This window comes from Rattus norvegicus, chromosome 3, assembly GCF_021556685.1.
Source record: "Rattus norvegicus strain SHRSP/BbbUtx chromosome 3, alternate assembly SHRSP_T2T, whole genome shotgun sequence".
NCBI lineage: Eukaryota > Metazoa > Chordata > Mammalia > Rodentia > Muridae > Rattus > Rattus norvegicus.
This window is the reverse complement of record NC_141536.1, coordinates 46,465,744-46,518,930: the sequence shown is the minus strand read 5'-3', so window position 1 is coordinate 46,518,930 and position 53,187 is coordinate 46,465,744. Positions and strand designations below refer to the sequence as shown.

Sequence of the window (53,187 nt, the reverse complement as noted above, 5' to 3'; positions counted from 1 at the left end):
GCAGTTGCCTGCAGCCTCTGGGCCAGTGAGCAGTCTGTCAGTAAGGAGGATCTAAACCCTGCTTTTAGGCAGGCCAGTGGGAGGAGAACAGAAAGATCTCGTGTGAATTTGGGTCCTACTTTTAGACAAATCGAGGAGGCACAGTGCTCCCCCAAGCTTGTCTTCAGCTAAATCATCATGAATATAGGATATCGGTGAGAGAGTAACATGGTCTCTCTAGTAAATTCTGCAGTAGCTGCTTTCACAGACTTCCTAAAATATTTACAGTCGTACATTTTTTTCTGAGGGCTTAAAGGGAAAATTATTTTGTGTGTTGGCCGCGGTCCTTAACCTGTCACTTACACAAAGGACATTCACAATTTCTTCATAATTTATATGCAATAACAATCTCGCATTTGATTAAATGGTAGGCACCCCCTTTTTTAATGTGCAATTTTCAGAGTATTTATGTTAACTAAACTCTTTAATTAAGAGTGGGTTGCTTCCTTGCTTTATTACCCCAGCTGTGGCAAATGGTGTTCATTGACCCACCTAGAAAATTCTTAAATTACTTAAAAATTAAGTGAGAAATCCATTATATATAATTTAGGCTGATTTATACATTGTTTCCAAATCAAAGAATGTATAAAGAACATAGTAAAAGAATGTATTCTAACATTTAATTATGTTATATACTGGAGATCGAGATGTCATTTGGACCATAAAATCAACAGAGGAAAATTATAATTTACAACTCTTATTCAGACTCCAGTTAAACTTTATTTTGAACTCAATTATAATTTTAAAATTTTCAGACACTAATCTATTGTGTTCTTTTCTCCCGGACAAACACTCAGAAATCTTTTGAAGTGTTCTTAGTCTTTCTACTAATTCTTACGCTCCCACAGACCTTTAGATAGTATTTTATCTGTGCATTATTAAATGGTTGAATTTCCCTTCACTTTGTCAATGAACACCTTGACGCTAACCTGTCAATCCACTTCGATGCAAGCAGTCTATTAAATGTGTGCAATAATACCACTGTATTAAGATGTGGTTATAAAGTGGTCTTAAATTGTTCTCTCCATATTTTTGAGCAGTCACAGAATTTGCTAGTCTGACCTGGGTGGGAGGAGATCAGTTCGTAGAGAATGTTCTTCTTCTCACTTAATTTAAGAAAGTAATCACAGGCAGTTGCATATTTGCAGCTTCAAATGATTCGTCAACAGCTACAGGAAATTAGAATGGGCTTCCCCGATTGTTTGATACGCTACAGATACAAACATAGACTAAAAGCCACTTTCAATCATTCGTTCAACAGACATTTGAATGAGGCGACACATACAAGAGAGAGGGTCCTTTAAGTAGCGAACAGTTCAGATGTGGATATAGGGATCCTATTTCCATGTCAGGGCAGATTTCTGCAGCTGCAACAAATTTCCTAAGGACTATTCCGTCTCAGCTCTGTGAGCATTCAGAATAAATTCATGAGCCCTTGCTCATTTGTAAGGAGAGGGGATTTGGCAGGTGAGGAACAGAGGTCTAATTGTTTGATTAGTGGATATGTTCGTGGCAATATTTGGTATGATGCACATACAATTCATCCCGTTGAGAGTCTCGGTTTAATACTTCTTTATAGGAACTGGGCACGCAGGGAAGAAGGAAAGGTGATGGGGCCGTATACAAGCATCCATCTGATCTAAATTCTAGCACAACACAAACCCATGTCCTTCTTAATCCTTCGACATACAGTGAATTGTTTGCTGTTTAAATTGCAAGTCTCAGGGGACTGTGTAGGAAGATAAGCGGATCTTTTTCTTTTTCTATAGAATATTAATTTTAAAAGAGCCCCCAAGCAACATCAAGATATACGTAGTCATAAATGTCAGATGAAAGACGGTTTAACTGACTTCTGGGTAATAAAAGCAATTATCTTGATTGCAATATGCACCCCCGAAATAGCTTGAAAATAGCATTGCCCTACCTATCATCTATAGCACAAACAATCTGTCACCTCCACTTTGGAGTCTTGCCCAAGGCCAGGTCTAACTGGAGGCACCAGGCAAACCTCAATGTAGTGACTGCTTTCCTTGGAGAGAATTAGAAATATTAATGTAACACCTTTTGCTCTTAACCCAAAATTAGCGTCTGGTCCCATGTCCTTAAAGTTTATTTGGATGAGATGTTCTCCTGCTGCTGTTAATTGCAGGACAGAGAATTGCCTCTAAGACTCATCATTCTAACCCAGAGGGGAGCCCCATACTTTAATTAGCTGATGAGAAAACTAGGAATAAAAAAATACAGCATTGATGTTTTTAATATAATAGTCACTAATTCGACAAACCAGGGAAAGCAGGGAGCCAATTTGAGGCAGTGTAAATTTCAAGTTTATTACAATGGACTGGCCGTGAGAGTTAAGTTTTATAGTCTTGTAATCAAGGGAAGGGGAGTACTGACATTGGGAATCAGGTGTGATATGTCCATTTTAGAACTCAAGAGTGTGTGGACTTGAACTTGTACAATGGCTCCAAAACGCCTAGGAGAAAGCATTTGTTTCCACACATCATCTTCAAATCCTAACTTACTCATCAAAGCTAAGGATAAAATGTATCGCCTCTCCGGTTCATACAAAAGACTAATTAATAGTAAGTAATATTATTTTAGAGTCAGAAAAAAAACAGTTCAGTAACCAGGTATTAGAAATGAACTATAACTCTGGCCATAATTTAAGGGACTCAATATTGTTTATTCATGGATGAAACAAAACTAGAAGACATGGTCTTGAAATGCTAATGAGCTTTTTATTTAATGTTAGAACATTTTAGGTCAGAAAATTCGATTGTCGTTTCATTTGTAACCACATTTTTGCAGTAACAAAAACATGCGAATCCTGGTCATTCAGAGAGGCTATGGGCAGACAGGTTGCTGTACAGTGTCCTCAAACTGTGGTCCTGAAGTTAGCAATGCTCACATCATCCAAGAAGTTAGAAACAAATGGTTCTGGGTCTCATCCCAGATCTATTAAGTCAGAAAGATGAAGGCTGGACCCCAGCACTGATTCTTCAGTGAGTAACTCTACACAGGATCTGCACGCACACTAAAACACAGAGGTCCATAGTGTACAGCCTGCCGTCGGGCCAACTGGATCCTAACAGTAACTGTTTTATTCACATGCGGTATGACCGTGAGTGAATTACCCACTTTAAGTTTCTCCCTGATTCTGTAAAAATGAGATTATAGTCTGTGCCTCACTGAAGTTTGAAAAGAAACAAAATCAAGTTAAAAGTGCCTGGTACAAACTATGTGCTCTAAGGAAAAAAAAAATTCTGTAATCCACTTCAACTCCTTGACCATGGCATTAAAAACAATTAAGAAGACAATTTTCTTTTGCACAAGTGCTAAGTAACTATGTCCTTGTTTCCATGACTAAAGCTTTTGACTCAGAAAGACTTAACTGTAGCTACAAGCTTCCCTTAATGTTGTGCCATTCACACCACAGCTTTAAAGTAATAATATTGACAGTAATGGTAATGAGATATGACTGTCACTGTTTAAAAAAAAAAAGCAAGCACACTTGCTCTAAATTGATTTTAAATTCTGCTGGGTGACCTGTCCAACTCAAAGCTACTAGAGTATATTCTATATATGGAGTGCACTGTACATCGTCTCCTCCGATGTGATTTAGTTCCCAGACGGACATTCGAAACCATTTACAAAATTCAACTCTGACAGTAAACACAGTTACTGTTTTTACAGAGACTAGAGCTTCACGGTGGTAATGGCACTTTCAGGCCCCCAGATCCTTTCCCTCGTTGCACAAATACAGTCTATAGATCTTAAACACCCAAGTTCTTGTGTGGAACGCTGGAAATGACAAAAAAAATGTTTGCTGTGGTCAACCTGAAATCAAATCCTCCTTTTCCCGCTTATGACTGAGGAAAAACCTAAAGTGAACCCTGGGATTCAAAATAGTGTAAAGAGAATGATTTCTGAAACATAGAGTGTACCATAGAGTGAGCCAGGCATTGTGTGGAGACGCAAGTTCATCCTGTGACATGCGCATTCAGAGTGGTGCTCAGGCTGTGGCACAGTAGCGCTGATCACTGTGTGGTTGATTACCCTGAGAAAACATCGCCACCATTCTGTCCTCCAACTAACTCGCCACACGGACACTCGGTGTGTAATAGAACTCTACAAAGTGGTTTTCATGCACCTGTCAAAGATGGGGTTGCTAAAAAGAGACAGTGTTTGTGTTGGGGCCACCTCTTCTGTGTTATCTCCCACATATTTCGTCAACATATGTAGACCGCCACATCCGCACTACAAATGCTGTTTAGATTTGAGATAGGTTACTCGTCGTCTCCCTGATTCCCTGAATGATCTCATTCAGAGCTGTTTGCTTGGGATCTTTAAAGGATATTAACATTTTTAATACTAAAAGGATATTTTCAGTGCTTTATAAAACACTAGGTATCGCGACTGATCAGGGCCCGTGCTTAGAATGTCATTAAGGCCTTCTGTGGTTAAAAAAAAAAAGTGTTTTATTTTAATGTCCAGTACTGAAGAAGAAAATTCACAGAAGACATGACTTGGCATATGACTGCAGGAAAAGAAACTATCACAAAGATGATTTTCCTATTACATGGAAGTTGAGAAATGACTAATCGGAGTTATTTTAAACTACCATGTTATTACTATATGAGAATTAAACATTCATGAAAATGGAATGTATAAAAAACTAGATTCAGTTGACCACATACTAGACGATTGGACTTTTAAACATACCCAGCAAGAACGATGGCAGTCGTGCCCCCCAGTTAAATGCTTCTGTTTATGAGAAGTAGCAGAGGGAACATGGTCATTCTTTTATAATTAATGCCAAAACTTAGGTTAATTCTAAACCATACTCCTGTCATCTGCGGCTTCCGTAAGTTAACATATTGTGGAAGGTTTGAAATAACTTGGTGCACCTGTGACTTCAAAGCTTTACCTTCACACTGTGGACGTCCTCTGGTATATCATGATGGGACGGACGTAAAAGCTCATGATTGTAAATAGCCACAGTGGCGAGCATTTTACTTGCACCAGTTTTCATTTTAATTTATACTCCGAGTGCATAAAAATATCCACACCTTATCCCTTATCACTAATTAGGTGGGAAAAACCGAAGGATTGGTAAAGTTATGATGAGCTCTTCCCACATTCTCCTCAAATGCTCACAGAGCTACGACAACAATGGAATGAATGATGCGGTGTCCCTACTTTACCATGAGGCTCCTACTGATGTGAACGAAAGGCACATGACCTCTCTATAGCTGCAATTTTCATTTTATAATTCTGATGAGAAGATATATTATCCCAGAAGGCTTGCCAGTCAATGAATAATGTATTTCAGAAAAGAATGTGTGTGATCACTTGAAAAATGTCAGTCATCGGATGTAAGGAAGCTCACTCACATGCTGTTACATAAAACTCTGGAATGCTTTAAACTAAACGAAACAATCAACCAAAACACACACTACTTCGTACTCTTTATGCACATAATGTAGCATGGAATCATGACGCTTTCGAAATATTCTGTGCAGAAATATTTATTTTTTAGCCAATATTTTCCTCAAAGATTGGTATGTGGTGTTGACAGTGTAATCTATTTGCACAGCTAGTTTTGCAATAACCTTCTACAAATAACTGTACATAAGAAAAAATGTAAATTTCATGTAAAAATGGTTGTGAATTTTTGGTAGCTGAAAGAAGTATACAAGTTGTATTGAAAATATAGTATATATATACATATATATATACCTAACTTAAGAATGAGACATATAATTTCTGATCTATTTATACATGAAAAATTCAAGAATTTGTAAAAGAATTTATTTTGGAGGAAAAAAAGGAAGTAAATCCTATTAGCTAGCTAGTGTACTTTTAATAAAGTATCCAACAAGATCCACCATTTTATTAAGTACAGTAGTAGACACACGATAGGCATGGTGGTGCTGATCACTTTGAAATTCCCATCATTCTAACAGTGCTACAGTTTTACTGAGTTCCAGTAGACCGCTAGCAAGCTGCGCTAAGCTATTAAGAAAAAAAAAAAAAGCATTAAATCTGAGTCTAAAGAAACTAAAAATTTTACTCATCGCCCCATTAGAACCATGGCAGTAAATGACCGAAATATTTATTGTTCGCTAAGTTCTGCTGAGGGATAAATGGCCTTTAATGTATAGTAGCTCATTTATAACGAAAGCTTGGCTATCTTTTCATTCAAGAATGGGACCGCGGAACTATTATTTCCTCTTGCTTAAGTTCCAAACAGCTTAATTTCTCCCCTAGCTGGTTTCATGTCATTTAAGAAAATTCACACTATCTTTCGAAGAAACTTTTAAACACAACTTGTAGGCTCTGGCACGGCGCCTAGGCGCGGCATTGCTGTCTGCGTAGCGGCATAGACTCCCCATGCTCCGTTTTACAGATGCAAGAAGCCAAGAGCATATCTTCCCTTGTGGCAAACGTAACTGATACAGATAATAAAGCAAATCACATTGCCGCCTGTAAGCGAAATGGATTGTGAAATCAGAACCAAAGTACAAAGGCAAAATACCTGGCACTATTCCATAACGTAATTACCTCGTATCCTAAGACATACTTGAGGGTCCTGCATTTACACAAGGGTGGGGATTTAAATATGCATGAGAAAGTCCAGTAAATCCTAAAGTTGTTTTCAAACGGCCTTTCGTTTCCAAAATAACTTGAGTATTTAATTAGTCTATTTCTAGAGCAGTGACATCCACACTGCTCAAGTCATCTTTTGAAATTTCAGTAATCATAGAAAAATAAGAAAAATAAGCGAGACAGACAATTAAATCGAAATGGTTATGCATGTATCTATCTACTTAAATGTTTGTACTTAGAGAAAAGGTTAAACTTCAACCCCAGTATATCGGCATTGGAAACCCGTCATTCCCGATTCACAATCTTCCCAATTAGCTATTAAATGACACTATAACTTCTAGATGTTAATGAAGGAGCACACCCGATAACGAGACCACCACATGGGCGAAAACCCTGTGCGTTTTCTGACTGCGGTGTATGGTAATGAGATAGATGTGCTCTTACCATACGTCCAGACTGAGAGAAGCAAGCCTGTGCTTTCATATATGAGCTATGTATTGTGGACAAAAGGAATGATTAGAACCTATGCTCTCTTCCTTATGAGATGGGGAAATCGTGCTTAAAAGTAAGTAGAAGGAACTGCAACAAGGAGGATCCAAAGCACAGGTTTCCTAGCATTCAAATGAGAGATAGGTCTTGAGTCACAAAGGCGTCCAGATTTCTCCAAGTGTTTTTGCTAGAAAGTTTTCTTCTGTGTTCTAAATTAGAAGGAAATTTCAGTTTAATATCTGGAGAGATGTCCTGAAACAATGAGACTTGTATCCATTTAAAATACTGTCTGCATTCACCACCTCTAGACATTCTAAGCATTTGCATTTGTACCTTCCAATAGTGTGGATGTACTCTGCAGACATAGCTTAGATGATTCCTGAGCCTTAGGCATTCACTTGAGGAAGCTTAACTCACTACATAAACGATTTCACTAAAACAAACAAGAGCTTTCCTAGCAAGTACCAAAGTGCTAGGAGAGCCGCGGTTGTGCGTTCCCTGTTAAGCAAAGGATGTAACTGAAAGCAGTCTCGGGATCTCAGCACGTGGGTTCAATTTACAAACTTTTCAAAACATATTCCTTTCAAATTTACAGAATGTTGTTAATGGAACAAGACAAAACATATCCACTTTAGTTTATCAAAAATAAAAGAACATTTAAAAATAAGCACATTTCTCACAAATAGTATTTATTTTGGTTGTTCAATTAGTATTATCATAAGGTTACAAGTGAACATGATTTGTATATTTTAATTAAAGAAATACCACAAATTGATTTTTGTTATTTTTTTAATTGCACAGAGTTTAAACTACCTTGATAAATTCTACTTTCTTCCAGGCTAAAGGCCTTTTCTGGAAATAAATATATAACTTGAATATATATTTGTTAACTCTCCTTTTCTGAATGCATGCCTAAAATAGGTTAATGAGCACAGTCCTTAAAATACATTTAAAGTGGACCAAATCAAGATTCCCATAGTATTGATTTTCCCTTGATGTAATTTAAAATGTGTAAACTGCCACTCAGACTAGAAGTGCAATACGTGACATTTACCCATTTGGCAATCTTTTAGATAATGGTTGAATTAATGCACCGCTGTTTGAACTGAAGCATCTCATTACAGTAGATACGTAACAAATTTTGTATGATACAAAACTTTACAGCAAGCTATTTGAATGTTTATTTAAAAATTCTCAAAGCGACATGGAAACATGTTTACTGTACAAATAAAAGCACTTATACATTAAGGGTGTACATTGCTCAGTGACTTGCAACATCATGATGTGGCTTCTGTGTTCTATCACAGCTTCAGATTCTGCATTCAGTGGTTCTCTTAATGCTGCTTCAGGCTACTGAGTATGTGGTCATGAACGAGCAGGCAGAGGGCAGTGTGTGTGGATTACTCACTGACCTATCCTTAGAAAACTGACAGAGTGGGTTTGATATCAAGTTACATATTAATCAATGTCAGAGTGATTAGACATCATTTCCTTTCCAGGATCTTTTGAAGTAAAAGCTAATTGTTAAGTTTTCTGTATTTATAAAAAGAGGTTGCACTTTGGGGGAGTTTTCTTTAAAAAATATTTTTAAAAATCAAGAAGTTCTGTTTCAAATATTCAATTTTGCCACAAGCTAAACTAAAATTTTATCTATTTGCATCTGAATTCAGCTAGAGTATATTTAGTTAAAATACATGAAAATTCAGAAATTAAACTAACTCTGACATCTTAGAGCAGACAACTTAATGCAAAGAACCTAGTCACTCCTTGAAATCTTTACAGAAAATTTCACCAGAAATGCTGCTTTCCATAAGCAGGAGGAGGAGGTAGAAGAAGGGGAGGAGGAGGGGCAGGAGGGAGAGGAGGAGGAAGGGAGAGGAGGAGGAAGGGAGAGGAGGAGGAAGGGAGAGGAGGAGGAAGGGAGAAGAGGAGGAAGGGGTAGGAGGAGGAAGGGAGAGAAGGAGGAGGAGGGGGAGGAAGAGAAGGAGGAGGAGGAGGGGGAAAAATATAAGAGAAAAATATCAAAACCCTTCTTGGTGGGTTTTGATACACACACACACACACACACACACACACGTCCACACTACCAATTCAACATAGAATTTCTGAACAGTTAAACAGTAACAGATTACTTGCTTTTCTTTAAACTGTTGCCATTCACTAGGAGCAGCACCAGGCTGTAACAGAAAAAAAGGTGAATGAATGCTGACCCATCACTAAAATGACCCACTCCTCAAAACTGCTTGATTCAAAGACAGTTGACATTTCAGGTTATCTATGCCTTCACTAATGAAAGAGAAAGGCATCTTCAGTTGAAATCTTTAGTATGGCCAAGGGTTTGCAAGCCTTGAATTTCTGCAAACAATGGGGCACAAGGTAGGAGGTCCACGAGTTTCTGTTCCACTGGGTTACACAGAGAGACCCTGTCTCACAAAACACAAAAAAACATTGAAGTTTAAAAACAAAGGCAATAGTGGAAGATGATAAAACATATTGTAGACAATAAACAATGCAACAAAGATGGTGAGACAATGCCTACTGCTCTAGGCTGACAGAATCTAGGAAGGACACAGTCTTAGGAGCTACAGATCCCTCATTCACAGGAAAGAATATGTGTTATGTTCTCTGACCGTTTATCAAAACCCAAAGACAGCACAAAGTGCAGATGTCCCCTCTGACTCACTCCCAGAAACACCCACAGGTACCAACAAAATCTATAACTTGTAGCCTTTAGATAATCTAGACTTTCTTTATTTGGCTTCAAAGACAACCTGTCACATGACTACATTCTGACATGCTCTATTGTTAAGAACTAAGGCTCAGGTACGCTGGTAACGGTTAGCTACACACCATTAGTTCATTCCAAGAGAGTGTGCATATATCTGCAACATCATAACTTTTCCAAAAATAATATATCCCAAATACAAAAGTTATTGCATTGAACTGTGCTTTAAGGTTAAATAAAAGAAAGGGGGTGCTTTCACAGGAAGGTATACAAAAAAGTTCCGCGAGCTTTTAATTTTAGGTAGTCCAGTCTGTTTCAATGAAGCAGAAGGATTCGCAGTCTGTCTCCACCTTTGGAATGCTAGGCTTTCAAATTGTCATGGTGCCCTGCAAAAACTAAAACATGAGGAGCATTATCACGTGGCAACAACAAATGGTTCGTATTTGTTTAAAATTAACTACACTCTCTGAGAATTTTTATTGTAAGAAGATGAAACTGCTCAAGAGTTATACTTCAAAGATGTCTATTAAGTACTGTCTGTCCCACACCCTCCATTGAGAAACAGGACAAATCCAACTCAAAACCTCTATAACATGAGAGCACATAGGAAGCACCACTTGCTGTGGCTTCAGCTTACAAACAACTGGCACTGGGCTCATGGAGAGAATTTGACATGGAAATCAAATTTCAGCTTCACACTGATAATATTCTCTCTCTCTCTCTCTCTCTCTCTCTCTCTCTCTCTCTTCCTCCTCCTCCTTCTTCTCTCTCTCCTCCTTCTCCTCCTCCTTCTCTCTCTCTCCTCCTCCTCCTTCTTCTTCTTCTTCCTCTCTCTCTCTCTCTCTCTCTCTCTCTCTCTCTCTCTCTGAAAAGATAACCACAAGTTAACAGCTCCTCATAAAAATCACCTTACCACTTAATGAACCATGTTAGTAGTTAACCACTAAAATGACTGGAAAATAAACTGCCAAACACCTGCCATGTCCTGCCATATAATTCTACATATGACTGACTTTATCTGCCATATGATTCGTTAACCTTATGTTTGCATTAATGAAAATGTAGAAAATAAGGTAGCCGCCAAATATATTATTTTCAGTTTTTGTGTTCTAGATAAGTTAATGTTTTTCAACATTTTACTGCAGTTACAGACTTATGGATTAATTCAGAGAAGTGGGGAGGGGGAGGGAGTCTATGCGCACTGCACACACATGCATACATGCTCATGACCTCATGGAGCATATGTGGAGGACAGAGGACATTTTTTGGAGAATGTTTTCTCTTCTACCAAATGGGTCCCTGAACTAGAACTCTGATTCTCTGATTGGTGGCCAAGGTCTACAGGCTAAGCCACCTCGTTGGTCCCATCACTTAACTTTTCAATAACTAACAGCAAAGCACAAATGGCATGTGTATTCAGACACTCACATCTTCATACATGAAGTTCACGATCCTTCATACATGAAGTTCACAATCACAAGGCACAAATGGCATGTGTGTTCAGACACTCACATCTTCATACATGATCACAAAGCACAAATGGCATGTGTGTTCAGACACTTACATCTTCATACATGAAGTTCACGATCCCTTGTTGCAAGTGGTCTCTTCGCCTAAAGAAATCTTGACACACAAGGAATAAAGTTTTAGAATTATAACTGAAAACCCATTAATTCTCAATACCTAAAGTCTATGATATTAAGATTGACACTATCTTAAGTGTTTTAATATTCAAAGAAAGGGAAATATGAAAACATTATAAAACTGAGCAATCTCAATCTTCTCCATTTATATTCATTATTTTAAATATTTAAGACTATTTAGGTATCAGTGAAAAAAGATGAGGAAAAAAATGCTATTATAGACTTACTGAAAGAAACAAAAACACTATTCACAAAAAAATAGCCACGTAAATTGAATCCACTGTTAAACGCTGAGTACCTGTGAGGGCACGGAGCTTCACACAGCAGGCGACATAGTCATCAAAGAAAATCCGGCCATTCTTGCTGTAGCGTCTAACAATCGCTGCTAATGTCTGTGGACTCAACCTGTAACCTAAAGAAAAAGACTGACGCATTAAAGCCTTCAAAGTTAAATGCCACCAGGTACCAAAACCACTGCAATTAATAAAGTCAGGAAACAGAGGAACTCTGAAATTTCTTTCTACACAAGAAATATTCAGTTTATTTTTGGCAGGACTGAAGTTTGAGTATATAACGGTGTATACATGGGAAGGAGGCATGCACTCTAACACTGAACCAAAGCACTTGAAAGAATATATCAGAAATACATTAATATTAAAAATGGTAATACCATTCATTAATAATTCCATATTCTATATTCATTCTGTATATATGAATAATTCCAGACAGGGGTACATAGCTGACACAATTCTAACTTTGTAACAAAATCAATTCTACAGAAAGACAATGACTATCTTCATTGGCATTTAAAATGTATATTTATCCTGAAATCACCAGCACAGGTATTTGATAGAGATTAGCACTTCAGTACTGCAGTGCCAAAAGCAGGACCATGATTGGTCTTTGTTATGGTTCAAATACTGTATCTCTGATAGAATGTCTGTTATTTCTGAAAATTAGTCTGGCCATAAGTGGTGGAAACCAGAAAATGTTATTTCTTCTTCAAGTTTTTTTTTTCTTCACACATATTTGTTCCTTCAAAGTTCCTTCCTTACACTCCATTCAGTGTAAAATTTAGTGTGGATGCCTGTCTCCGTACAGCTTCTGATCATGTACTTCCAGTGTTAAGTCCTTCACGTCTGTTTTAAGTTCTACCCAAATGACTGCTCAATTGCTTTCATTTGAAAATATATTATCTGAAAAACTGGAAGGTTATCAAGAATGAATATCAAATAATAGAAATAAAAATTCAGGGATTCTATCTGCTACACTTCTAGCATGACGCTAATACATTAAATGAGACATGAACACATAACTCAGGAGATGGATACATTTGGTCTACATATTAATAGATCCGTAGATTTAGAAAAAAGTCACTAATCCAGCCAAAGATAAAAATCAGTACCAGAAGGAAAATTCCACCTATAGTCCTAATAAAATATAACCCACGGGGGTAGGAGGAGCCAGGGCCAAAGCACTTGCTCAGTTCAATCCCCAAAAACTACAAAACAAAATAAATCATGTATATAGGATACATGTATGATCTCATATATATACATGTATGATCTAATATATATACATGGGAAGGAGGCACGCACTCTACCACAGAACCACATGTATATATACACACAATTCATATGTATATACCCAGAAAACATGCTTAAAGTAAATATAAATTAAGAGCCATACGAAAACACACAATAACTCAACTACGTGAAGATACAGTTAAACATCCATCTAGTGAGTTATGATCTGGGTGTGGGATGAACACAATTCCTAAAAATTTTCCATAACTTAAGGACTTTAAGAATATTTGAAGGCGTTAAGTTTGAATGGTTCAGGATAACTTAAACATGTGATTACAGTTTGAGGGAGCACGGGACACAGCAATTGTTTGTAGGCCAGAAGACAACTTGTCAGGTGTCAGCTCTCTCCTTCCACCATGTAGCCCCTGGGAATCAAGTTCAGGCCATCGCATTAGCAGGGGCTTTTAGCCACTAAGCCTCCTTGCAGGCCCAGAGCAATCCTTTCTTGCATTCAGATGCTGCTTCAACCCCTGAACCTTTTCAGGTTGGTCTGTTAGTTTGTTGGGCTTTGGGGGGGGGGGGGTGTTTGTTTTCTGACTTTTTTTCAAGACAGGTTTTTCTCTGTATAGCCTTCCTCGGCTGTCCTGGAATTCATTCTGTAGGCCATGCTGTCCTCAAACACAAGTATCAGCTTGCCTCTGCCTCCAGAGGCACCACCACTGCCCGGCTCCCTTTTTAAAAATTCCCTTTGAAAAAAACTAGCAGAATTTTTTTAAAAAAATTATACTATTAAAAAGCAGAGTTGAATCAACTATTATTAAAGATCTACAATTGAACATGTTTATTTGGCCAAGATCTTCCCTGGATACTAAAATCAAATGTCTATTTACATAATTAAGTTGAAAGAATTCACTAGTTTGAGCTTTGGCATATAATTTAAGCCCAGAATTTAAATTTTAAACAGGTAATTTTCATTTATATACATTTTGTTTATAAGTAAACATGTACAAAAATTACTAGATAAAAAAAAATTAAAGAAGCTCCTTAAAGCTGGGCAAAGCTACTGAAAGCCTGGCTCACATTTACAACCACAGAGTCCAAAGAAGGAGGATCTCAGTGGATCTGAGGTTTGCCTGGGCTACACAGTGTGCTCCAGAACAGCCTGGGTATAAAGTGAGCAGAATGAGAATCTAGCTTTATAACCTACATACATATGCACATATTGCATATGGTATATATAAGGAGAGAGGAGGATATAAAAGAAAGGCAAGTATGGCAAAGAACCACAGCAGTACTTGTCAGGGTAATAAACATCAGTGTACATTACCACTCTCTGCAAAGTGAACCGAGAGCCTTAGCCTATGAGAAGTACAATGAAAATAATTACATCTTTTAAACTAATCTGAAGTGCACTCTTTCCACTTTGAAGTTTGTCAGGACCTGCTGCCACTCGTGTCCTACACTGTGTAAGGAAAAGGAGAAAAACAGACAAGTTATTATTCTGTTTAAAAGCTAGAGACACCTGTGGTTGACAGTCGCAGGCTTTCATACAGAATTAGAGAGTCCACTAAGGTATAAATGTATGAAACACAAATGGCAGGTGCTAACATTAGGGATGACAGTTAAATGTACTCAGGAAATTCACAATGAATAGAAGACTGTCTTCGGAAAAAAATTCAGATAAAATTATGAAATGGATATAAGGACTCAGTGGTAGAGCGCTGGTCTCCCATATACAAAACTGAGGACTCAATGTTCAATGCTACCACAAAAGAAAGAAAGAAAGAGAGAGAGAGAGAGAGAGAGAGAGAGGGAAGGAGGGAGGGAGGAGGGAGAGGGAGGGAGGGAGGGAAAATGAAAATGCAGCAGTAATAAAGATTGTGTTAGTATCTTTGATTAGGACTTACCTACAGTTGTGAGCCAAAATTAAGGGACACACCAACAAAAAACAGCCCTTTATTAATTAAAGCATGTAACAAAGATAATTTTGTGAGCTGGAAAGACGGTTAAGTGAAGAACAGAACACTTTCTGCTCTTGCACAGGACCTAGGTTTCATTACCAGCACTCAGGTAGTAACTCCAGTTCCAGGGAATCAGAGGCCCTCTTCTGGGTTCCTAGAGCACCAGGCACATAGATCATACTCATACATACTTTCAGGCAAAAAAAACTCATAAGATAAAATAAATTATTTATGAATATGAAAAGTCCAGAGCTGCGTCAAAGAGTAAAGAAGATTGTAAAAAATGCTAAAAGTCTTACCCATGAGCGCGATGGCTTGACTCAGCTCATGATGCTCTATGGTGCCACTTTGATCCTGGTCAATGCTCATGAAGTTCTGCTTCCAGGCATTGAGAGCTGCCCAAAGCTCCTTGAACTCGTTGAATCCCATTTTTCCTGTGTAGTCTCTCTAACAGTTTTATTAACAAAAATAAGTTTGGGTACCTGAGAGAATTCATCTGATCCTGTTCTCAAATCACTGTCTGAGAAGTACGTATTCTTTTGCAGTTCGCCTGGCACAGCCTAAGAATAGATTTCTGTGTGAAAATGAAACTATGTGGACTTTAAACAGGATCTTACAGAATATAGTTAGCTCTAAAATTAACAATTGGTTTAATGTTAAGAAAGCAGTGATTCTATATTCTCCTATTTTCTATTTTCATTCAAGGATACATCCAACATGGCAATCATAATTCTGCAGGTTTCCAAGCTGAAAGCTGTAAGACATATTCAATATTTGAATATTAGACTCTTTCTAGTTTTATCTATGCAACATTAGGATATTCCTCACTTCATAAAAATATTCACAAATAAACAACACAAAACCACTATAATAAATATTTATTGACTGCTATGCATTTAGAAAAGTAAAAATAAAATATATAGAAAAATTACTATCTTCGAATTATTCACACTTAATGAAGCCAGTTACAGAGAAACTGAACGTTACTGTGATAGATACATTACAGACTTCCAGGCTTTGCCAAGAGCCTGGGAAGAAAGCAGGTTTCAGCCTTCACAACACCAGAGGCAGGGAGAGGGAGGTTTACCTGGATATCTGCGGTGTACCCAGAAGTTACAACATGTGCAGCACTTAAGATAATGTGTGAGGGGAAAATGCAAGAGGACATCAGACAGGCAAAGAAAGGTCAGACCAGGACATCCTTGAATACTACACTTTAGATCAATGAACATCCTTGCAGTGACACAGCAGAAAAAAGAAAGCTGAATACTTAACATGTGAACTCTAAACAAAAGGATTATACTGAGAGGAGACTGGGGTAGGTGAAGTGTGCTGGCTTAGTAAAGAGACCTAGTGAGGTTCTATATCTGTTCCGGGGACTCTTAGGGAAAGACTGCAGGCCCTTGAGGGGACAGGAACTCTGTAAGAAGACCAACAGAGTCAACTAAGCTGAACCCCTGGGAGCTCTCAGAGACTGAGGCACCAACCAAAGAGCATACATGGCAGACGTGCAGCTCAGTCTCCATATGGGTCCCCCAATAACTGGAGTGGAGGTTCTCCCCTAAAGCTGTAGCCTGACTATGGCATCCGTTCCCCTACAGGGCTGCCTTGTCTGGCATCAGTGGGAGAGGGTATGCCTAATCCTGCAAATACTTGGTGAGCAGGGATGGGGGGATACCCTACCTTCTCAGAAGAGAAGTGGAGGGATGGATGGAGAACTCTGTGAGGGGGAACCATTTGGAATGGAAAGAAAGAAAAAGAGGAAGGAAGGAAGGAAGGAAGGAAGGAAGGAGGGAAGGAAGGAAGGAAAGAGGGAGGGAGGGAGGGAGGGAAGGGAGGGAGGGAGGGAAGGAAGGAAGCAAGGGAGGGAGGGAGGGAGGAAGTGAAAGAAAGAAAGAAAAGAAAGAAAGGAAGGAAAGGAGGGAGGGAGGGAAGGAGGGAGGTAGACCTAATGAGAAATGGTGATCCTCTGAGCAGAAGCAACTGTGTTCTCTGGAGAAAGAAATGAAGACCAACACAAATCATGTTAAGAAAGGAGTCCTCGGGGTAGTGTCTACACCCCTAAGAAACGCAGTCTTACAGCACACCCCCTGATCCTCTGGTTCTTACTATCTCTCCCCTACTTCTCGGCAATGATCCCTAAGCTGTAGTACAGGCAAATCATGAATGCAGAGAGCAGAAGAAACAGTTTTCCCTTGGGAAGAGAATACATTTGGTTATACAGTACAAACGGGCTGAACTGAAAACATACATACAAGCAACATTACATAGACTGAGAAGAGCGCATTTATGTGTGTAAGAATATAGATGCATATATGTATGTGATGTAATTAATGAAAAGAGGCCATGAATTTGAAAGAGAGGGCAAGCAGGGGAGTACATGAGAGGGGGGTTGGAGAGAGAAAGCACTGTGAAAATGTTGCAATTATATTAAATAAAGAAATTAAGTAAAATAAAGGCATTGTAAGAAATATTACCATTTCCTTATTTATTTACAATGAAGCCAAGCCACTAAAAGTAATTCAAATTTGCAAAATTGTATCACAATTACATTTAACTAGTTGGGCTGACTTTTCTAAAATAAGAGACATATTAGCAAATTTCAAGTAAGGATATAATATTCTTTTAGATACTTGATATTAGTGAATGAATAGATAATTGAGATTCCCTTTATTTTGTACTGCTTGATAACATTTTAAAAATCCTTCAAACCTATTAAATTAGATAAATTTCAAAATGCCTAAAGAAAAATGATAAAACATCCTGCCAGCAACAATAAGGTGTGGGTGTGTTATTCTTTTCATTGTTGTATAAAATACTTAAAGAACGGAGTTCATGGTGGCTGCTCACGTTTTGTCTGCAATCAGAAGCAAAGAGAAATGAATGCTTTCTCCTCTTTCCATTTTACTCAGACCCTAGCCAGGAGAAGGTGTCATTCACACTCAGGGTGGGTCTTCCTAGAGTGCCCTGATAAACACATCTGCTGATGTGCATCCTAGGTGATCCCAAGCCCAGCTGTGTCTATGATAAAGATTAACCACCCCAGCAGATTATATAACACAAGCATAGCAAATGGATAGTAGTTCTAATCTTACAGATAAAGCAATGTGAACCCAGAAAGATGTGTTTCTAAGTTGACAAAGGGAGTATAGACAGAGACGCCAATACTAGGGCCTCATGTTCTTCCATAAATAAACTATTGGAGTTGGGAGAGTTGCATGGAAAAAAAAAACTTTTTTTACAGTGTAACTTGGTTCACATTCAGGAAGTAGAACCTAACCAGATTAAAAGAGTAATTAAAATTTACATTAACAGGACTGGAGAGATGGCTCAGTGGCTAAGAGCACTGACTGCTGTGCCAGAGGTCCTGAGTTCAATTCCCAGCTCACAACCATCTGTAATGGGATCTGATGCCCTTTTGGTGTGTCTGAGGACAGCTACTCATATAAATAAATAAATACATAAATGAATGAATGGATGAATGATCTTTTTTAAAATTACATAAACAAGTAAGCATATCTTCGAGCTCAGGATAGAAATTTAAAGATGAAATAGTTCTATAGAACAGAAAGATGGACTTTTGATGTAGAAGATGACAGATTTTACTTTGTCCTCACAACCCAATGGAGCGGACAATATATTGATTTGCGTGGGGGGGGCTTCAACTCTTAGAAGAAAAAGAAATAATAGAAAAATATTTTGTAAGTTAAAAAGTGGAGATATATCAATTTAATGTTTGTGCATAAAGAGAATTGCTGAGAAACAACCTAGTTACCTTGGGAAAGATGCCAACTGTTGAAGACTTGGCAGCTTCTGAACATGTGTGTGAAGGTGGAGCTAAAAACAGAACTGAGGGAAGAGCTATTTTAAGAGCATGAGAAGACCCAATCCCCTCTCTGCCTTTATTCAGTTGGATGGCTGGCACACCTACATTCTCACCCAGCAGGAGTTTCGCTCTCTGGAGATGTTTCTGGACTGTGGGACACTAGGCACAATGGGAATAAACTAACTACAGAAAACAAGCCAATTCACTAAAAATTTACAGAGTTGGGAACAGTGAACGTGTGCTTTCTCTCCTAAGGAGAACAAGAGAAAAGGCAGCCCAAAGGAAACAAAGGAAATCTCTCATGACACCGACACCTGACTCCCACAGTGAAACTGTCCGGCTTCACCTTACAAGAAAGACCACAGTCTACTAGACCAGGGCTGATACTCAGCATTGTTTGAGACATGAGCAACAAAGTGTCAGACACTCAAGGGAAAATAGCCAAACAAGCTAGAAAATAAAAGTAATTTCCAGGAAGGAAAGGCCATGGAGTAAGCATATTAATAGTTTCAGAGGGATGACAGAGCATTTGTGATAAAGAGCAGAGGCTCTTAGAGCTTACGAAAGACACAGAAGGTTCATGAGAGAAAGTTGAGGGCATTCACAAAAAGGAGAACAGATGACTCGGTCCAAATAACACACATTACTGAAAGAGGAAGCATCACTGAAGAAAATTTCCCAAACAAAAAAGTACAAGAGATTCCACACTGAACACACCCACTCAGTTCCCTCATGCAAGACCACCAGACACAACACGGTGACTTGCCAGAGCAGCAGGGACCAACGGGGGGAACAGAATAATCCCTGAGCATTCAGAGAGGAAAAGCAAACCTCATGCAGGGGAGACAGAAATTTAGATGATGAAACCATGGGCCAGACATCCTTCTAAATACACACACACACACACACACACACACACACACACACACACACACACACACACACGAAACTATCAACAAGACAACAGCAGAAATGTTTTCATCAGGAGCATTTAAAACCCAGGCCCCTTCCTGTCTCTTCTAGCTGGATGTTAGCCATCACGCTATAAAACTTTCTTTGTGAATTATGTGTGGAAATGGGTTGTCACAGAGAGCTCTAGCCCTTGACAAGCAGCCACTCAATGATTGAGACCCAAATGAAAGCATCTTCAGACACTTAGTATCAAAACTTGATAAATGCTACTTAATATCTCAATGGAATAATTGATTTAAAAAATACTAGACGACAGAGGCAGAATAAAAGGAGGGATGTAACTCAGGAGTGGGAAAGAATTGCAGAGCAGAGGTAAAAGGCAAGACCAAGCTATAAAACACAGAGCATACCAGGAAGCCTGGGACAGCTGGAGGGATGCAAGAAATACCTAGCTGTCAGGTCCAAAGAAAACCCTGATTTCCCAAAGTCTGAAAGGCAGTGAATGTGTCCAGAAATGACAGTCTTGGCCCAGCTCAAGCTGGACTGTAGATGGATTTCTGGCAGTTAGATAAAAACCAGCACGTCTCAGGAACTTTTGAAACAGGTTCCCATTCGCCAAAAGGAGACATTTACAGTGCCTCTGGGAGAAGAGTATATGGTACTCCATGGATGTATTCCCATGGTTGCCTATCAAAGCCCATGCTGGTCTCGAGGTGCCTACAGTACCTACTTGTGCCTATTTACAAGTACCCATTAAACTTTTCTAAGATCCCCACACTAACATCCTGGCCCTTCTCACCTCCTCAGGCTTCCCTCCTCCCAGATATCCATCTGTTCTCTATATAACAAGATTTTCCTCCTGTCCCTTCCCCCAATCCTGAGGTTCCCCCTACCACCCTCCACCTCCCCACCTCACCCCTGCTATTCTGTTACTGTCCCCTCTCTTGCTATGTCCTCCTACTCTCCCTCCTCTTGTAGGCAACCCTGACAATGTCTACTGTCTTTTTCTCTTTGTGCTGGACACTTCCAGATGCCTGTAGCTATTTTCTCTCTTACCCACAATAAAAATCTTCCCTGAATGGAGCAGCCATTTCAGCAGTTTCTTCACTGTGCTGCCCCCGCACACTAGCCCCTGTGAATTCTGGGAAAGACAAAAGGCTACAAACAAAGAAAAGTGGCTATACACTGTCATGAGACACAGCAATAAGCATCGCATAGACATAAAGTAAATGCTGAAGATGGGCCCCAAATTATTACTCATCCAACAACGGGACAAATGATGGGATTTCGCATGGAGGAATGCAAGGATTCTAAGGCTGGAAGGGAGTTAAATACTCATTTTCCATAGCAAGACATCAATTGATAATCACAAAGCCGCAGCTGTATAGTGCTAAAGCTAGGACACTCTGTGGTCTGAACCACTTTAAAAAATGTGTCACCTGACTAATTAACATTCAAAGTCAGGAGTGTAAATGAACAGTTGTTTTCACAGTAATATATACAGAAGTATCTGGTCCTTTAAACCCATTATATGTAGAGCTTTTACTATTTTAGGTGTGCGACTAAAATTCTAGAAGTGAATTCCCTATCCTAATCGTCTATGCCAGAAAGAAGAAAGAAGAGAAAACATGATCTCACGAGCATAAGATCCACTGATTCCAGACTGTGTCAAGCATCTCTGCAGCTCTTCAGCATCCACCTCACCATCCTGCAAAAGAGAAGGCCAGGGCCTTTGAGTGCAAAGGTACCAAAGGGCATTAAATCTTAATGAGTGCTGCTCTGGGGCAACTCAGAAACACTCAACTTTCAAACCAGTACAAACAACAAATCTGCACGATAAACATTGCCAGCAAAGGCACACTCCACACAGTGGGACCTGGTACACCTTCCCCATGGGTCTGAGGTGCAATGATTCCCTTGTCTTCTCAGGGCTCAGAACAATGCAAAATGCTCTGTCACCTTACTTGTGGTCACCCTTGCTGTGCTCCCTGAAGGCACCTAAGAGCTCCCAGCCTCCCATCACTGTGCTTAGAGGGGCTTTACCAAACTACAAACTCCTTAATTGTTTTTAAAACTAGGCTTTAAAAAATTAAGCACAGTTTTAAGAGTGAGGCTGCTTTAGAAAAAACTAAATAAATTCTCCACTGACATGGACATCAGAAGGCCTCTTTGTCACACCCTACTCACGTAGACCTATTAGGAAGTAACTGTATCAAGCCTACATTGTTTCGAGAAACAAATTACAACAGTTGCTTGATGCATTCTAAGTGTATCAATACCGTGTAGAAGTCTGACAGCTCTGCAGCCCGTCCACTGCCCCAAGAGGGCAAACCCAACACCAAGCACGGTCAACCACCGCACGGGAAAAGACTTTACAAATAAAGGATTAGAAACTATGTTTCCCTCCCCCTCGCTTGATTTTAAACACTGTCCTCTCACACACTGTCAATAACAATTATAAATTGTTTTTCTCTTTAACTCCTAAGTGGGAAAATGCTATTCTAGTTGAGAATGAAATTAATAAGAATTCCTAAGACTTGTCAGTTCCTTCCCACTAACAAATCAATGAAATATTCAGACAGCACAATGATACAAAGAATTCAATAAACAGACAACATATGAATCAAGAAAACACATGAATCTAGGGAAATTAAAATTTTAAGAAATCCTGTGCAGTCTGATATTTTCTGCCCCAATACCACTATCTTTTGCAACATTCGCACACAAGTTCAACTATCCCCACACAGTAGGTTTTTTCTTAATTCTACACTTCCAAACATAGAAGATAGACTTTGAAAGATTTGGAGTGGTTCTGTAGCAACACTAGTTGAAAAAGAAACCTAGGGAAAAAAAAGTACTGTGCATTTAAGTTAAAGAATACAGAATGTATTTTGGGATTGTCCCTGTTCTGGGGAAATGAACATTAAGAAAGATGTCTCAGTAAATAACCCTGAACTTGGAGAGCCGTGTATCACACTCCCTCTTCTGTTGTGCACCTGCTTTCTTCCCTCACTGCTTTGCATAGATACAGTGTAGATCAAAGGGAGCTTGCATTTTATAATTAGAAACGTGTTCCCTGATACTGCTTTACCACCATGAAAAACTCAAGGCTATAAACTGCAGAAAGCTGTTAACTTCTTCGATGTTTTTGAGACTTTATTTGTTTTGATTTTTATTTTGCCTTGAGCGGGGAATCTTAGTGTGCCCAGGCTGGTCTCAAATTCCTGGGCACAAGAGGAATCTGCTCTGCCTCCTGAGCAGATGGAACTGCAGGCACCTCCACTGTACCCTGATGACCATTTGCACACTCTTCATCTTCTGAAGAAGCGTGTAAGAACACCCATTCCATAGATAATCCTCTTTCTAGTAACATTACTCTACCCAATTATCTTCTAAAAAGAAAAAACACATTTAACCATGTCAAATAGATTGGTCTATATTTTAATGTCTTACAAAGTGAAGAGGTCAGGCCGGTGGAAAGGGCTTTGTACACGTAAGCAGTCAACATGGAAGTGAGGCAAAGGAGGGTCCTGTGTGGACACAGGGTCAGACCTGGCTTAAAAACTGAGAAAAATGAGCTTGTGCCCATCACATGGTTCTTAAGTTAATTTTTTAAAAATCACATTAAAGCTCCATTTATTTTTAATACATTTTAAAACACATTTAAGTTGGGCATCGAAGACAAAATCTCTCATGTCTTAACCTAGCCTGACCCTAAGCCACTTAGCAATACACAACAATTAAAGGTTACAGCAGGTGTTTATATTAGGTGACTCTATGGCAACTGAAAGGAGTGACAATGAGACAAAGGGTGTATATAATCCCTTTATTAACTATGCTCAAGATCTGTGATGTTATGCTTTCATCAAAGTCTATGAGATGGAAATACGCATATACAGTGTGTGTGTGTGTGTGTGTGTGTGTGTGTGTGTGTGTGTGTACACACACACATCCAATTCTAATTTAGACCTTAATACAATATGTAGAAGCAAGCACAGTTTCATATGTCACTGAGATATGACTATCATATGCCTTGAATCTAGGAAGAGTGACAGGTAATTCTGTGCTAAGCCTCTGCTCTTAGAAAAGCAATGGGACCTGAAGAGAACTCAAGTGAAGAACAGAACGTAAGATGCTGGTGGTGTTCTATGAGATGCCACCTACTTCAGCACATCCTCCACTGCTATAAAACGAAGAGAGGATGGTCACAGACTGCAGCTAAAACCAAGGGAGAGCTTCTCATCAGCCCCCGGTTGAATTTCCAGTGCACTGTTTTCTTTCACATTCTCCATCTTTTTCATCTCCAACCCTCTTCTCAAGGAACCAAACTAACCCCACAAAACATACACTGCTAAGGATGTCCCCTCTGAGGAGTAAGTGTCGCCTGCAGGGAAGGACTAGGTTGTGAGCTAGATACGCCTCCTGTGGGATGGAACCTTCAACATCACCTTGGGCGCATCCATGACCAAGCTGAGAGCTGAGTCATGACAGAATCCAAGTGATGACACCACAAAGCTAAGAGGAAAAGAAGACTGGGAAGGGGTGGGGGTGGGGTGGGACAAAGGACACGGAAGGAAGTGTAAGAGGAAGGAAGAGTGAAAGATTTCAGCTGAGACAAATTTATAAGTCAAAAGTTCAAGCTACAGGTAAAACGTATGTGTGCAAAAGACAGCCAACCAAAATAAAGTTTTCAAAAAAGAGTCCATATTAGATGAAGTTACTTTCATGGAACAATCATTAAAGTAATTGCTATGCAAATGTACAGAGACTTGATCCAATGACTCTTAGGTACACTCACTCAACACACATTAACTGAGTAACCCACTGCATAGGAATCCCTGTCAACATACCAGGTATCAAACAGCACACAGTACACCTTCCTTGTCTTTACGATGCTTGCACTTCTGTGGTAGAAGACCGTGGACAGGGTAGCAAAGACTATGTCATGTGACAGTAAAGGCTAGGGGGACATTTCTACGTCACAGCAGAGGTGACATAGAAATGAAGGGCATGGGTACTTTGTGAGGGTGAAGAGTATTGTTATAGCATGAAGGTTCATCATATAGATGAATACTGAGGAGAGAGAATTAGGTGGTGAGGGAACCCATGCAAGCCCCTGAGTACAGTAGTCCTCAGCGGCCATGACAGTAGCTTCTGGCTGGAGTTGACAATGGACACTTGAAATGTACCTAGTAGAATTCAAATGTTCTGTAGGTGTAAGGTCCCTGCTAGATTCAAAACAAAGAACAAGTATTTCACTAGTTCTTATGTCGATGACATGCTATTGTATAAAACAGTGTTATAAAAATGACTTAAGATAGAGGCAGGTGGAGCTCTCTGAGTTCAAGGCCTTCTGGGATATGTAGTGAGACCCTGCCTAAAGAGAGAGACAGAGACAGAGACAGAGAGACAGAGATGACAGAGACAGAGTCAGAGACAGAGTCAGAGACAGAGACGGAGACGGAGGGAGGGAGGCAGACAGAGTCAGTAAGTGCTCATTGTTTCATAAAAGAAGTCTGCAGCTAGGTACAACAAGGTTACATGGCAACTTAACTGTACCACTGACCTCTTTGTATCTCCTATTCTCTATCCACAGGCCTTTATCTCGTGTATAAAGACGGCTGCTGTACCTTCAAACCCCAAGTTCCTTTCCAGGTAGAAAGAATGAAAAATGAACCAAAGGAGCCAAGGCTGTCCTTTAACAAGGCCTTTAATGTTATTACAGTTAACATTTTTATGTTGATGGTATGTGGAGCATGCATGGATGCCACAGGGCTACTTCTGGATGGCAGCTGTGCTCTCGTACCACACCCCTACACCCACCCCGCCATCATGTGCATCCCAGGATTTGAACTCAGATCATGAAGTACCCTAGCAATGCCTTTATTTAGAAAAAGCATTCCAAAGAAATTCTATCCACATGACTTTTTTGTCTTACAGCAAATGGATACTTTCTATAGCTATGACTTTCCAGCTTCTAGGAGAGACTGAGAGGAAGCTGTCTATTGGGCTTGAGTAGCCAGTCATGGTTCCCATATGGTAATTCTATACAAAGCCACACTTCTTAGAAAAGCAATGGGACCTGAAGAGCACTCAAGTGAAGAACAGAACATAAGATGTTATCCATGTTCTATGACATGCTACCCACTTCAGCACATCCTCCACTGCTGTAAAACAAGGGGAGGATGGTTACAGACTGCAGCTAAAACCAAGGGAGAGCCTCTCCTCATCAGTCAGAATCTGAATTTCCAGGGCACTGTTTTCTTTCATGTTCTCAATCCTTTTCCTGCCCAAGCCTCTCCCAGAAACAATCACAATTTCCAAGTTGCCAATTGATAGCCTGCCCCAGATTCAGACATAGTTTTTCTACTTGAAATTCTACCCTATAATCTGGATGTACCATCCTGTTATATCCCATAGACACAAATGTTACATCTCTCACCCAAATGATGTACAACGTGTGTGTGTGTGTGTGTGTGTGTGTGTGTGTTCTATTTATATAATATGCATATAAAACCATGGGTTCACATGATCATCTCCCTAGCGTGCTCTCTCTCTCTCTCTCTCTCTCTCTCTCTCTCACACACACACACACACACACACACACACACACACACACACACACAAACACACACCATTGTCTTAGGGTTAGTACTGCTGCGATGGAGCAACATGACCAGAGCAAGTTGAGGAAGAATTTGTTTGGCTTACACTTCCATTTCACTGTTCATCACTGAAGGAGGAAGTCAGCACAAGAACTCAAACAGGGCAAGAAGCTGGAGGTAAATGCTGATGCAGAGACCACGGAGACTTGCTGCTTACTGGCTTCTCAGCCTGCTCTTTCATAGACCCCAGGACCACCAGTCCAAAGAATGGCACCACCTACCATGATTTCTTATTAATCACTAAGAAAGTGCCATCCAGCTGGGTCTTATGGAGGTTCCTGCCTTTGTAGGTTGGTCATGTTGACATAAAACTATCCAGCACAATGAGCTTTACTATATCCTGAATTTAAGAATCAGGTTCTGGATCCCTTGCTCTTTCATTTCAAAAGCCTTTATTTTTAAGAAGGGCCATACTACTAAAATGATGTAGTCCTTTGCCGTGACACAGTTTCGGTCAAAAATGAACCACAGATTTAGTCCAAAAAATTAAAATCAAGTTTAAAAAGTTCCTATCGCCTGGTATGTATTACGTTTCAGTTGAATTAGCAGGTTAACTGCTAATGTGTTGGGTCCCCAGGCAGAGAAAAAAGGAGGTGGGATCTACGGTGCAGTCCTGGGTCATTGTGGCTCTCACTCAAAGGTGACTGTGGGCAACTAATCTCGTCCTCTCTGTTCTTCCTACTGCCTAATATCCCAGAGCACAATACTAGTGTCAAATAAGGCTTTGCACAACAAGGTGTCAAATACTGTGGCTTAATAATTTTTAGACCCACTTATATATACAAAATATATTATTATAGTGTTTCATATTGTAATACTTATTCTCAATGAAACAGTCCAGCAGATAACTTTTGATTCATTTTGAAAAGGGCCAACAAAAGAAAAAGAAGGCAATAAGAATTTAGGAATTTGATCCAAATGATATTTGGAAGAAATAGACATCTTTTAATATTTTGTATCGCAGTTTAGAGAGACGTGTTCCTCTGTCCTCACGAGCATCCACAGTATCCACATCTCGCACAGCGTACGCAGGACACAGCAGAACTGTTCTGGACTGAGGGCCTTGTAACAAGTCACCATACATAATGGAATTTCTTTATGGCAATCTAAAGCAGGGGAAGATTGAGTTTCTACAATCTACCTTACAAAAGAGAAATTCTAACTTCTTTTCCTGACTAGGGGAAGGATTTATGAGCTAGGAAACATGGGTAGAAACACGTATAATATACATGCAATTATATATACATGTTTTCATCCATACATAAAATATAATTGAGATTTTATATACTTGGGTATAGTTCCATGTTATACATATGTATAAATCATAATTGTAATAATGAAATAATATTTTAATGAAAGAAATATTTCTTTCATACCAAATGCAGTCAAAACCAACACAAATAAGTATAATCCTGTAAAGATTATTTTATTGCTATGGCACAATACTTTTTAGAAGCTATTTTTAAAAACTAGAGGTTTCACTTTGATTGACAGTTTAAATAGACAGGGTCATCTTGCTGAAGAAGACAGGGTGACTTGGGCTGTGTTCATGGCGGAGGAGGTTGTCATGTGGCTGTTACGTCTTAGCAAATCAGGAAGCACAAAGCTCTGTAGCTTTCAAATCCCACTCCTATGACCCTTTATCTGCATCCCATGTCCACAATCTTCAAAACAGCACTATGAGCTAGGGACCAAATATACAGAAACACGAGCCTCTGAGGGTGTTCACATTCAAACCACAGCAGATGGATATGTTTTTAATTTCACTTATAATTTTATAGGACAGTATGTATAAAATTACTTGATCATGATAAATTAGTGTATTAATAGTGAAAGTAAAGGCAAAGCCACTAAGATCATATATTGTCCATAACAATAAGTCAGAGACCTGAATTGGCAGGTTCAACCTGCTTTGCTGGACAGAAATAGCTGGCCTACATGTATATTCAAAGTAGTAGGGACTAATTGCTAATACCATAGCATACCATTAAGTTAACATTTTGTTTTCATTTTTGTGTTAAAAAAATAGAAAAGTTGATAATCTTTGTAGCAGTGTGCCATTGACTTATACCATTTATTACTAAAAATTATATAACTTTGTCTGTGATAACACATGCAGTTTCTCAACTTGAATTAATGAGTGACAGCAGAAGTGATTTCCTAACCACATCATGTGACATAATTATATCTTGACTGCAATATGTCTATTTACAGTTAACGGAATTGATGCCAAAGTTGAAAATATTATTCCCATCCTTATTAAGTTACAACTCTAAAACTTCTTTGTATTCAAGCAAATTGTGAGTATTCATTCTTTTCTTTCATATAAATAGACTTGGTTTTGTATTTAAAAGTCATTTAAGGAGGGTAGGGTGAAACATGATAAAGAAATTTCTTTTAAAATATAAATATAATTCAGCAGGTGTGAGGGATAACTCAATGGTTAAGAGCTCTTACTGCTTTTCTAAAGACCATAGTTTGATTTCCAGAACCTGGCCAACTGGCTCAAGCCTACGTGTGATTCTTAACTCCAAGTGATCAGAAGCCTCTGGACTTCATGGGCATCATCATTCATGTCCACACACACACACACACACACACACACACACACACACACACACACACGTGCGCACATGCGCACAGTTAAAAAATAAACACAATTCCAGAGACAGGAACTAGCATATATTTAATTTGGGGTATAATTACGCCATATATTCCACTGTCTGTGGCTATAACCATACACCTGAAACTGATACAATTATATTTTAAAAAGTTTATTTTGGCTCATGATTTTGGAAGCCAGGAAGGGTTTGTCTGTTTCTGAGATGGCTACCTGCTTTTCTGTGAGTAGCAGATGAGTATAAAAGGCCAGGAAGTGTTTGAAGAATAAAAACCTGTATCCAAGAAGAAAGAGAGGAGGTGAATGGCTTGCTTTTGAACCATGGAGAGGGATTACACTCACCCTGCCAAGAGGGTGGAACCCTGCCAATGACCTCTCAAGAACTCTGCTGCCACTCAATACCAACACACTTGCAATTACACTCCAGCATGAGCTTGAAAGGGACAAACCACATCCACTCGCTACAGAGAGCACACTGTCAGGAAGAATCAGATTCCCCAACTTCGGGAATGTCACCCCTTTCAGTCAAATGAGCAATATTCTAGCCATCCGACTTACAGGCTTCCTACAATGAAACTGACGATCCCAATTAAACTCAGTGGGTCTCAAAGACAAACAAACAAACAAACCAACAAACCAACTAGTAAGAATGGCAGCAATGAAGGCCATGCCTGTGGGAAGGGGACTTGTAGGGAAGATGGGACAATAATAGGAAGAGATCATGTTACAACGGTAAGAATGCACACTATTCACATGTTACAACGGTAAGAATGCACACTATTCACATGTCAAGAGCAAACTCAATAGAATTCAAAAAATAAACCCCCAAACTATACCCCAAATTAAATATATACTAGTTGCTGTCTCTGGAATTGTGTTTATTTTTTTAACTGCGCACATGTGCACATAAGTTGTGTGTGTCTGTGTGTGTGTGTGTGTGTGTGTTATGACTCCCCTCACCTTTGATAAGAACAGTATTATTCTACATAAGCTTTAGACATAAACTTTACAGACACTTTACATGATACCCTAAGTGGATAGTGACCATTTATTGACTAGTATTTGATAGAAGATTTAGTACCTCACCTGCCCAGCAACAGCCGTGAAGTAAGTCCACATGGAGTCATCGGCAGGGGAGTAGCTGTCAGAGTATGTAAGGTACCCAGGGTAACCACCAGAGAACATATTGGGCCCTGCGCCTGGCACAGGCTGGCCCATTTGCACTTGCATCCCTGGAATCTGACCGCCGAAGTTTCCAAACTGTTGAGTGAGAAGAAGGAGTTAGAGACAAAAAGTTAAGCTACAAAACTTGGCTTAAAATACATTATTTATTAGAAGTCACCTGAAAACTAAAAATCCAGTACCAAATCTTGCAAACATATCCACCACTAATGCTTAAACTACAAGACACCAGAAGCCCTGTATTAAAACACAGTCTGTCATCATGTTACTTGATATTTTAAAAAACTATAAAAGAAAAGTTTCAAGCCTCTAATTATGAGAAGACACGTACGGGAGAGGGTTGGGCATGTGAGTGTAGGTACCTACAGAAGCCAAAAGATGTTTGATCTCCTGGTGTTAGAGATACATGTTGTGAGCTGCCTGAGAACTGAACTTGGGTCCTCTACATGAGCAGTGTGTGCTCTTAACCACTGAGCCGTCCCTCCAGCCTCTAACCTCTAAGAACCTTTAAGGCAGTTTCCAAGCCTTTCTTATGCTATGATTTATGCTTTAGTACAGTTCCTCATGCTGTGATTACATGGGACAATAAAACTATTTTCATTGCAGCTTCATAACTGTAACTTTGCTATTGTAGTGAATTGTTATATAAATATATGTGGTTTTGCCTACAACTGATAGAAGGCTCATATCCAAAATATACAAAGAACTCATGAAGTTAGACTGCAGGGAAACAAATAACCCTATTAAAAATGGGGTTCAGGGGGTTGGGGATTTAGCTCAGTGGTAGAGCGCTTGCCTAGCAAACGCAAGGCCCTGGGTTCGGTCCCCAGCTCTGAAAAAAAAGAAAAAGAAAAAAAATGGGGTTCAGACCTAAACAAAGAATTCACAGCTGAGGAACGCTGAATGGCTGATCAACACCTAAAGAAATGTTCGACATCTTTAGTCAGAAGGGAAATGCAAATCAAAACAACTCTGAGATTCCACCTCATACCAGTCAGAATGACTAAGATCAAAAACTCCGGTGACAGCAGATGCTGGCGAGGATGGGAAGAAAGAGGAACACTCCTCCATTGTTGGTGGGATTGCAGACTGGTACAACCATTCTGGAAATCAGTCTGGAGGTTCCTCAGAAAATTGGACATTGAACTACCTGAGGACCTAGCTATACCACTCTTGGTCATATACCCAAAAGATGCCCCAACATATAACAAAGACACGTGGTCCACTATGTTCATAGCAGCCTTATTTATAATAGCCAGAAGCTGGAAAGAACCCAGATGCCCTTCAACAGAGGAATTCGTAGGCAAATGGATGGAACTGGAAAATATCATCCTGAGTGAGGTAACCCAACCACAGAAAAACACGCATGTTATGCACTCATTGATAAGTGGACATTAGCCCAAATGCTCGAATTACCCTAGATGCACAGAACACATGAAACTCAAGACAGATGATCAAAATGCAGATGCTTCACTCCTTCTTTAAAGGGGGAACAAGAATACCCTTGGGAGGGGATAGGGAGGCAAAATTTAGAACAGAGACTGAAGGAATGCCCATTCAGACCTGCCCCACATGTGGCCCATACATACATATACAGCCACCAAACTAGATAAGATGGATGAAGCAAAGAAGTGCAGGCTGACAGGAATCGGATATAGATCTCTCCTAAGAGACACAACCAGAATAGGGCAAATACATAGGCGAATGCCAGCAGCAAACCATGGAACTGAGAATGGGACCCTCGTTGAAGGATTCAGAGGAAGGACTGAAAGAGCTTGAAGGAGTTTGAGACCCCCATATGAACAACAATGCCAACCAACCAGAGCTTCCAGGTACTAAGCCACTACCCCCCAAAGACTATATATGGACTGACCCTGGGCTCCAACCTCATAGGTAGCAATGAATAGCCTAGTAAGGGCATCAGTGGAAGGGGAAGCCCTTGGTCCTGCCAAGACTGAACCCCTAGTGAACGGGATTGTTGGGGGGAGGGTGGTAATGGGTGGACGATGGGGAGGGGAACACCCATATAGAAGGGGATGGGTAGGCGTTAGGGGGATGTTGGCCTGGAAACCTGGAAAGGGAATAACAATTGAAATGTAAATAAGAAATACCCAATTTAATAAAGATGGAGGGAAAATATACATACATACATACATATATACATACACACACACATATATATATCACACACACACACACATATATATATATATGTGTGTGTGTGTGTGTGTGTGTGTGTGTGTGTATGTATGTATGTATATGGTTTTGGATGGTCTTAGGCCACCCCAGTGAAAGAATCATTTGACCCCAGATGGTTGTAACCCACAGGCTGAGAACCACTACTTAAAAAGGAGAATTTAAGTGTAATTTTAAGCAAAACTAAAAGCAGAAAAACAGAAAGTAAAATCTCAGCGTTTCATCTATAGTAAACTAATAAGTACATTTCCAGACATGAACTTAGTTGAAAAGCTGGTATGTATATTTAAGCCATAACCTGAACATGAGAAATCACAGAGCTGAAGCATCCTTCATTGCATAAAATGCTTTTTCCCCCCAGAAAAGTATAGTGACCAGGATCAAAGTCTTCTTCCAAACCAGCATGAAAATCTATAAAATAAAAATCTGGTGGACTGCTAACAACCACTGGGGGCATTAATGAAGCCTAGTACCAGTCTAAGTACTTTCGTTCTTTTATGCTGATTTTCTTCTGTCTGTGAGATACAAAAATAGTCTGACCTTTCTGTCTTTGAGGATCGGAAACTTCAAGGATTCTGGAATGGGCCAGGTGTTCAAACACAGTCTGACGACTGAAGCTGCCCATGCACTTAACTTTTGTTATGGCCATGGTCTATTCTTTTTCCTTGAGAAATAGTTGAATACTTGGAAAAGCACACTATGTTGCATTTTATGAGTCCAGAGAAGAAAGACGCATTAAGGCTGTTCATTACTCAGTTCTGAACAAAAATGTCTTGCCTTGAATCTTTGCAGGAGCAGCAAAGACTGCCAGAGGGCAGCAGGAGAAAAGAATTACAAGAATGAGAAAGAAGCAGACCCGTGACTTATGACCCTGCTGGTAGGCTGCTCAGGTGACTCTGGGCTGTGGTAAAGTAGAAGGCATGAAGGAAGCAGAAGGAACTGTAGGAAATACATTCAGGAAGGGGGCCATGAGTCTGACCCTGGCACCATTGTATCTGTTGGAATGACTTATCAAAATTGACCACAGCGCCTTGAGATACAACACACACAACAGATGGGTGTGTCTCCAAGACGGTTCCTTCCTTGTGCCAGCATTTCTCTTTCAGGATTTATTTGTTTTTATTTTATGTGGTTGGCCTGTTTGTATGCTGGTACTACATAAGAGGTCAGATCGAGCATCGGAATCACTGGAACTGGAACTACAGATGACTAAGAGCATCCTTAGAGCATCCTTGTGGGTGCTGGGAATCAAACCCTGATCCTCTGTAAGAGCAACCAGTGGTCTGAACCACTGAGTCATCGCCACTGAGGCTTGCTCTTGTTTTGTTTGGTTTGGTTTGGTTTGGTTTGGTTTGGTTTGGTTTGGTTTGGTTTGGTTGTGTAAGATCTTTGTCTCTTTATCACCTTCCAATCTGGATCTCTCACAAATAAAATAAGTTATTTTGTCTCAGCTTGAGTCACCATGTGTGATAGATTAGGTGAAAAATAAATAAATAATAAATAAATAAATAAAAAATAAAAAAGACTACAAAGAAAGATTCCAAGTACTATCCACCAAGGAAAGAGAAAATAAAGAGACAAAAGCTTCTAGAGGTTTGGAGAAAACAAAGAAGAAGAGTCTAAAACCAAAAGGAAGGGGGAAGGATATCCCAGTGCTGCCTAGCCAGGGGTGCTCTTTCAGTGGACAATATCATCATCAAACAGCTAAATCCAGTACCTGGGACTTACAAGAACAATTCAGCCATTAAGGAGCATAAGAGCTGCCTGGAGGAAGCATCCAGGGGATCTATACATACACTACCTCCATCAATCAAAGGGCTGACTCAATTAGGACAGCTTTATTTACACAGTAACAAAGTACAAGCCCTCCCAGCAGAGAGGGGCTGTCTAGTAAATCTCCGGACTCTTGGCACTCAGTGGAAGTTCACTGACCAGTTTGCCTGATTCTTGAAGAAGCGGTGGATGCTTGATTTACAGCATAATGAACTAAGGGGAATTCCTTCAATGATGATAGGCTTGATTCGCTCCCCACTCTACACCTTTGGAAAAGGTCATGAAAAACCTGCCCAAACTCAGCAACACAGCACTCGAGAGGACAAAATCCTGAACTAACAGTTGGAATCGGCGAGCTACGTGACTTCCGTATGCTCGATGCGGCTCACCCATCAACTTGAACACTTTCCAAAGGAGACTGGAAACTGCACCCAGATATCCAACCTTGACTTGCAGCTCAGTGAACAAACAGACCTCCCACATACAAGAGGAAATCTGTCCAGTTTAAACCATCTTAGCCTGAGATAAAACAGACTGTCAGGAATACCCAGATCATTACCAAAATGTTGTAAAGCTAAGAATGTGAATTAAAAAATAATAACGACATTTCCACACTAGAGAGTCTTACTCAGTCTTGTAAAATTGAGTGGCTAGACCTTAGCAAAAAATCACTCCCAACCATATCCGGTGGGACCATCTCAGTTTTCCACAATTTATTCCCTCAACATAAAACACAATCAAATCAACAAGATCTCATTTTGGAATTTTCTCCTCCAGACGTAAAGAGTAAATAAAATAAGATGCATATGAAGACAACCAGTTAACATCTCTTCTTTTAGATTGGGGAACTTGGTCAGTTATGCTAGAACTGGATTTAGTCACTAGCTGGCTCACCAAGTTCTGAGATTCCAGTATTATCAAACAATCTTCCAAAGATGCTTCCCCACAATCTTGGAAACCTTAGGAAATTAAGAGAATTGGGTCTAGAGGAAAGCAATTCGGAACCCTTGAACAATGAAATTGCTTATCTTAAGGATTTACAGAAATTGTTCTTGACAACAAGGCAGTGGACCACTCTTCCCAGGTATTGATGACCTTATCACTTGCACTTCCTGTCATCATGGGAAAGAACCTGCTACTTATCTTCCTGAAGAAACTGGTTCCCTGCAGAACCTGGAACTGCGTTTGAATGGCAACCCCAACCTGCACACCCTTTGAGCTTGGCATCCAACTGCCAATCATAAGTGTTAATTACTATCCCCTCAGTCACCTTCCACCTCGAATTGTTGCTGGACAATTTTATTATTCCATTCTTAAAGATGCAGAAGCCATATTGGATCATGACCTGAAACCAGCTGCTGGTCCCACACAATGTTCAGAAGCAGGCTGTGTAATCAGTCTTTCATATCTACACTCTCTATCTATGTACATGTTTATACATGGCAGACTTACATTGTTTTAGTTGTTTCTGCAAATAGAGGAATCAACCACTTATATTTCTTTACCCATTAAAATAATAGCTTACACCTGTTGTGGTTTGCCCTGGAGTTATCTGTATTTTGATGCTAATTCCACTGCCCCAAGGACAACTGCCCTGTCATGTACTCAGGAATCAGGTGACTTCACCAGAACCTTCTCCCCATTGAATTTGTAAAGTACAGGTGAGGGGCAGGTACAGGATAGAAGGAGGCCTGTCATTGGAGGAGAAGGAAGGACGGGCGGGAGAGAAGTTTGAAGGAAGAGGAGACGGGAAGAGAAGAAGAGACAGGAGGGAGAGAGGGGCAGAGAAGCCGTGGTAGGACAAGATGGCAGGTTCTGCTCTGTGTATTTACAGGTTGTTATTAATGTTCTCAAGGGATAGATAGTACTGGGCTTTGTATGTTTAAGTGGGCAATTATATCTTACCAATTGGATCTAAGATTATTGTGTTGTGTGTTCATTTATGTGAGGGTTTGAGTGTAGGAAAGTGTGCGGCTGGGCTGTGTTTCCGCAAAGATATCTAGCAGATATCTTGGGGCACCGCGGTGTGGACCTAGCAGGGTAAAAGACAACTACTCTTTTTTATTTTTATATTTTTACAAAAACATATACTCCCTCCCCCACCATGCAAACATATGCAGCAGATGTGCAGCTTGGTCTTCAGGTGGATCCTGAACAACTGGAGCAGAGGCTATCTCAAAAGCTGTTGCCTGTCTGTGGGATATGTTCTCCTACCTGGGCTGCATTGTATGGCCTCAGAGAGAGAGGATGCACGTTGACCCACAGAGACTTGATGTGCCAGGGTTGGGCATAAACAGGTGGGGCCTCCACTCTCCCAGAAGAAAAGGGGTTTGGGGGAAGAATTAGGGGAAGGGGTGACTAGAAGGAGGGGCAGTAAACAGGATGTTAAAATGAATACATTAAAATTTAAAGAAAATAGTGTATATGAGTTTTCTTTGCTAAATTTTGGTGAATGTTTTCCTGTTGTGTAATCTGATATTTCAGTCTGTTTACAATGTTGGCAGCAAACAATGAAGTTATTACATTTAAGGGACAAAGTAGAACAAATATGTTTCTGTTAGAAAAATGGGCCATTTTCCCCTTATTAATTGCCAGATCTTTATAATAGAATGGACCCTGGGGGTAGAATCTTTCCTTAACTTAGTTTGAAATCTGAAATTTAAATTTTACATATATTTACAGTTGGAGTAAACCCCTGGACTTTTGTTTTGATTTGCTGTTTAATCAATCAGATCTGGAGTTTAAATCCTCTCTTAAATATTTTGCAGCAGCTAGTTTAAAAATAGTTAAAAGATACTTTGTGCTTATTGAAACAACTGGCAAGCTGAAAATACACACTCAGAAATGGAAAATTCCATTAATTTTATTCATCAGATAAACTGTAGAACAAAACTTCTAAAGTGAATCTTTGAGATAGAGGAATTGAGACATTTATGTTTTCTTAACTTGCAGTGAAAAGGGCATTTTTTGTTTTCTTTTTCTTTTCTGGAAGTTGCAGATCCACAGAAATTTAACCTAAGAAATTTAACAAATAAATTCCACCTAAACACTCATTCTATACATGTATCTACAAGTGTGTGTGTGTGTGTGTGTGTGTGTGTGTGTGTGTGTGTGTGTGTGAGAGAGAGAGAGAGAGAGAGAGATCATAAACCATGATAGGTAACTTTAATGACTTCTCCCTATCCTTGTACAATGAGATAGATGAACGCCTTTCTTTAAAGGCTGCAGGGTATGTGCGTCTTGATGTTATTTAACCATGTGCCATGGTTTTGTACACTGACCCTCCTTGTGGATATCTTTGCTCTGTAATATCTGTGTATCTGGAGTACCATCACACTGTGTTCCATGGCTGCTGAACTACATGCATTTTCCCTATACATGGGGTGCTGGCCTCGAACCACTCTGTTCAGCACCATTACTGTTAGTACCATCCTTCCTTTGTTGGTCAGAGCTATACACTTAGGACAAGAAGCACACTGCATAGATGTCATTGGTAGTTCTGTGGAAATTACGTGTGAGGTTGTGTACTGTTTGATACTATTCTATTTTTCACTCCGCTTTTAGGACTAGCAAAACTGTAACTGGGTGCCTCTTATGAACCACTCTTATTTTTGGTAGTAGTCTTCATTTAAGTCACTTTTGTAGATTTTATTGAGGAAAACTCACGGAGCAACTATATCCTAGATACCACCCTAAAATAAACCTCTCATATGATGAATAATTATTACATATAATTACATGATTCTGCTTGGGTTATTTTGTTTGTTTGTTTGGCTGCCTGGTTGCTTTGTACCACTGCCCCACTTTGTTGGGCATTGTATTTTAAACAACTTTTAAAAATTAAAACCATAATGTCAACATAAAAATTTGGACTTTTGCTTTTCCTGGCACTCAATCTCAGAACTGAGTTTGAGGTAAAATCTGTGTTTATAATGTGTAAGAATCAACTGAGAAATGAAAGGCAAAGATAGAAAACATTACAGTGCTTGAATGTGCAATAAAAACTATTTCATGGGGGCTGGGGATTTAGCTCAGTGGTAGAGCGCCTGCCTAGCAAGCACAAGGCCCTGGGTTCAGTCCCCAGCTCCGAAAAAAAGAAAAAAGAAAAAAAAAAAAAACTATTTCACATGTTCACCATATTTTCACTTTTTTCTGTGATTTATCAGTTAAAAAATACTGTTTATAAAACAAATTTATTATAGTTCTACAGAAAACTTATATGTGTGTGTGTGTGTGTGTGTGTGTGTGTGTGTGTGTGTGTTTAAAATAAATTTCATATCCAGGTGTACTTATACATTAGGGAGAACTGAAACTTTAGAGGTAATAGTCTAGAATCTTTTCTTGATGAAACATAGTTTCTCAAAATGAAAATATACGAAAATTGTAACGATTTGGATCATTTATAGTTATGTGTATTTAATGCTTAAAATTTACAAAAATACAGATGTTCCTCTCATACTTACCCTACAACATGCATATGTTTGTTTATTTTGTTTTCTTTACCATGCACAAGATGAGAAAGAAAATCCCATAGGTCACATACGATTATATTAGTTCAGAAATAATAAAATACTTGAGGATTCTTATTTTATTTTAGTCTTTGTACATTTGGGGGACAAGATTTTGTACTGTGCCTCAGGATAGCCTAGACCCCCATTGCAGTCACAGGCTGGTCTTGAACTCTTAACAATTGCTGCCTTGGCCTACAAAGTGTTAGGGTGACATAGTGAGCTACCTCGCTCAGCTGGTTCTAGCTGGGTTTGATTCCTTGTTTACTAATTTACACAAGGTCTCCTGTAGCTCAGATTAGCCTCAAGCTGAGAATGACCTTGAACCCCTGCTATTCCTGCCCCCATCTCTCAAGTGTTGGGATTTCAGGCCTGGCTAACAGGTCCAATTTATGTGGTTCTGCGATCCAACCCAGGGCCTTACCCAGGGCAAGCACTCTACCACCTAAACTACATCCTCAGCTATCTCCGATAAATAATCATTAAACAAATGAAATGTATTGGAAATGCACCTTATGAAATATATACTTTCTCAGATAAGGTATATTTCCTAGCAGAAAACACTTTCTATTTTGTTAAATAGAACAAGTATTAAAAGATGGACTGGTAACATTACATTAAGGACGTTCTCAGCCCATTTAAATGACTAATGAGTATATGTTGGAGAGTGCACAAGGCTAGCTGGCATTCAAGCAAGTAACTACAAGCAAACCAGTTTTAGTAAAGTGTGTGTTGAAGCTGAAGGTCTAGAACTGAAAGTTACTTTTAAAACTAACCACTTATTCCCAAGGGTAGGAGTTATTTTTTTGAAGCCCATAACTAACCTGCCAATGTCTACTCCTATCTGTAACAAAACATTAATTTCTCTTTTTAGGGAACAGCAAATAGCAATAGGCCTAGGAAGTCTGTGACCACGGCACAGCCCTACTTGATAGCCCGCCTCACTGCGCAGGTCATTGGCAAGAGGAGTGAAAGTTTAGCTTCTTCCGAAAGAGGAAGGGTCTACCACAGGTTGCAATAATTACTTGTAACTCTCAGGTATTGAGGATAACGTTACAGAAGAGGAAATAGCCATCCCCCTCCAAAAGCAAAGTCTAGAAAATCAGGTTGCGCTTGGTACTATAGAAAAGTTTATTAGCAGGCACTGAAAGGACATCTCAATTTTTTTCATAAGCAACTTAAAAGACAAGATATGGTTATAAAAACAAATAAATAAAAACTCAGGATGAAAACAGAAAAACTACTTAAGTTGGAGGAATAAATCACAAAAGGTAACTGGAACAAGACCTGGTCTTTTGCTCCTCTGCTCTAAAAACAAAATCTAGAAAACACAAACACTTCACACAAGTGAAGTGGACAAGGACGTTTCTTGAGGCTCTGGACCAGACGCCAGCTCACGGTTCTCCCTTGGGCGTAGGGCCCCGCCCAGCCCCGGCTTCTTAGCACCTCAGAGAGTCCGGGCGTCGCCTGGTACCAGAAGGCACTGCCAGGGCCACAGGGTGAACTCTGCACGGTGATGCGGCCCGTAGGGTAGCCTGAGATGGTGAGGACTTACCGCCCCTCCGTATCCCGGGTAGGCCATGACCAGGAGATCGAAAGTCACGCGTCACCAGTAAGTCGGCGTCAGCGCTGCTGTGAGGAAGGCACAAGTGTGTGCGACAGGTGCGGAAGGTCCGAGCGCTGTATCGCGCACCACCGCTGGGCGAGCCACCTCCTCCTAGAGTCCCGCCCCCGACCGCAAGCCCACCCCTGACGGAGCAAGCCCCGCCCATCTCACCTGTGATTGGCTGCAGCCTGTCTCATGGATTCTAGTCCATCTCTCTTACTGGTTCTTTCAAGTTCTTACCAGGAGCCTCCTCCACAGTTATTTCCCCACCCTCTGAGGACAACTTATCCAGGTCATCAACTCCTAGAGTTTCTTTTCTGCGTAGAAACCCCAAATCGACCAGGTGATGATTTCTTTTAACCTATCCGTACATTCTTTGGACCAGATAGTTGCAACTTTGTAGTTACTCACAGTTCTATATGGTGTGGATACATCATCAGAGCTTTGAAACCCTGACCGTAGCTATGCTGCATTTGATGCAGAATGTGAGAAAGGTTATTTGTGGTTTTGTAAATAAATGGTGGCCGCAGTTGCCCAAAGTAGCAAATAAAAAATACAGGATATATAGTTGAATTTGATTTTTGGATAGATTTAAAAATATCTGTATGTCCCAAATACTGCACAAGAATACACTTCTATTTTTTTTAGAATATTATTTACATTGCTTAAATGGCATCCTCCATATATTTAGTAACTTTACCAGTGATTCAACTTTTGAGAAAACTCTTTATACACGCTATCTGATTATAAACATCAAAAGAACATCTTGGTTTTTATCATTTGGCAAAAAGGAACGGCAAGCCTGCTTTTCTCTGAAATTCGTGAATTTTGTTTTCCTAAGTCTAGAATTTAGAAGAACAGGGCAGCTTTAGAATTAATTTATAAACAAAAGGGATACTATTTTGTTTTCTTTCTGAAAAAGAAAAGACCTTACATTAAAAAAATAGAGCCATCAAAAAATGTTAAATATTAACAGAGGAAATCAGCCTTGCAGCCCTGAGTAATTTAACAATCACTCTGCTGTACTACAGCCGGAAGAACGTTCTGGACCTTGTGAAACAATTTTATCAGAAGAGGCAGAAAGAAGCAAGTTGCTAATATCCACCCTACTATTGAGAAAGTGCCAGTTTCTGCAGCAGTAGCCACTTCTTTAGCTAATATTGGGAGCCATTAAAAGAGAAGTAGGATACAAACCTGCTTGATAAAATTAATGAGTGTGACTCAGTATAAACCAGGTGATTCTATTAGCAGAGGCCCATGCCAAGTAGTAGTCTAATTGACAAACTGCATATTCAAAGTGCTTAGGAAGGGGTGTTTGTAATTGCAACACTAATCCAAATTTCAGGTCAGATTTCTTCTATAGCGTCTTTTTACCAAAACGGTTTCACTGAAGCTTTGCTTTTCTGTACGCTGGGAGTCAGATCTCCATAGATCCATTACATGTCTACATGTTTATTTTCAAAGACAGTATTTTCACTCCAGGACAAAATTTGGACTCCTTTGCTCTTTTAAAGAGACTAAACTTGCGTATACATGGACTTCCTCAGTTTGATAGCAAACCACGTAATTGAGTGCTTTCAGGGACTCTCCCACTGGCCCAAGGGAGCTTTCCCCAGGCCTCTATTGTACTTCCAGTAATGAAGCCCTTTGTTTCTGACCCAGGAATCCCAGCTGCTGCCAACTTGTAGGAAAACTGGCAAGCTTGTTGTTAGCTTGCAAGTAGGACAAAATACAAAAATACTGACAATGTATCTTCCTTAGAGCAAAGGAGGTGGAGGTGGATACAGAAAGGGTTTTCAAATCCACACCCTATAGCAGGCTTTCTAAATCTAAAATTTAAAGGAGCAAATCTTCCAGTATTATAAACTCTGTTTTGAAATTTTCAATTTAGCTCGTGTTTTTAAATAGTAATAACTTGTCTTTATGATTCTGTTAGCATTGAATAGGCAATAGTGACTTATGAAGACTATTGTACATTATTATGGAATATTCCATATAATATAGAATAACATTTATAGTATTATGAAGAATATTCCATCTTGTTTGATAACTTTACTAAATATAGGTATTCATTAAATATACATATGTGTGTATATATGTGCCTTAAATCACATGCTTTTCTTTTCCTAAGCTGTTCATTATTCAGAAACTTGGCTTTCTGTGTAGACTGAACACCAGGTAGCAGACGCTGTAAGCTGTAAAGTGTTATTCTTCGATACAGGACTACATCAGGCATGTACTGTCATTTTTCTGTCTTACTAGAGTGAAAACTAAGATTCTTTGTAATTTCACTTAGCCATAGCTGCACAGCTAGTATCAGAGATGAAGGAAGGATTCAGACAGTTTGCCTATATATGATCTCTTAATTTTTCCCTTCCCTCTCCACCTCCAGCTATAAAATTTCTAAATATAATAAGAATTATTTACATTACAGAAAAATAAAATATTTAAAGAATATAAAGAATGACAGAAAAATTAACTAAGCAAACAGAAATATCTGTCCCCAAATAATCAATGTAACCATTTCTCTAATACAGGATACATGTTTACTGGTGGCAATGAAGTTTTCGTGATTAGCGCAACCTAGATGAGCATGTATGATGGATTATACTTCTAATCCCAGCCCCTGTGAGATAGAGATAGATTAATTCCCAGGGATCCTTAGTGGGCTAGCCAAATTCACACTTTTTTTTCAATGTTACCCATTCAGGTTATATGACTTTGGGAAAATCCTTCCAAATTTTGTACGAAAGACTAAATAGAGGATTCTTACAAAAAAATGAATTTTTAAATGATCTCACACTTAATAGATTTATATTTACACCTTCAAAGTAGCAAGGTGAGCTTGGCTAGGCAGCTGTTTTTATTCTATGGGTTTCTCATAGAATCAAGTATGAGGAAGTGGTTGAACCTGGATGGCACTTGATTAAGCCAGGGAAAGGACCCAAGCCCAGGGATGGATGCAGACACTTTTAAGATGGGCCTTCCCACCTCAGTTAACTTAATTAAGATAAGCCCTTGAGTATGCTTGGAAGCTTGTCTCTCTGGTGACCCCAGATCAAGCTGACATCTAACATTGTCCACCAGATTCTTAGTTTTCTTCTCGATTTCTAACTAGCAGTGCATACACTGGATATGCATGTTGCAAACCTGCAAATATATTTCTCTCAGATCTTGCATAGTTTTTCTTGTTCAAAATCTATTTAGAACTGATGATTTCATTTTATTTATTTTTGCCATAAAATCAGCAAAAACAGTCTCAGGACATGTTTATACTGTGTGACTCTTTTTTGTTGTTGTCATTGTTGTTGTTTTGTTTTGGTGTTTTGAGTTTCTTTTTATTATCATTATCAGTATTATTATTACTATTATTATTATTAATTTTTTCTTTTCCTTTTTTTTCTACACTCCAGATTTTATTACCCTCCTGGTCCATGCTCTGACTGTTCCACATCCCATACCTCCTCCCCTCCCCCATCTCCACAAGGATGTCCCCACCCCACCAGGCCTCTAAAGTCCCTGAGGTCTCCAGTCTCTTGAGGGTTAGGTGCATCTTCTTTGACTGAACCCAGACCCAGCAGTCCTCTGCTGTATATGCTGTATCTATCAGCTGGTAGCAGGTTATGCTACCTGGTTGGTGATTCAATGTGAAACTCCAGGGCAGTGTGAAACTCTGTCTCAAAATAAAAGGAGACATAGAGCTTCTACATGCACAACTACCCCCCCATCTCACACACACACACACACACACACACACACACACACACACACACACACATGGGGCAGGGGAGAGAGAGTCGGGGGGGGGGGGCAGCAAAGAGTTTACTGCTGGTTGTTTTGAATCTCCTGCACTGAAGATTGAAGAAGGAGCCACTTATTTTAGATGAGACCAAGTCAATAATCAATACTGGAATATTGGTCTGAATATCTTTGAGAACAAAAACATACTATGTCAGGTATATTGTTGAGTTTAGACCTCCTAGAGTGACAGTTTAGCTGGTAACATTATAGTAATAGCCTCTTAATGAACTATGCTATTCTCTTCTTCAGATATAGCACCTACTAGAAGAGGGAAAAAAAAAAAACCTTATTTTTAAGAATAGAGGACCTCCCTAAAATGTCCCTAAAATGAAAATGAGTTGTTAATTTTACAATAGAAATGAAAGTGATCTACAAAATTAATGACTTTTTGGCATTATTGCCCATAAAAATAACCAATAAGGAAGACAGCACTCTGACCTAGTAGATTGGAAGCATAGCCTATCATATATGTAAAGTAACTCTGAAAACCTTTAAATCTATGTAGCACTTGAGAGATTACACACACAGCAGCGCTGTCAGCCCAGCTTCTATGGAAATAGGTTCCAGCCTTAGTAGGTAAAATAATAGAAAGGTATTTCTCATGGTCTGGAAACTGGCATTTTCAGATCAAGATGTTCTGGGAACAATGATTCATGATACATTGATCCTTGAGTTGTAGCAGCTGCTTGCTTTCTGTGTCCTGTAGGGAGTGGTGCTGATACTAAAGTCTGGTTCCCTAATTGGTTCTTGAATTGGTCAACAAAGGAGGCCAATTGCTGGGCAGAAAGGACAGGTGGAAATTCTAGGTCCCAGGAAGTAAAAGAGTCGCAGGGAAAGAGAAGGGGCTTTCTCCGGGCAGGCTTTGGAAGAAGCACGAAACAATCATGGAAGATTTGGGGGAAGCTAGAACCCAGCGGCCTCTACCATGGCGGATATCCAAAGATGTCAACAGAGGCTGGATGATACAGGCTATCTGGTAAGTTTAGGGCAGGAGATTCTGTGCCCAATTCTCGCTAAGCGTCAAGTTCTAAAGTAACAAAGCTGTCTTAGTGTTTTTCACCCATGGAGCAAAGGTGGGTAGAAAGAGAGAGAAACCAGGTCAGTGATGGCTTGGCGAAGCTAAGCTGGGAGGAATTAGAGGAATCTGGGAGAGGCCAGAGCTCTGGCAGCAGCTCCAGGGTCATAGCTTCTAGGCAAGCAGGAAGTGGGGCTAGCCCAGCTGATCTCAGAGCTAAGCTGAAAAGGGCCAGAGTGTGGGCCACCGGCCCGGGGAAAGGCTGAGTGTGTTTTTAAAAGTTACATGTTATAGTGCTCTAACATTGTGCTTATTTGGTGAATGAGAGTGGAAAGAGAGGGAAAAGTTTCTATAAATCCTCTTCTTATAACAGTAATAAACCAACAGGAGGAACGACTAAGTAATTACCCCTAAAAACTCAGTCTCCAAATACTGTCACATTAGGGCATATGACTTAGATATATGAATTTGAAAGGGCATATGTTTAAATCTGTACCATACAAAATCTAAAGGTTGAAGAGGAGACACTTAGTCATAATTTCTACTGTTTCATTGTCACCTTGGATCCACTATGCTATTCATTTATTTTCATTTTGCTAAAGTGCATTCACATGGATTTCTTAAATATATATGTATGTCTGTATACAATTATGCACACTTCCTCCAGAAATTAATCTGTATATTTTATGTGCTATTGAAAAACACAAACATTATCATAAGTTTACAATGGCTCTTTTTCAGCAGCTAAATAAAGGTTATTTTCTACCAATGAAGATAGAGAGAAAGGGAAAAACAACAACAAAAAAGTTCTATTTGCCATTTATTATCCCAAGCAGCTACTTGAAAAACTGACCTTTCTCAAGCTAAGCTTTCAACAACAGTTTTCAGCTTCTAATTCTAGTAATATTAAATACTGTGTTGGCAGAAGCACAAACTTTAAACCAATTTAGCGGATCGAGGACATATGAAAAGTGTCAACAGGGCTCTTCACAAGTCTTCTGAATACACACATCTTGCCTTGGTTACTTAGCCCTGTTAAGCAATTTGGATTCAATGTAAACTCTTGAGAAATATTGATCACAATATGTGTGCACTACTAAGGCTCAGCATGAGCTATAACACCATAATTAGTAGCCCTTGGAAAGCGAGCTGCTGCTCTGGCAAGACTGGAAACATGTCTATGCTAACTTTTAACTCCAAGCACACACTTGTGGGAATAGATGTATACAGATGCTGTATATGGTTTGTGCCCAGGGTATGGCACTATTAGAAGGTGTGGCCCTGTTGGAGTAGATGTATCAGGGCTCTAAGACCCTCATCCTAGCTGCCTGGAAGCTAGTACTCTGCTAGCAGCCTTCAGATGAAGATGTAGAACTCTCAGCTCTCCCTGCACCATGCCTGCCTGGACACTGCCATATTCCCACCTTGATGATAATGGACTGAATCTCTGAACCTGTAAGCCAACCCTGATTAAATGTTGTCCTTATAAGAGTTGCCTTGGTCACGGTGTCTGTTCACAGAAGTAAAAGCCCAACAAAGACCGAAGTCGTGGTTTCTTCCACTTGCGAAACTGAGTTCGTTGAACCATGTAAGCTAAACATTTTTTTCCAGGTACTTAGGCTCATTTGTTAGTAATTTGATTGCATATAATTAAATAAATATATGCATCTATACAAAACATTAAAAATAATATCAGCAAAAAATGCTCTGATTGTTAAATAGATTATAGACTGGGTAAAAGTCTTCAAGTGCCTTGTGTGAATATAAGATCACTCCAACTTTATACAATCACTAATGGGAATAGCCAGGTAGTAAGAATGAATAAATTGCAAATACATGTAATAACATAGCATTCAGTGCCTATTAGAGCTTTGTGTGCTTTATCATGTTTGACCTTTATGACTGTCATGTGAAAGGAGCAGTCCTAGTGACAGTGTAGAGAGAGATTGGGATGTTAATAAGTGACTTCCTAAGGAAGACATAGATCAGAATGGTTAGCCAGGTTTTTCGTTTTTGTTGTTAAAGAGAAAAGAGGAAGAGGAGGAGGAAGAGGAGGAGGAAGAAGAGGAAGAAGAGGAGGAGGAAGAGCCTGATTATTCCTCATATGAAGAAAACAACAGCCTTATGAAGTTCCAAATACCTAAGAGACTTAAAATATGATAATGGAGTGATAAGATACTTAATTGTTTGAATTACCTAAAGTTAAAACTTAGAACTAAATAAAAAGGCAATAAACTAGGTTCTTTTCTTCATAAATGTAAGCTGATGTAGCTAAGAAGCTGAGGGATAGCAGTAAAATGGCAACCAACATACACTGAATTTAATTTACCTTGGACATTTGATTTGCTTTCTGGCCTCTACCCATAAGGCTCAGCTGCCATCCCTCCTACCAGAACAAAATCTATGGCAACCAAATCAATGAACTTTAATGGAGTTTTAATTACAAAGGTATTTACAAAAGTAAGAGACACAGTAAGAGTTAGTCCAATATCCTGCTCTGAGCATCATTAAACCATTTCTACCCTTGGGCTGCAGATACAAAACCAGACCAGGACACAGTTACTGAGATCTGGGTTACAGGTTCTGCATAAACTGGGCACACTGACTGGTGACCTTCAGGTTCTCAATGCATGACGGACCTATGAACTATAGTTTAAAGGATACTCAAACCTTATTCTATTCCCTGACTCTGATGTTCAGCCAGTGATTCGTAATCAAAATCCAGTGAGTAAGAAATCCATGGAAGCAGCCACAGTCAGCTTCTCAGACACAGAACAATGCAGAGAATGACAGAGGGTAAACCTTCAGGGGCAAGCAGACCTCATCAAATGCTGAAGAAAAACAACTTCTAAAATGTATCATGCTACCTCTGTTTAACAAATCTTAAATTAGAGCCTTGACCTATGTGATTATTGTGTAAGGATGTAAGAAACGGAGGAGAACTCAGATAAATTACAAAAGGTAAGTTCTTGTGGAATATTGAATTGTGTATCTGGTTGGGGATTTTTGCTTGTTTGTTCATTCTGTTTTTTAATGTATCCAATCCATCTTGTTTTAATTAAATATAAATAAATGATTTGAGCAAACATGTTATAAATTGGTGTGGAAAGGCAAGAGAGTGAGACAGAAAGTTGAGAGATAGAGACATGGGAGGGGGAAGGGAGACAGAGACAGGGGAGGGAAGGAGACAGCGAGAGAGAGGGGGGGAAGGATATGGAATGTGAACCCCACACTTATTCCAACCAACAAGATTACAGCAAAGACTTGGGCCATCGATTACATGGGAAACTATGGTAACCAGTTCAGAAGAAACAGAGGGAAGGAAAGAGAAGAGAAAAGGATGTTACCTAGCAACAGAACATCTATGTGAGAGTATGCCCATAAAGTGTCTAATAAAACAAAACTGGGTAATATCAGAAAATACAATTATATGAAAAGAAGAGACAAATGTGTGTTATGTGGGAAGATATGAAAAAGATATAAAGAAGAAATATTACGTACATGTCAATTTTCTATATAAACTATCTTTCTGAACATTGTTTTAGATAAATCTTGGGTAAGTTAACAAAGAAACAAGACGTGTATCTCTTGGAAAACCATTTTGTCGAATGATATATTAGCCACACCACACAGAAAATAACTTGGTACTAACACCTTGGTAGCTGTATTCTTTCTTTGCTGATTAATTTAGAGCCTTCTCAATACTTATTTTGTCGATTCACTTCCACTCTGATGACGAGAGAACGTGTCCGTTGGTTTCCTCAGCAGTTCCTATACTAACTCTGGAAGGAACATTGCAAAACCATTTAAGAGACTTGGCCATTGAGTGCAGGCTCAGCTGCTGGGTATGAAACATTGGCCTGCATTGCACAACTTCCTTGAATCTAGGCTTCTCTGTTTGCAAAATGAGAATAACTGCTATGTGGAGAGTAACCAGTCCCTTTCAAGTGACAAAAAAGTTCAGCTTGGTGTGTACAAACAAGCACATTAAACAAGCACATTTAATAACTCATGGAAGCCCAATCCAACACTGGCTTCTGATCCGGTCTTTATTTGTCCTATCAGTTTTGTCCCAAGGTGAATATCACTCCAAATTTCCCTGCTGCCTCCGATCAGTGGACACGAGAAGGAGGAGGGGGAAGGGGAAGGGGAGGCGGAGAGGGAGGGGGAGAGAGAGAGAGAGAGAAAGAGAGAGAGAGAGAGAGAGAGAGAGAGAGAGAAAGAGAGAGAGAGAGAGAGAGAGAGAGAGAGAGAGAGCCCTTCCAAAAATCCTCTCTCAACCTTTGACTGAGCATCAGCCCACTGTCAGAAATAACTACAGGGAAATTCCATTTTTATATCTCTGGTTCTAGCTGGATTCTGTTCCCAACCTCATCTGATCACTGTAGCTAAAGTGTGGGGCATGTGGAATAGCCGGAACCAATCAAGCTCTAGACCACTGGCTCTTCACCATCCTACTGCTGCAACCGTTTAATACAGTTCCTTGAGTCATGGCGACCCCCAACCATGAGATTCTTTCTGTTGCTTGTGCATAACTGTAATTCTGCGACTGTTATAAACCCTAACGTGTTTAGGAGGTAACCCTGGTGAAAGGGTCATTTAACACCAAAGAGACTGCAACCCACAGATTGAGAGCCATGGCTCTCATATTTTATGGGGAAAATGTCAGTCATACAGAATGAAGTGTGAGGGTTTGGTAGGGAAAAGGGTTGTTTTGCCTGAGGAATTCTGGTGCAATTTTACCAAAACCATAAAAATGATTACTGAGCAGGAAAAAAAAATGACAGGTCCATCCATGATTTGACTTGGTAGTGGTGAAAACTGAAGTTGTAACGTGGAGAGAGAGAGAGAGAGAGAGAGAGAGAGAGAGAGAGAGAGAGAGAGAGAGACAGAGAGAGAATAAATTCTTCAATGACTAGCACATGAAAGATACTTAAAATTCAGTCATTTGATATTGGGTGTCTCTCATACCAGACTACAAACTGTTACAGACAACATAAGATTTAGAAGGAACATGTTGTCCGGCCTTGCAGAACTGAATTTTTATCAGGAATTGCATGTAAACGAAACGCCACCTCCACCCCAATCCCAATGAGATGGGTGAGCAGCCTAAAGTCCACGACTGCTATCATAGCTAGTGTGGAGAGAGATACAGTGTCTTATCTCACCCTAAAATAATCCGTTCCTTAAATCATCCGTATCGCCTACCATCCTGCCCCTTACACACAAGTGCCTTTCTTCTTATGACTCTGTAGCTGCAGGACCTGAACCCCAAGGAGCTCCATTTATCCCAGTTCTTTTCCAAGACTGGGCAGAACATTGGCAGTATGGGTAATGAGAAGGTTACGCTGGCTTTTATAAAGCTATCTGTACAGCTTTGCTTAATCCCATTCAGTGCCTCTAAGATGTAATAGAGAAGCCCCACTAGGTGGCAGCAGAGGAGTCGTCGTCTCTGAGAAGCAGTCTGCAAGGCTGATGAAGAAGGCATGTGCTCTCACTTACTGAGAAGGGATGGACAGGACAAAGTTTAAGCGTCAACATGGTTGCTTTGTGTCTGCCGGCTTCTCATGGGAGATAACTGGTTGTGGAGGTTCTGGGAACATTTGAATTCATTTTGTGAGATACATTTCAGGCTTTTTCCCTCTGGTTCATTTCGTTCAGGCAACCTTGAGAGGAAGAAGGTTGGGAGGACCCTGGGAAGTGAGAGGCTCTCAGGACTCAAAGGGGCGGGGGTGGGGGGGACCCTAGATGAAATTCCCTACAGTGGGGAGAAGGAACTGGTTGAGCTACCTCCAGCAAAATGATGGCATCAAATGAGGGATGGGGTTGCTATCCCACAGTCAAAGCTCTGACCCATAATTCTTCCTGTCTGAAAGAAATGCAGGGATGGAAATGGAGAAGAGCCCGAGGAAAAGAAGGTCCAGGGACAGGCTCAAAGTGGGATCCAGCTCAAGGGGAGGGCCCACGACCTAACACCATTACAGAGTTATAGGGTGCTCACAAAAAGGGACCTATCATGACTGCTCTCCAAAAGACCCAACAAGAAACTGAGTCAGATGCAGATATGTGCACCCAACCAATGAACAGAATTGCTGACCCCTCTTTTGAATTAGGGAAAAGCTGGAGGAAGCTGAGGAGGAAGGCGACCCTGTAGGAGGACCAGCAGTGTCAATTACCCTGGACCCCTGAGATCTCTCAGACATTGAATCACCAACCAGGCAGCATACACCAGCTGATAGATACAGCATATACAGCAGAGGACTGCTGGGTCTGGGTTCAATCAGAGAAGATGCACTTAACCCTCCAGAGACTGGAGGCCCCAGGAAGTTTAGAGATCTGGTGGGGTGGGTGGGCTGGGGACATCTTTGTGGAGATGGGGGAGGAGAGGAGGTATGGGATGTGGAACGGTCAGAGCATGGACCAGGAAGGGAAAAAATCTGGAGTGTAGAAAAAAAAGAAAAAAGAAATTAATAATAATAATAATAATAGTAACAATAATACTAAGTAATAAAAAGAAACTAAAAAAAAAAAGAAGAAGAAATAAAGAATCACATAGTATAAACATGTCCTGGGACGGTTTTTGCTGATTTTGTGGCAAAAATAAACAAAATGAAATCATCAGTTCTAAATAGATTTTGAACAAGAAAAACTATGCAAGATCTGAGAGAAACATATTTGCAGATTTGCAACACGCACACCCAGTGTGTACCCTCCCTGGGCTTGGGTCCTTTCCCTCGCTTAATCAAGTGCCATCCAGGTTCAGTACCCAGGCACTTCCTCATACTTGGTTCTTGGGAAACTGAGGCACACCTGCATCTCGTTGGTGGGAATATTGGTCACCTCAGGTGCGATAAGCAGCCAACAAAATGGCTGCTCCTTATGTTCTTCCGGAAGTCCAATTTCCTGATAATATCACTAAAAGTGTAACAGAATTAATTATAAAAGCATAAGAAATTCAATTAACTGCAAGTGAGGCATGTTTTTGAGCAACACATGAGTTGCTCATTGCCCATTCTCTTTGCTCACCCAGTAGATTAAGGAAACAAAGATCCAGCAAGCCCTCTTCTGTAACAAGACAAATCAGGTTGCTAACTCTTGCAACTTTCTCTTCCATTTCTAAGCAGTAGGTAACTTTTTTTCAGTTGAATTCATATGTGATTTAGTTTTCCCAAATGCCAGGTAGGAGTTTATGCTCCAAAGTATCCCAGATGTTACTGTTATTAAGTTATGTGTTTTATGTCCTATATAAAGGATTTATTTATTCTAAGGAAATGTGTGATGATGCCTAATTCAATTGGTTTGGCAGATGAAGGCTCCAAGCTACAACCTGTTCATTAACAAATTAGCGAAAATATAAGCCATTTAAAATCATGTTAGTCAAAAGTAATTATGCGTAATTCAGAAACACTTTTGAAATGCACAACCCAGTTTTCCAAATAATACCAGCTAGACAAAGAAAATAAGAAGAAAGGAATGTGTAGAATGCCTACGCATGCAGTTTGTCTCTGTCTTCTGTTCTTATTTGTTTTGTTTTGTTGACACGGGATTTTTCTATGTAGTCCTGGAACCCACTGTGCTGACCCGGGCGGCCTTGAACTCAGAGATCCACCTACCTCTGTTAAAGATATGTGTGCAGCACAATGCCTGGCTAGTTTGACTTGTTTTTTTAAATGCAAACTCGGACATCCAATATGAAGCTGGCAGGCTTTTCTGAAAAAGCCTGTCTTGGCTTCCTTATGGTGTTTTGATACTTTGTGTTCATGTGGTAAATAGACCTCAAGGATAAAAGGGGCTGAGCTTACCCTAAACCCTTTGATAAACGACTAACCCCATTTTATGCCCTACTCAGCTCTTCACGATGTTTCACTGGATTTTTTTTTTAATATTAGTGAGGATTTAAGTACTCAAGCCATAACTGATACACATCACTTTTTAACTTCCTTTTGTGGGCTCAACCCCTGCTAGCGTTTATCAGCAACCCCCAACCAATGTGAGGAGGGGACAGCCAGCCTAATCTGACAGCTCTGTTTCTGCCTGCCCAGAAAGGAACTATTCTATCCCAGCCATTAAAGTGCTCAGAGCTGAGCG

The 53,187-nt window shown here is 39.8% G+C and overlaps 1 protein-coding gene, 1 long non-coding RNA gene and 1 pseudogene across 5 annotated transcripts; 1 reads left to right on the top strand and 2 right to left on the bottom strand.

The window, feature by feature from the left end:
• Positions 1-7,812: 7,812 nt before the first annotated feature.
• On the bottom strand, positions 7,813-40,402 carry Gca (grancalcin). Of its 4 annotated transcripts, none has more exons than XR_015682739.1 (8): positions 40,233-40,402; positions 30,105-30,278; positions 21,372-21,441; positions 15,706-15,749; positions 15,295-15,442; positions 11,807-11,920; positions 11,294-11,488; positions 7,813-10,260 (listed from the first exon to the last, which is right to left on the bottom strand). XR_015682739.1 is itself a non-coding variant. In XM_087650813.1 (8 exons), exons 2-8 carry the CDS (start codon positions 30,246-30,248, stop codon positions 10,234-10,236), a joined length of 606 nt encoding a protein of 201 aa, XP_087506939.1. In that variant the 5' UTR covers positions 30,249-30,318; positions 40,124-40,402; the 3' UTR covers positions 7,813-10,233.
• LOC147995483 (uncharacterized) lies at positions 12,022-14,498 on the bottom strand. Its single transcript, XR_015683526.1, has 2 exons — positions 14,422-14,498; positions 12,022-13,459 (listed from the first exon to the last, which is right to left on the bottom strand). It is a non-coding gene; the product is annotated as an uncharacterized LOC147995483 (long non-coding RNA).
• On the top strand, positions 33,917-35,518 carry Shoc2-ps1 (SHOC2 leucine-rich repeat scaffold protein, pseudogene 1; annotated as a pseudogene).
• Positions 40,403-53,187: the final 12,785 nt, after the last annotated feature.

Coding starts and splice junctions, on each gene's coding strand:
- Gca (XM_087650813.1), bottom strand. CDS start 30,248: ATGCAAGTGCAAATGGGCCAGCCTGTGCCAGGCGCAGGGCCCAATATG. Junction 21,442..30,104: donor TCACGGCTGTTGCTGGGCAG/GTGAGGTACTAA, acceptor TCTCTTTTGCAG/GATGGTGAGGTGGATGCTGA. Junction 11,489..11,806: donor GAAGCTCCGTGCCCTCACAG/GTACTCAGCGTT, acceptor TTGTGTGTCAAG/ATTTCTTTAGGCGAAGAGAC.